Source organism: Copidosoma floridanum, unplaced genomic scaffold (assembly GCF_036245765.1).
Source record: "Copidosoma floridanum isolate Cflo_tuat_1 unplaced genomic scaffold, Cflo_Japanese_pri ptg000029l, whole genome shotgun sequence".
In the NCBI taxonomy this organism is placed as follows: Eukaryota; Metazoa; Arthropoda; class Insecta; order Hymenoptera; family Encyrtidae; genus Copidosoma; species Copidosoma floridanum.
In genome coordinates, this window is record NW_028321906.1 from 9,395,238 (window position 1) to 9,467,326 (window position 72,089).

The 72,089-nt window shown below is 36.3% G+C and overlaps 5 protein-coding genes and 1 non-coding gene across 9 annotated transcripts; 1 reads left to right on the forward strand and 5 right to left on the reverse strand.

Annotated features, from left to right (window-relative positions):
• Positions 1–22,756: 22,756 nt before the first annotated feature.
• On the reverse strand, positions 22,757–26,164 carry LOC106644696 (uncharacterized). 3 transcript variants are annotated; one of them, XM_014360328.2, is made up of 7 exons: positions 25,026–26,164; positions 24,753–24,960; positions 24,310–24,469; positions 23,991–24,232; positions 23,519–23,778; positions 23,157–23,461; positions 22,757–23,092 (listed from the first exon to the last, which is right to left on the reverse strand). In XM_014360328.2, the coding sequence occupies exons 2-7, from the start codon at positions 24,935–24,937 to the stop codon at positions 22,931–22,933; spliced, it is 1,314 nt and encodes a 437-aa protein (XP_014215814.2). In that variant the 5' UTR covers positions 24,938–24,960; positions 25,026–26,164; the 3' UTR covers positions 22,757–22,930. The 3 variants fall into 3 exon arrangements, with proteins under 3 accessions (XP_014215814.2, XP_014215816.2, XP_014215815.2); XM_014360330.2 differs by lacking the exon at positions 25,026–26,164 and having other exon boundaries at positions 24,310–24,432; positions 24,753–24,788; XM_014360329.2 differs by having other exon boundaries at positions 23,017–23,092; positions 23,174–23,461; positions 24,753–26,164.
• A 1,027-nt stretch (positions 26,165–27,191) lies between these two features.
• LOC106644700 (uncharacterized) lies at positions 27,192–34,140 on the reverse strand. The gene is made up of 4 exons (XM_089595977.1): positions 34,078–34,140; positions 32,581–32,802; positions 30,488–30,689; positions 27,192–28,061 (listed from the first exon to the last, which is right to left on the reverse strand). The coding sequence occupies exons 2-4, from the start codon at positions 32,765–32,767 to the stop codon at positions 27,923–27,925; spliced, it is 528 nt and encodes a 175-aa protein (XP_089452103.1). The 5' UTR covers positions 32,768–32,802; positions 34,078–34,140; the 3' UTR covers positions 27,192–27,922.
• Positions 34,141–36,918: 2,778 nt separating this feature from the next.
• geko (olfaction protein geko) lies at positions 36,919–46,817 on the reverse strand. Of its 2 annotated transcripts, none has more exons than XM_089595909.1 (5): positions 46,431–46,817; positions 44,787–45,018; positions 43,712–43,978; positions 42,248–42,377; positions 36,919–37,557 (listed from the first exon to the last, which is right to left on the reverse strand). In XM_089595909.1, the coding sequence occupies exons 3-5, from the start codon at positions 43,932–43,934 to the stop codon at positions 37,386–37,388; spliced, it is 525 nt and encodes a 174-aa protein (XP_089452035.1). In that variant the 5' UTR covers positions 43,935–43,978; positions 44,787–45,018; positions 46,431–46,817; the 3' UTR covers positions 36,919–37,385. The 2 variants fall into 2 exon arrangements, with proteins under 2 accessions (XP_089452035.1, XP_023246691.2); XM_023390923.2 differs by having other exon boundaries at positions 42,248–42,380.
• A 2,065-nt stretch (positions 46,818–48,882) lies between these two features.
• On the reverse strand, positions 48,883–50,015 carry LOC106644681 (uncharacterized). Its single transcript, XM_089596107.1, has 8 exons — positions 49,941–50,015; positions 49,775–49,864; positions 49,641–49,703; positions 49,502–49,567; positions 49,404–49,445; positions 49,264–49,335; positions 49,086–49,196; positions 48,883–48,999 (listed from the first exon to the last, which is right to left on the reverse strand). Exons 1-8 carry the CDS (start codon positions 50,013–50,015, stop codon positions 48,883–48,885), a joined length of 636 nt encoding a protein of 211 aa, XP_089452233.1.
• A 9,370-nt stretch (positions 50,016–59,385) lies between these two features.
• TRNAY-GUA (transfer RNA tyrosine (anticodon GUA)) lies at positions 59,386–59,480 on the reverse strand. The gene is made up of 2 exons: positions 59,444–59,480; positions 59,386–59,421 (listed from the first exon to the last, which is right to left on the reverse strand). It is a non-coding gene; the product is annotated as a tRNA-Tyr (tRNA).
• Positions 59,481–68,367: 8,887 nt separating this feature from the next.
• Positions 68,368–69,981, forward strand: LOC106644682 (cytochrome P450 6g1-like). Its single transcript, XM_014360308.2, has one exon. It carries the CDS (start codon positions 68,408–68,410, stop codon positions 69,905–69,907), a length of 1,500 nt encoding a protein of 499 aa, XP_014215794.2. The 5' UTR covers positions 68,368–68,407; the 3' UTR covers positions 69,908–69,981.
• Positions 69,982–72,089: the final 2,108 nt, after the last annotated feature.

Genomic DNA, 72,089 nt, shown 5'->3' on the forward strand with positions numbered 1-72,089 from the left:
TAAAGAAAGCCTCAATATCTCAATACCTCAACATCTGGCCAGCTCAAACGATTCCCACAAAAATTCCGCACATCTAGAAAAGTCATAGGTGAAATGGAAAATAGGTAAAAATAAATGTGAGGTTAAGATCAACAAACGTAACTCAGAGGTAATAAGGATCAAGTGCTCGTAAAAAAAGATAAATTAACAAATTTCTATACTTAAAGATTATAAAATTGGAAAGCCAATGCCATAAGAATATTTGATTAAAAAACTTTACTTTACATTTGTGAAATTTTTAAGAATGGAAGCTAATATTGATCCATTAAGAGTTTTCAGATTTTGAGGAGAATTCCTAGGTATTGAGATGGAGTAACTACTAATAGTGTAAAGTTATCAAGATACAATAGCTTTCATTATATTACAGTTTTTGGATTCAAAGTACTAGTCATTGGTTTAAAAATATTTAAAACTCATATAGACCAATCGTTGAGTTTTTCGTTTCTACGAACAACCTAGGTAGGTATTAGAAGATTGAAACTTACTCGAATAAGCGTGTATACGTACGTCATGCCTTAGAGGTTGTCGCTATCGTAAATGTTTACTTTTAAATAAAGTTTTTGGCTTTGTTCTTGACAATGAAATATGTTTTTATCAACATGCTGATTCTCTCTATCAGTTTATATGAAGAAAAAATACTTTTTTTTTATTTTAAGTCATCAACGATTAACTGATGCTGATTCTACAATATGGTGATCTTGATCCCAACCTTCTTACAAGTAGTCATGTAATGATGTGATCGATTTCTCTCATGAAATCAAGTAAGCATGCCTGACGTCTTATGATAACTATACCATAATTATCGAGCACAGCTGTACGTCAATCATTACAAGCACTAACAATAAGCTACATTGCTTTTCCCGTTCATCAGAGGACAAACAGTTATGCAACATGAGAGAGCTTATTTCTCGAAATCGGCTCACCGAAATCTAGCGGTGCTTTGTCATTGGCAGACAAATTAATCTTGTGGCCTCACAGATATTTATGTAACGGTGAATTCAATTAAGCAACAATAATTGCGATTTTACATCAAACGGGTTGCACTCCGACACCACTAACAACATGTAAATCCATCCCCAAAGCCTTGCAAGCGCCGGATCGAAGTACATCCGAAAAAAACAGGCCCTCTGTAACCACTGCACATATCCAAACATTCAAAACGACGACACGCATGACGTGCATTACACTCCACGTGTATCCACACACGTATGTACGCCTAGTGATGTATATATGAAGGAACCGGACAAAGGGCTTTTGGCTGCCATACACGTACGCATGAGGCACACATATAGTAGTGCAGAGTGACAGCCCAGACGCTTTATAAATTCGTGCTGCACCTGTGGCTAGTAACTGCATCGAATTTTCAAAGAAGCCCCCGTATCAAGTTCTGCGTGCGTATTTGCATTAAATATCTATACGCACAAAAAAAGGATCTAAAGGAGATTTCGGCTAAAAAAAATGAATTTAGTTTGCACGCAGATGTGGCCTATGTACATAGAAAGTGCAGCAGCCGTCAAAGCTCACCCGTGTGTCGTTGCAGTTGCTGCATATCCATATGTAGATCCTCTGAGCGAAACTGCTGCCACCGATTTGATAACATTTACATATTATACTGCATATTCGCCTGTGGAAAGTAATAGAGGTATGCAAGCCTAAGCAAAAGCTCCGGCCAATTCCCCATTGTTGCTATAGAGCTGCTTTGAGAGGGTCAGAGTGTGTTTGATTGACAATATAGGTGACGCCCAGTGCTGACACCAGATAACATTTCTATTTGCATACACTCGATGCAACAGAGAAATTACATGTACATACACATACACGCATACGTGGATGTTCTAAGCGAAAGCTCTTGTCTCTCTTCGTGACTGCAAGCTCTATTTCTTTTTCGATAGTTAACCAATAGCATAGCCTAAAATTATATGTCGATTTGTCATTTTATTTTATTACAGATCAGCAAGATCGACATCAAAATTCAAAAAAGCCGTAGAGGAGTAAGTGGAATAGAACATTGCTCAAGCTTTGAGAGCTAGCCACAAAATTGAAAAACGTCTCTATCCCCACATTTTTTTATTTCACTTACAAAACTGTGTTAGCTTTTTTTGCTATTTATTTAGTGTGAACGGGATTTTATGTTAGATAAATATTTTTTGTTGCCTTTTTAATAATGTGTACGGTTTTTTCCGTACAATAAACAATATTGACTTATCGAAAACGGATATCGCATTTTATTATCTGAATGTGTACGATACCGCAAGATTATATTTGATCAAAAAGCTTTCGCCCTGACAATCAAATAAATGGGTTGTTAAATAAACGATTTTTATCGTTTAATTACGATCAAACCTAACTAAACAAAAAATACCAAGAAAAAAAGTCTTATTAACCACAGGCATAATCCTGCGCGCAAAAGATAAAAGCTATTCATTAGCTCGACTTATTACCCGAAACGTGGATTATCGAGATAAAAAGGGAGCAGTCTAGGGTGCTTTTTTCTGATTTTTTATTTTCTCTTCATCATCCTGACATGAGCTTTTTTCTCTCTGTTTTCATTTTCGCGGTGCTCAGATTTTCTATCTATGAGAAAAAAAAGACAGCGCGTTTGACGATCAATCATGTGCACACCATATCGTCCCTCGACTCTTCTGCATGCATACACGCACACGCGCACGCATTCACAATATCGCTCGAGCGGGATTGCCTTTGATTACATGTCATTATGCAGGGGAACTTTTAATTTCAATATGCTCGCCTCTCGCAATATATGTACATTCGTATATACACCCTCTCCCTCCCCCACGTTGTAACATACGCTCACGGTGGACGAGGCATCCATAACCGGATTTCTTGCGTATTATGTGCCACTATAGATGTTACAGCGTCCGGATTATGTCTATACATATGTGTGAGTGAACGCAAGTGAACGTATGTGTAAATGTAAAAAATTTTTTCGTTTTGTTTTGCGTGGAAAAAGAGGGAATTACTCACGAGAGCTTTTGCATATACATAGGAAGTATCGGACATTCGAAAGCTAAACGGATTTTCCCGGGGCTAGCGCATTTACATGAAAATGATACGTTACATCACCATACGTGTGGTGCACGTTTAGTTTATCGCCGTAAGCCTTTTAGGCTGGGTACAGAAGTCACGGGAGAAATTGATTGTTTTACGGGACGAGCTTTTCAAGCCTCTGTGCGTAACAAGCTTTTAGTTACGTGCTTTTGTTTTCTTTTTTCTTTCTACTCTTTGATGTGAACCAGTTGTTTCACGCAAATGTTAAATTTGCGCAGAACCACTTTTCCCGGCGAAAGCTCGCGTTTCAAAAGCTTGAAGTAATTATTTTTCGAACGTCGCCGCGTAATTGCATCGGATGTGGACAGCTCGTGTAAACGAGATATACATTTATTCGTGGGAAATACTAAAAAAACACACGAGTAATGTATTAAAAATTTTGTGAGGAAAAACTTTTGATATTATTGTTTGAGCTATTAGCGTTATGAAAAATCAGCTAAATAACCTCATCGATTCTAAATGTATTGAGAAGTATGGAAAAGCTAAACGTAAATGACCTGCGCATGATAGAAATTCATTGTCAAGTGTGAAAGAGCTTAAAACCCGTAGCACAGAGCAAAAAAAAAAAATCCCTACAAGCAACAAACCCGTGATTAAACCCCACCATTGCTCGCTCATAATGTACATAATGACAATGGGAAGCACTTCTTTGTTAAAAAATGGGAAGGCGTGTGCCTACTCGCTATGGTTAGCCCTTTCATCATCAGAAACTCTGCACTATATCTCCTCCCGGACATAAAATGTGAACTCTCATTTCGCAGTATCAATGTACATGAACAGGTATACTAACGGTAGGTAAAAAGCACATTAACAAATCGCACGTGCCTCAAAGTTTCTACGTGACGTACATAAAAGGGCTCGAGATGATCGCCAGCGCCAATTGTCCGTAACCATTGGTATGGCTGAAAAATCGGCTGAGAAAGAAGACGATTGGGCACGCGCGAGCTTGGCTCTTTTGTTTAATAACCGTGGCGCGGCTAATGGAGAAAAAGAAAGAGCATCCAAGCGAAACGATTCCAGGCCGATCTAAATTTGTGCGCAACCAAAGGGACACTGGGGGCAAATTTAGCGGAAGGTCGCGCACGGTGTGTATACTTTTTCACGCGCGCTCGAAGGAGAAGGAGAAGTCCCGGGAGTAAAAGTAAATCAAAATGCGCGTGCGCGCTCATGAAACTATTTTGAAGCGCTGATTTTAAAATGTTGCTCTTTAGGCTCGAGCATTTCTTTGTTTAAAAGAGAGAGAAAGAGAGCGAAGCAGAAAGAGATAAACGGACAGGCACCGAATAGTAGAAGAGAAGGGATAGTGCACATGGGTATTAATAGAAATAGGTTCACGGGGGGGAGGATTTTGGTTATTTTAATTTCTGCCGAGTAAGACCTTTCGCCTCGTTAAATTTGCTTCTAAATGCAGATGGAAGTGGAGACTTTGCAAGAATGTATTGTCTGCTATCTGGGTTTTTGAAAAAAAGTATATTGTGTTTATTAAAATTTCTTTATTAATATTTACGGGTATTACAGCTTGTTTGAAACTAGGTTTGCAACGTCTTTCAAAAACTAATTTAAGGCACAAGTGTGACGTATCCGAAAAAGCTCCACGATACTATGTTATTGACACAACATTTCTTGATTCAATTACAAATTTTCATGAAAAAAAAAAGCACGAAAAGAGAAAGAAGTAAGGTGGTAAGAAATTAGAGTATACATGTTTACTCCACAAATGTATACGTGACTTAAGTTGCCACTGATTACATGCTACTCTAGATATTGTAGTCGAGAGCTTTATCTTTGCAGAATTGTACACCTAAAAATATTAAATGGCATAATGTATCATCATTTTCTTCATATAACGTGACAAGTATATTCTATATATGTTTTGAAGAAAAATGATATTTACATAGTGAAATGGCGTCTGCATTTGTATTACACTTTTTGCTACTTTTTAGCATCGTATTTTTTATTACCGAGTCAAGCATGTTTCATTAACCCATTATTGTGTTACATATAATTATGAAAATATTTCGTTACATTGTGATATTATCTTGAAATAAAACCGTGATTGACTACTTTTTGAAGAATACAAACCTGTGACAAACATTAACTAAAAAATTCACTGGTTATATACGTCTCATTAAATCAGGGGTTATTTTCAGAATTTAGTAAAATTAGTTACATTCCCTCAACTGCAGTAAAGGTAGGATTTATTTATTATAATGTTATATAAATCGTCAACCAAAGGCTAGCCAATGTCCATTCGAACAAATATTTTTTTAACAACATCGCTATCTCTTTCCACCCAGTTTAGCTACGTGCCTCGCAGAGACCACAAATGGCCAAAAAGATAGAAAAGGCGCATTCGCGTGTTAGCTTGCATACACGTGCAGTTTACAGCTCGATTCTTCTTTTTGGGCCACTCGCGAATGCGGCGTCAGAATAATATCAGCTCGTGAGCTGTAAATCCTTCGCTCTCACATAGCTTTCTGACTTTTTGCAGCAGCAGCAGAGACCATGAATCACGTTCTGTATCATGCACGTGCCCCTGTATATGCTTGACGTGCCCTGAACATATACGCGAAGCCGATACATGAATATAAGAGACGGTGAGGAAGAATAAGAGAAGAGAAGTGCAAAAGGGCACGAAAAAAAGGTGGCTGATAAAAGCTCGGCGACAGGCAGTCTGTGGTTAAATGTGCGTCAGCCACTTGCTTGTGCTAGTTGTGTTTGTGTATAGATTTGTATGTGCGGATAGCATTGCTTTTACCTTTGTTTTCCTTTTGGATACATTTTTTTTTTTTGCGTTCAAACGAAGAAGGTAAGTAAGGTAAAGTACCCAATTGTGGTCCCCTAAATGTTGAGGTCAGCAATATAATAAATATTACACACACAAAACACCGATAGTATGCAAAAGTTATTTGTTTAATTCATTTTAAATGCCTTTTTGAATGAAACTTTACAAAATTTACTTAAAATTTTTGCTCATTTATTTAATAATTAGCTTTTAAAAATATGACTTTTAAGACCATATTTTTGAGACTAGACGGCGAAGTACCCCAGTTGTTGGACCATGCATATTCCATGGCAAAGACCTTGCGTACCCCAATTATTGGACCGCTGTGTGTTTTCGCATTATTTACGCAGAGCAAGTATATTATGAGCTTTTTATGAAGATTTAGTAATTTATATTAACTATTATAGCCTTTTATTTTAAATATTCATTAAAGTTATGACATCACAGTAAAATTGTAATGTTACAAAATATACCTAGATTTAATTTAAAAAAATGAACACTTAGGTATACAGTTACAAGAAGTTCTCGTGATACATTTGGAAATTAACTATCAGATTTTATATCGTACTGCAAATCATTAATCTGTTTTTGAATATCTTTAAGTTTCATTTCAAATCTAAATTTATCATCTTCAATATTCTTTTTCTCTTCGATCAAACCTCTTTTAGTTTCAATAATTTCTTCTTTTTTTATTTTTTCTGCAATAACTTTTATTTTTTCTCTAAAGCCTTTGATAACATCTTTTGAATCCATTTCTGTCTGACAATATAAGTACCTCTGTGAAAAACAGTAAGGAAAATTGAAAGTGTGCATGCATGTTTTGAACTTTTATCATCAATAAAGGCTTGAATTTAATGAAAACTTAAAAGCATTAGCAACTTCTTCATAAGTAGGGTTATGTGAATCTGTTTATATTAAGTAATCGTACAACAATCATCACTGAGTCAATTGTGTGATTGAGACGTTAAATTATACTTACAGTAGCACTTTAAAACTGATTTACTGACGATTAAATCATTGTAACCAGCAAACTAAAAAAAAAATACACTCTCACAATTGGGGTATTTCGCTTGAACAGTGGGACTGAGCAAAAGGGCCGGTAATTATGGACCGTTGTAATTGCGGGCCAAAAACTGGGGTACATTCACCATAAGGACACCTTTTGATGGACCATCGAAATTTTTAATGAAATTCTATTTTTTCAATTTTTTATTGGTAATACGTCAAATCCTTAAACTATAAGCTTTTGATTCATATGAAAAACATTGCACAAAACAGAATACAAAATTTTAAACCTGTATTTCAAAGTTGACGAAAAGAGCATTAACACCTGCACAACTTAACCGACTTGCTATACGCACTGCATATGACGATAATAAATACGTTGAAAAACATGCTAATTTTTTGATAATCGGGAGAAAATTTATTTAATTCTTTGCTCAATGCCTTGTGCTTTGATTTACTATTAACTTACAGGCTTTAAACTTGATTAACAATTATTTATTAGTGGTTAATTCAGATATGGACCATTAACTGGGGTAAGGGGACCACAATTGGGTACTTTACCTTATATTATATGATTGAAAATCTTTGGCAAACGTTGGACTTTTTGATGGAGCTTGTGGAGGATTAACAAAGATTATTTTTCTTTTTTTTTAATTAGACCTAAAATTTTTTTTTCATCATAACGACAGAATAAAGGAAGAGATTGCTTTACTATTTCTTTTTGCAGTTTCATCTATAAAACTGACAATGTGCATACTTTACTCTCTTACTCTGCAGTTTCAATGATACTCGTTGGAACTTTTGTTTAGAAGTGAGGATAATTTCAAAATTAGGGATATCAGTGTTTCCTTTCACAGTTCTGTAATTTTTTTTACACCTATTAGCAATTTCATAAGGCCCTTACTTTTTTATTTTGGGGTTTTATTCATAACATAATAGGAATAAAAAATTTTGGTACTGAAAGATATAGAATCTAACTAGGTATTTAAAAACACAACTTAAAAAGAAATTATTAAAAATTTAAAATATAAATTTTTTTATTAATGGCTGCAAGTATAGATTTTATGGACAATCGAACCAAACAATAAAAACTTTTGCACATCCGTAAGCTCAACCTCTCGTTTTTATAATGATTATTATTCTCTCACACCACACAATTACACAAATGATAAAATAATTTATTTAAAAAAAAACCACATAAACACTAATCAAGAGCACCAAACTCAAATACTACATGCTTAATTGAGTTCACATTGTAGCACAGCATTGTTTTTCGCTCTATTTGCGATTCAAACACAACCCTGGCATCGGAATTTGCATTCCAAGGGTCATTATCATAGATTCAAGTATCTCCTCTTCTTTTAGCAAACTAAAGAGACGAGGGTCCACTGATTTTCCCAGCTGTCTTTCGCGCACACTCTGTTATATCAGGATGAATTATTACAGGAAGGGTTGAATTATGTGCGAAATTATTCGAGCGCCAAATTTACATGCATGGAACGAGAGTTTCTTTTGGCTGACTCTGAGTCGAGTGATATTAATTGCAGTCTATTTTCTACTGTCAAGTTCCAGGCTCTTTTTTCTCCCATACAACCTCACGCACGCGCTCCCTCGATTTGTTTCTCTCATTAGACCTAAGAACTGTGCGAGTTCACTATTTATCGTTTGCCACATTACGACGATGATAAAAAATAATCACTGCTTCCTTTCTTATTCGATGGGATTAGAGATTTTCAGGTCAGCTGTTAAAAGTGAAACACTTGTCGTGCAAAGTAAGATGGAACATATAATATGAATGTTACACTTTGCTATTATGAAAAACGAAGCCTCTTCAAGTTTAATACAATTAAAAATTTATTAATGGATGGAGTTTTTAGACGCTCGGTGATGCAGCGTTCATATCACAAAGTTTTTAGTTCTTAGATGATTAACGTACATGAAAAACTACTTTGCTGCATAAAGGGTACTACCGATTGTTCATAAAGGAATAACGTAATAATTTTTGTTTTCACTCCTACAAAAGAAAAAGTTAGATTCCCAAACTTTTCAAGCTGATAATACTAACATATACTTTTAATCAACTGCTACTGTCACACTTCAATTAACAATTAGTTTCCTCGCAAGTTCTATTTTCACGTGTGTCTGATGGATCATTTGGCAATCGATGCGCACAAATAATCAGCGTACCAGCAAATAAAGCACAAAGCTGAGTAAAAAGTGATTAGTCACAGAGATGCAATTAATTTATTAGTGCAATCTATCCTTTTGTGCTGTTTACCTTTCTACGGGTATGTGCACGTGACATTCACTAGAAATTTAAATCAATAGAATAAACGTTCGAGAATGTGGTTTTGAAGATTAGTATGAAATTTGAGACTAAAATAGGGTGTTCTTCTAGTTGTTTGTAGAAAACTATATTCATTTTGACGTACATAAACTAAGAAAACTCGATACAATACTTTCAACGTATTGCATACATACTTAGTAACTAATTTTGCACATTCACAGCATTCAAATTCGTAGTCTATTTTAAAATACTAGGATTTGGTTATAAAAGCCGACTTCTGAATTAGTTAGTAATAGTCAGGATTTATCCATCATTATATTTTTTTGATCCACTGATATTAATATCTTTTTTCGTAAAAGAAATTTAATTAAAAACTCAGTTGTACGGAGCCTCACATTAACTGTTCATTTTACGCGATGACCTGCTGTCCTCGAACGCCCTACAACCCCAGAAAAAAAAAAATAAAAGGGCGAAACTGAAACCCGTGTGAGCGCGAAAAGAAAGCAGGCATTCACAAAAAGCCGCCAACCAAAGAGTGCCATTTTGCCGATCGACCGCTAATAATTACAGTTTGCATGTAGCGTAGCTCAGAGCAGGCGTGTGGACGCGCCCAAGTAACACGCACGTATGTAACAAACACGCGTGTCTCTATCACATAATGTATGGGAGAATTGAATTTCAACCCCATTGAAAGCACATAGAGGCTAGCCACAAGCCCCTTTTCCTCTATTTACTGTCTCTTTCTTTCTTCCTCTCTCATTTCAGGTTATAATTCAAATGTGGTGAGAGAGAGAGAGAGAGAGAGAGAGAGAGAGCGATTGTGGCAGTTCTCTCTCTCTCTCTCTTTCTAGTGTGCGTACTGTGCTGCTGACACTCTGTAATCATTATACCCAACACCACGGCGCATAGAATGTCTCGTTCTGTCAATTGCTTTTTTAAGGGGTGAATGTTTGATATTGTTACCTTTTTTACTCGTTTTTCCCTCCAATTGAGCAATTTGGTTATTTGGACGATGACGGTGTATTGGATGGCGATTTGTTTCGAACGGATGATGAGCCTATCAATTGCATTGAATGAATGCGTGCGAATTGAATAAGTGCGATTTACGATAAATTTTAATGGGACAAGTAAATGCTAGATTAACGAAATGAAATTGAAGGTTCATATTTCTTATAATCACTTATCTTTAGTTTATCGCTTAAATGTATCTTGTTCTAGATGATAACATTAAATTTTTTTATTGTAATAGTTCAAGCTACTGAAATACTCAGATGACAAAATGGAGACAGATTTTGATTAATTCATGGTTTTTTTGAGTTTGAAAATTAAAAATGATATTTTAAGAGCTTAAAAAATGAATGAAATTAAAGCAATGCAAAGCAAAAGTTCAAGAGATCGTTAATAATTCATCTGATAATGTTTTTTTTTTTAATGTACTCAAAAATCATGGCAAATTAATCTTGAAAACATGAAAAAATTCAGTAAGAAACTCCAAAGCCATAACAACCCAGAAAAAAAGCGAAAAAAATTAATCATAATCAACAAGAAAGGTGGAAAAACAATACCACGCGAGGATGCACAACACACCGACACTGCAAATAAAAACAGAAGTTTCATTAGAAAACTTTTGCTCCAAACAATAAAAGCAATAAGCACACCCGGAGCCGAGTCACAGACTGAATTTTCCCGACACCCAAACTGTTATGAAGAGAAATTCAAGAAAGCATCTAGCGCAACCTAGCAAACTAGACTGCAACAGAGAATGAGAGAGAATTTAATCTTGACGAAGACTGCAAAGCGCGCGTGGTTCAATTATTTCAAGAGCTAGACCAGCTGCAGCGGCAGCAGCAGCAGAACAGTACTCGGACACTCGTCCCAGGCGATGCGTACGTCTCGCAATTTCCCGAAGAGAGACAGAGGTATTATCCTCCCAAAACATCGTCCGGAGCCCTGTAGCCGTCGGACCTTTATTATATACATAAGAGTCCAGAGAAGAGAAACTACGACCCCAGGGCAGTTTGAAACCAGGATCATTTTCATCCAAGAGCAGCAGCTTCCTCATTGTGGCGTGCAATTACCAGCGCGCACGCTAGATTAGCCCCGCGGCTCCTGCTCGATTATCGTCCACCAACGCCGCCGTTGCCATAGTCCAGGCTTTTCCCTCTCACAATACAGTATTCTCTTATACGCGAACTGTGACGAAGAGTCTTCTGTATATGTTTCTCTGGACATACGTATTCCCTCCACCTTGTACGCACTGATGATACGCGGAAAGGCCTTAGGGCGCGGGTATTGTTTTCACTTAGCCCTGCTGCGAACAATCGAGACGAATGGAGCGGCTCGAGGGAGAGAATTGGATGGGGAGGAAACGGAGTCCTTGTTGTCATCGTCGAGTCGATTTAGATAATTGAGTTTGGTTAATCAGAGCAGGCGCGGAGCTCTTTCTGCTGTTACTGGTCTTTTTTTGTGAATAGGTGAAGTGGTTGTGAGGAGCTCTTGGGGATAATTTTCTTGGGGAGTTGTGTCGCGCGATTTAACGCGATTATGAAGAATTGTGTCTGATTGGGGGATATTTTCCGATGGACTCCTTCAGGAGCTAGAAGTTGAGTGTGAGTGGGATCCTACACGAGGTGACATGATGGATCGGAGGGTGAGAAATCAGTCATTCTTACAATTTTTATTAGTTCAGTTTTGTTGAAGTTTTGGTAAGCATACAAAATTATGATGAGTTTGGTGATTGCAAGGTAGCAAATACGTTTTGGACATGGATATTAAAATGTAGTCTACCGTGAAATTATTTTGCTTTAGGGTCAAACGAGTAATCCTTTTCTTTTGAAAAGAATGTCTATTGCCAAAATTCGTTTAGTTTGAGATACATTTCACGGCCATCTATGATTATACTTTGACAAGCGAAAAATTTTCACACACTACAAAACTATAATGTAAAGTACCATTGAAAGCAGTGGTAAATTTGAAATCCGAAAAGAAAGCGATGAAACTTATGTTATCGGTTCTATTGATTTCCTGCTCAATTTATTGACGTTTACGAATTCGGATCAATCATTAGCTATTATTTACAAGTTTTAGTGAATCGTTAGGATTACACACAAAACTACGTAGATGAGAAGTTCAAAGTTAACGATAACTATCAGATTATTTAAGTCTTACATTGATAATGATCGCACGAATTTTCACAAGTATAATTTATTATAAATTAATAATGCTGTATACGTGAAACCAACGATTTATTTTGTAAATTCCTGGGGGTCGTTCAAAATAATTTTAAAAAAAGGGACAACGATTAAATTTTCCATTAAAAACATCTCCCATAATCATTATACAATCCAACCGATTAAAACATCCCGCGCTAAGCCCGATTGACACGTGGCCAGTGTAAATTATGCCACGATACATATCCTCTTTCCCACTGTACACTGTTATGCCACGCCAAGCTGTCCATCCGTGTACGCCTCTCTATTCGCATACGCGAAAAAGCCTTTATTTGAATTTTAAACGAGACCAAAGCAGATTAAAATTTCACGCACCCAGCGGCACGTGCCAGTGGACGGGTGTCATCCGATCGCTCTGAAAAACAGAGGACAAAAAAAAAGAGCCGAGTGAAAGAAAAATATAAACGAGATCGCCAAATCCTCCGGCGTTTGACGAGAGCCTTCACGCGACTATGCGAGTGATCCCCTCGCGAAAAAAAGACGATAACACAATAAAGTAACCAGCGAAACAACCAAGAGCTATGAATAGCATATTATTAGGTATAACTAATTTTTTTTTTGTATATATTTGACGTGAAAATCTTTGTAAACTCACAAAAAATTTCATTTTCATAAAACAAGTTTAAAAGGCGTACATGGACAGAAATAGTTTATACCTGCCTTCTTATGTAAATTTAAAAAAAAGCTCTAAAGTTTTGGTACTGTTAGAATTCATTTTTTTTTTGGTAAACCTCCACTTATTGTAAACCGTAACGTTCTAGTATGACAGTAAAGATAATTTCAAAATTTTAGCTCAATAGGTTGAATAAACAGCTTTTCAAGAATATTTGGGCGGATTTTCAGACAGTTGCATACAGTTAAAAATCTACATACTGTAATGAGCTTATCTCATATTCACTTCAGGTTTAAAATTATTATTATGAATTATGTAGTTATTTTATACAGTGTTGTTGTGGTATTTTTTTTTTTTTTTTTTTTGTTAGTTATATCTAAAAAGCGTATAGAGAGTGAGATAGGCATAGAAGGGAAAATCCGTGCCTACGGCGATGATACGAAAATACGGTGGCACGCGCCTATGTAGACATACGAGTCAATTGATCCCGAGAAGCTTCATTGACACGTGCGTCACGTCAATACTGCAATCACTGGCACCCACCACCGTGCGCCTCTAATGCGTTATTTATGGACGATTTAAAGCGGTCAGCTGATCCTACGTTGTTCCTTTGTATGAGCGTCGAAAATTGGCATCGAGATTTTTGCGCACAAAAAGGAGGAGTAGAAAAGAAGGAGAGTAGGCTCTGGTCTTTTGTTGAGGAAGATTGTGGGTTCACATGTACGTGTATACCTGATTTTGACCGAAAGCCGATACCAGCGCGTTCGCGAAATTGAAAACGGGGATTATATGATGGATATATATGTATGATTTTTTTTCTTTAAAAAAATTCTCGCGCTGTTCTCTTCTTTTCTTTCTGATGCAGGGCGCGTGATACTGTCGATCACGGCTGGAAAAAAATGAGGAAGCAGTCTGACCACGTAAATATATACGTGTATACATGTATATGTATAAGGCCTCTGAAGGCAGAAGATCGATCGGGGGAGGTGAAGCAGCTTGGGAATGATGAATTTACAATGGGGGAGAAAAAGAGGAGGAGGAAGAATAGATTATCAGATTCTCTCGCTGCTGTGGCTCTCTCTCTCTCCCTCTCCGGGACTTTTTGAGAGATGAGAAAATTACGAGGCGTGAAGTCGGTTTTCGTGCGGTGAGATGCGACCCTCGCTTTCAAATCATCGAAGCAAGCTGTGGAACTGGGCAAAATTTCGGCATCCTGAATAACTTTATACTTGATGCTTGCTGTGTATCAAAAGCAAAATGAATTTTATCAGATTTTGTGGGAATATTGTACGTGTGTTATCCAGTAACGAATTTTTGTTTCTTGGTTTTAAAAGTCCATTTTTATATTATTAATTTTTTAACAAATTTCACCATGTCATTTCACGAAAATATGGATTTCGTGAATAAAATTACATATTTCTCTAACAAGTCTTTGTTGTATGTTGTATATACTTACGATACCATTATTATTTAGATGTAGTCTCACTAGTGTCCACTAAGCCCAAAATCTGCTTCATTTTATGACTTAAATTTTGTTATTCATCCAAATTTTTATTGAACCAATATAAATTTATTTTGTTACGGATGATAGTTAGCTTTATCTCAAAGCGTCAATACCCTCATACGTTCGCTGTAAGACGCGAACTCAGGAGGTCGTTGGCATCGTTTTATTAAAAATCACTCCTCGATACTCCTAGATGAGTGCCACATTGCTGCATCAGCATTAGTAAACGCGAAAAGCCAAAATGGAATTCCACGGGGTTATTAATACCTACGAACTTCCAATACAAGGGTATTGAAAAGTGATATAAATGAGAGGACAACGCCAAAAAAGGCAATTGACAAAAGATCAACAGTGTAACTAGGGGTAAGACCTTACTAAAGAGAATATACGTTGGGATATTGTCTCCTTACCTCACTTAACTAAACGGTGGAAAAGAACCCTAACAGAGATATGAGGGGTTACAGTCTATCGTACTTATAACACTTTTAATCGCAGACCTTTAGAACTGTCATTGTTAACAGAAGAAGTCTCACATTGACAAATTTATGAAATTTACTTTAATCTTGAATCTACTTTATAACGAATAACAGGTTTGAAGATGATTCTACATAATTAATGTGATACCAATCAGAGAGATCTTTAGAACCAAAATACTATCATATCACTGAAAAAAATACCACACATACATATATTATCATAAAACGTGGACATCCCTAAGTTTCATTAGCCTCATCTATAGCCATTTGATACATGCATTGTGCCCAAAACCATATTAGCCGACAATTAGGTCTAGCTCATCCCAAAGATCTAGACGAACAGCTTGATGAAGAAAAAAAAATTTCACAGATACGGGTACAAATACGCTTCACTGTCCTCTGAAATATAGTACCGGATACAATTTCATTGCAAAATAGCGCCCACAGGATAATGCGTAGGTATATATATGATTCAACACGTGCGTGAACGTGTTACATAACACATATCCCCCTTCCCCTTCTTGCACGGACCAAATCCCAGGTCTTGCATGCGATCAACCCCCTAGGCGCGTAGTTAAGATTACCCCCCTTTAAGCTAACTCCAGTCTATTTGTTATTTTACGCGTGTGCGTGTGTCGTCAAACGTCCCTCTGTGATTCCTAGTGTATAATATGCTCTCTGATTCTATGGCTGCTCACAATAAGATAATCCATATACTATGTGGTGTAGCGTCCATGGTTACACAACCTACCAACGGCTCTTACGGGTAATAAGAGGTGTTGGTGTCGTGAACTTCAAGCTCCACCTGATTTTGTGGGCTTGTCAATTATGAAGGTGAAAACAATGCTTTTGAATGCTATTTATCTCATAACAGTATGATGAGAGTGATTTTAAGCAAAAAAAATTTGTTCTTGTTCTGAAATCTTGAGTCATACATTAATAATTATTAAGTCATAATTGTAAGTATTTTTACACATGATCGGTTTGTTGACTAGAAATATTTTTAGAAAAAATCGGGTTACACGGTAAAAATTTTGAAAAACGTCTTTTAAAATTTAGTTATTTTGGTAGAAATTGTTTTTAAATTACTGTATTCTGAGAAAATTATGCATCCCGGTACTCTTAGTATACCTTACATAAATATACATACGTTTGTGAGTTATTGCGATCTCAAGAGAGTGAAGATGTGTATTGTATTTTATAAATTCATCTACAATCTACGCGATTTATTTGTGTGTACTTTATACTACAGACTTATGTAATTTATACATGCTTTTTAGTTTACCTTTTAAGGTTTTGAATAGGGAGACCTAAATTTTTTTAAATTGATTCAGACGTTGCATAACTAAAGATCTTTTGTACAAAATTGAATTGGTTAAGAGTGATTACACAATATGATAATAGTGCATAATGTAAAGCTATTTACATTTCGATAATTATGACTAACCATCAGCAAGCATTAGTAGATTATTATTATTACATTGCAAACTATTATTGACTATCAAATTCGTAGGTGTCGAGTTACCTCCCGGAAAGAGAAAAATGATTGAGTAAAATTCTTATCAGTCCATTGTATGTTTGAATGATAATTCTCTCATTGAATCTCAAGTGAAGAGTCATTTAAATAAAAAAAAAGAAATCAAATGAAATTCTTCTTTATTCATAATTTTTTACTAATTAGATTCTCATTTATATAGCAGTTTTTTCCGTCACACTTTATCCAGGCTTCGGACTGGCAGTATAGTAATATTTATCACCAGTGTAAATTTTTGTTTTGAGACAAAGAAATATCGTGATTGGATCTCATAGCACGAAAAAAATTTTTAGGCTAAGTTGTATAGTACAATCACCTAGTGATTACGGCTTTAAAATCACACAATTTCTGTATACAATTTTTTTCAATTCAAAGAAATCAAATCAAGATATGTCGCTGTCCCAAAATGTAAATTTACCCTGTAAAAATACTTTATACTGGCGTGTTTAAAAAAGCTGTATTTTTGTTTGATCCTAATATTTGATGATATAAATTGCGAGGCATACTAATACACAAAGATACCATAAGTTTCACTGGTCACTTTAACGAGTTTAACTCGTCTCATGATGATTTTTCTGGACAGGTTAATATGTTACTGCCGGCATTGCGTTTGATTTTGCTACTTAAAACTCTGATATTTTGTGTGGCTCCATCAGCTGTTAGGACTATTATCAAACTTGCTTGTAAAAAAAGTGAATGGTTTTTTATTGTATTGTCTGGATCTGACACCATCTACTACAAATAATGATAATCGTGTTTTTAAATAGCAAATTATCGTAGATATCATTCAAAATTAATTTTAAAAACTGTAGAAAATCTTACTTATTGAAATGATCTCACTACATTAGCTGACTGAAACATATAACAAGCGTTACATCTCGCGATTTATTTATCTTCTCTCTTATTATCCACAACAATGTCTCACTGCATCCAAACCCTCAGGCCGCTACGGATACGCTCACACAGGCACTCTTAACAATCACTTTTCCACCTACCTGAAATTTTTCATAAGCACGAAAAATCAGATTAAGCACAATCGCTGTGGAGGGGCTCTTTTTTCCTTTTTATCACTTTTCATTCTCTTCGTAGCTGGGCACAACTCTATACACGAAAACGCCTCCCTTTGCCGCACAGCACCACCTTCTCAGTGACGAAATGACAACGCGGTAGGCTTCTTTTTTGCATCACTACCAATTCGAGCGGATTTGCGCACGTGAGGGTGCGGTAAACCGACATGAGACCCAAAGCTTTCTCTCTCACTCTCTCATCTAATAACGAGGAATTATCACGACCGATACAATGGCAATCTTCTTTGATGTCGAGCTCAAAAAATAATGCGTTGCCTAGTGCGCGCCTCTTTTCTCCACTCCACCCCCTGCCTCCCTGCAGACGCTTTAATAGAATAAGATTATTTATACCAGCGCTTGGTGCAGCCAACGGCAGCTCAATAACAGCGGCGCGTTGTTGCCGGCTATAAGCCGCATCGTTTGTTCTTATGAGTCTTCATTGTTGTGCTCTTATGGAATTGAGAAAAGTAGTGTTACAACAACGGCAATGATGATCATTGTGGAAAGCTGGAATTTTCAGGTGGAAACACGTGTTAGTGATTTTTTTTGTTGTTACTGAAGGCTTTACTTGTTGGTTGAGAGGGAAGTTCACATTTTACTTAGAGTTTTTTATAATTGTTGAAGGAATGATAGTTTGCAATTTTTTTGGTCCCAGAATTTTGTTCGCATTTTACCATTGTCATCATTTTGAAAGTTAGTTTTTTTGTAACATAAATGATCTACTAACTTGATGCGTCAACAAATTATTTTGGATACATGCAATTTTACTCTCATCATTTTTATAATCCTGTTATTTATGCTTCAGTAACTCAATATATAAATGCACCCTAGGAAAGAGAAAATAATCAAGTTCACGTGTGTGCGTAATGCATTGTAAGCGGGAAAATACGATATCCTTTTTTCACTTTACGGATAAAGACTCTAACAAAAATCCTGCGATTTCACGCTTGTGCTTTGCTATTAAAGATTTTGGGGGAGGGGGGGGTCTTACAATAGCAATATGCTCAGCAATCACGAAGCACGTGAATACTTTCGTACTGAATAGGTATCAAGCTATCGTTCACCTTGAAAAGTAATTAAAAAAAATTGATGTTTCAATATAATTTTTCATGGAACTTGATATACAGTTGACTGAAAATGTTTTAAAATGACAACATGCTTGCATACTTCAATTTTCAGAATCAAATAATTGATACCAATAAATATTACTCATGCAACTTTTTTAGTATGCAAAAATTGTCAAACGAGTTGATTATATTATTTTTGATCTTCAAATATTTACAACGAAAATTTTTTCATTCAAACAATCGTTCCGAACGTTTAACACTACAACTACTTGCATGACTCAAAGGTTTATTTCCAACCCCTATTTTCAAATTACACATTACAAATAATTATTTGTTTTTAGTCTACTGGTAGTTGTTTTTTTATTTTTTTTTTATTTTTGGCAATATCTGAATGTCTTATTTGCATGTACTATTTTTATGACACATCTCAATTTCTTATACAATGTTTTAAAAATGTTTTGATGTAATTAAAGTGTTCATTACAATTATTTTTTAATAAAAAATATCTTGTAAGTACTATTATTCGTTGTTGAAAATCAGTAAACTTGGTACTAATTAATCAAAAAACCATCGGAAACTAAATTCTACAAAAATTCGATAACACAACACTTAAATAATCAATAACTTGACAGTAACTTATTAAAAATGTATAGAAAAGTACAATAACTAATAACTTTCAAAGATATGATGAATAAAAATAGATAAAGATTACAATAAAATAGTGACAAAGAATAAAAAATGGTTGTATTCGCATTAAACAAAGCCAATTGATTGAGTACTACTTATTATAAAACCAATATCTATAAAGACATAATATTAAGTAACTATCAGATTTGAGAGTACACGCTGGACCCTATAATTTTGGAAATTTTTTGATAGTCTCTTTGGTACTGATTTGTACATAATGCTGTGTTGTGACAGATTTATGTTTGGTAAATAAGCTTTAAGTCCGTTTACATTAACGCAAAACAGTACAATCTGAAAATCCTTAGACAAAGAGAGTATCACGTTTATCCAGTCTTTAATTTAAACGATGAATCCATATTAATCCGTTTTATAATAGTTCCTCTTCCTTTCAAATACCCAATGCAACATTGTCCCAGCAATTATCATCCCATCAAGCATAGAATGCACAGCAATAATCATTTTTTCCCGCAAGCATTGCGAAAACCATTCGAATACACGCACAGAGCGTAGAGTCAACGTATTGTGCGTACCGTTTCCGCGAACGACTAATTGCCAGGTGGCGCACCGGCCGCTAACAAATTTAGCACTGGCATTTAAAAATCGCCACACGAACGACCAGCTAGAATTTACGCTCAATTAAAGGATTGCAGATTCGTACGGGCTACACGCTTGGTAATATATTTATCCGCTGTATCGCCGCAGTTAAACTTAATTTCCCTCCCCCTCCTTCTCCCGTTGCTCCTCTACTACTGCATAAGAATTCCCTCTACTGGGGAGTACCACAGAGACAAAGGGCGTTAATTTTCAGTAGGTGCGCCACTGTGTGCCTGAAATGCATGCTGCTGTTGTTGTTATAGCCGACCTTCTTGGAATGTCTCCTTTTCTCTCACGATCTCTCTTTATCTCTGTATAATCACAGATGCGCGTATTATTACTGCAGGCCATCCGTCAGTCGTTGGCACATGGCTATATAATCGCTTTGATATAAAGTTCTTTGTAGTGACGCACGTGTGCTTAGAATAAGTCCGAGAAACTTGTACTTACTCGTACAGGCCGGAGAGCTCTGGAATTTTCACGGTTGATCGTGGATGTATGTCGATTTTTTTCTTTTTGTAATAGGAAGGCTCCGCTTTTTTTTCTCGATAATCAAAGTATATTCCGTAAGGTAGCAAAGGTAGAGACATATGAAGCAAAAACCAGAGTCTATCAGGAAACTGTACTGTTCTAGACTTTATCTATACAGCTGATTGGGGAATAGCACGAAGAAAGTAATATACCCGAAGTAAAACTACAATATTACGATAAAAAGGTATTGCACTGGGATACCATGAACAAGATCCTGAACAGCTGCATTTATAATCACAGCTCATGCAGTATTAATTTTTTACACCAATTCAACGACAAAGCAAGTATCATTTTGCAAATGCAAACATAATTAACGAAAACCAAACAGCACTACGACTCGTCCAATGAACCAGTCCTATACTCAGGTGAAATAGTAGTGTCAGCCTCTTACATCGTTAAAAAACGTGACACCACGCAACATAAAAAAAAAAAAAAAAACAAAGAAAAAAAGTACTGATGTCATCTACATGATCGACAATTACAGCGGCCAATCATCGCGAAAAGAAATGAATAACCCACCAAACGCTCTCATTCAGTAATCGATATGGGTTATACCTACACGCTCGTCGTGCAGTCCAATAAGACAGTATCATCCTCCCGTACGAAAAAACAAATAAGGAACTAGCTGGCGCGTGTCGCAAGTAAAGGTCAGCGTAGTTAATTTGCGGATGACACTGTTCAAACAGATGGAGAGAGAGAGAGAGAGAGAGAAAGAGGAAAAGAAAAAAAACAGGGGAGAATAAGGACCCGCTCGCACTTAATATTTCCCGGTCTCGCTCCGCTGCAGTGCCGAAAAGGTGAAAGGCCTATGGGTTGTAATTATTTCATTCTCTCTGCCGTGTAATTCGTAATGGGATGCGAGTATGGTTCCGTGGGCGAGTATGGATCGAGGGAGCGGGTCAAAGAGGGAGACCGCGCGGAATAAGCCTAGGAGGCTCGCGCCGATGAAGAAGCCCGAGGGGTTGTCCCGGCCGCGTGGAGCGGACAGGGCCAAGTGCGGGGCTTGCGACTGACAGCACGGAAGACAATTAACCTTCCCGCGAGGCTGGCACATATGTGTTGTGTGTGGGGTTGTGGGTGTACTGTGCACTGTATTGGTGTATAGATACTGTGTACACATCAAGCATCGTGCATTATCGGATCACGTGTAGGCTGTGAGCTTGACTGTTCTGGATCGATGTGTGACGTACGAAGCTATCGATACCTACACACTTGGTGTGGGATTATTATGACAATTGTGGTACGACCAGAATGTCCGTATACATGTATTTAACTTGGAAAATGATGTTGGCATTTGCGGTTGTGTAAAGTATACGTTTGCTCGGATATCGAAGTCACCGCTAATCAGCTTATTGGCTGTATTATAGAGCGTTAATTTTTATTGGCTGCAACATAAGCAAATAATTAACTATGAAATTATAAAACTTATAAATCAATAAATTTTTTAGTGGAACTAATTGCTCGTAGGGCGATAATCGACCGCAATTTGCGGTTTTTAATCGGTGGCATCATCGTGCATAATGACGTAAAAACAGAGGGGCTGAAAATTTTTCAATAACCCCATTCTGACAGCTGTTGGCAGCGCTTATCTTAACAGGCGGCTATTTAGATGGGTGGGGAAGTGGGAGTTTTAGCTTTTCAATTTAAAAACGCTGTCATCCGATTAATGATGCACTGCTGTCGGGCCGAGTTGTTAAGTATTCATTTCCGAGTGAAAGTGACTACGAGCCACACTCATTTTCTACGACGAGTATATCATTTAAATGTTTTTATTCACAAAGATTCTTATCAACAACTAGATCGCGCGTAGCTTCACTTAATGCAAAACGAGATCGGTTCAATCGAATTATCGTCCGACGATGTAAGCATATCATTTGCATGAAAAAGACGGCGTATGGTTACTTATTGTTAGTTACTTAAAAGTAGTACGCAGTCCAGTGGATATAATGGGTGAAATTCTCCCAATGCACTCATTATTCCAAGTCTCGGTTTTCTCTTCTATCTAGCTATCGTGTAATAAGCTTTGTTGGGGAAAAATAAAAGAAAATATTCTCCCTTCTTGCGCTTCAAGTGTCGATAATCCTGTCAGTATATGATAAGCTCTTGCGACAAAAGCAGTGTCCTTACATTGATTGAGGTAAAAGTGATTTTGATGGGATTAGGTGGCCCATGTTATCTCGGATCCCCATTCAGAAAATCATATGGATACTCGATAAAGTAAAAATGAACACAATGATAGACAATGGATAATATTTAACACTGAAAAAATTCGTATTATTCGAAGTACAAAAATAGTATTAATTGTATGGCTACTTAAATTACAAATACTGCGATTAATAAATAGAGCATTATTACTGAGTGGTAGAAACTGAATAATAAATGACAATAATATGTATGAAATTATTTCCACACAGTGCCAACAGCTTTCACCACATTATCTCGTCAATAGCTCCGGTGATTATTAGGAATTACGAAGGTAAATGTATCCCTCTGTGCTGAATCTGATGGAAAAAACAAAAGGCCTTTGTTTCCCAATACTACAGTTCGAGGTCTTTGATTGTAATCAGCTCCGTAAGGTTGCTCCAAATTATAATTTTTTTCGTCCTGTAAACCATCAAAATTTTCATGAGCATGTCGAAATCAAAAATCATGTCTCACATTTGCAAACCTGAATAAAAAACTGACGATCTTTTCGCAGCGGATCTCTTTGATTTTCGTTGAATTCATTTATCAATACTTTAGCAGGATTTAGTTGATGGTAACTGTGTTCATTTTCTTTAGGAAAGGTAAAAGTAGTAAAATCATTTTTCTGTGACTTTGTCGGAAAAAAGTTCGCGTTGTTACTGTCTTGCTCTTGAAAATCAGAGTTAGCGAACGATAATTTTCCCGTTCCTGTTCTGTCGGCTTCAGGCCTCAAATACAACGGCGTCGTAGGATCCTCTGCATCTGACCCCACAATCCTGTACTCCAACTCTGCAAAAGACATATCAAAATTAATTTTTTTTTTATTTGACTTACGTGTAGCACTACCATTGCTAGGTTTCCGATAGTATGGTCGATACGCTGGTTGTTGAGGTACATTGTAGCTGTCACGATTAGAACTAAACAACCGGAAGAAGCCTCCCTTGTGGTTATTCAAATATGAAATTAGCTGGTCTTGCCTACGTGGACATCTTGGATACTCATGGTAGCACATACTCGAGTGGCCCATGTTAGTGTATCCTAGTAGCGCTGCTCTGCCAAATGATAGAATCGGAGAGGATCCACCCACGTCAAAAGCGCTCAGCAGACTGGAATATAGAAATTATTCAAATTTTCTTTGAGAATAGATGAATGCTAATGAGCTTGTTCTTTAGGCATGTTTTTTTGAAGCCACGAGATATTTCTCGGGTAATTCTTTTGTAGAGGCTAAAAAGTGGATCGAAATTTATCGTACGGAAAAAAATAGAAAAAATTTTTAAACAGAAAGAACCTCAAGTGGCAAACTTTTGCCACGGATTACCTCAGAATGGGGCTCTTCTGAAAATCTTGATAGCCAGAATTCTGCCTGTAGCCCGCACTTCCAGGCATCGAACCACTTGCAATCTCGCAAAGTATGCGCGGGACGCACTTCAAATCGTCGTACTGAGCAATTGAGGACAAAGCGCCGAACAAATTAAAGCCTGGCCTGGTGAGAGTGGTGAAACTGCCAAGGAAGTCTGCCAGGCTTGTCAATGGTAGAGTGCCAGGGAGCAGTGAAGTAAGCTAAAAAGAAATCAGCAAGAATTTTTTTGTGAAATCTTTGCTCAAATCGTAATTTACAAACAGGAAGAGAATTTCACCATGTTTCCGTTGAAGTGATTCGATGTAGCCCCGCTGAGCGATGAGTAATCCAGGTACGTGGGGTACGACTGTCCCGAATCTTGATATACCCGATCTGTCATTCTATTTGAGTTGAAATTTCGCTGCAGCAGTATCATTGAGGCTAGTGAATTCATGCACCTATACGTACAATGAGTATCATGTATTACTGTTTGCTTAAGTGACAATGTCTGATGTAATATTAGCTATATGACGACAATTTCATCATTGGATATGCATAAATGGCGTTGCTTAAGATGATACGTAAGAAACATACGATCATCAAAACTCTTTGTATGAATTTTTAAATGATCCTCAAGCTGTCATTTGAGCTTGGAAAGTTATTTCAACAAAATATAATAAAAACAGCACCAATCCGGTTAAAATTTAAGTAGAATAATACCAGAGCTCCCAGGTTACTCACAAAATGAGATCCGTAGCGTTGTATGTTCCCTTTGGCTCATTAAAATTGCACAGATATTTTTCAGCTGTATCACTACTGGAATCATCGAACTGCCAACGTTGTTGGTCGATCGCAAAAACCCTGCTCCCCCGCAACAGCAGATCAGCCAACAAAATCAGCGCAAATAGGCTGGTCCTGTATGCCATCTCGCCCCAACGCAGCCAAAATCCTGTCCACCAAACTATATTATTCGCGTCTCTTTACTACTACACGTACGGACCCTCGCAGATTTACATAGTTTTCGCTGTGGGCTGTGCGCCGATTTTCAATGCCTCGGTTTTCCCGTGTACATACACGTAGTATAAAGTACGAGCCAGTGGATTCGTTAAATTGGCCGCTAATAAGCCCGCGTTTCACGCACAGAGCTAGATGTTAATGCTATGTCGGACGTGTACAACGTGGTTCACTGAATAGTTTAGCTAATTACGTGTTTACGATCCTTTCTGTTGCTGCAGATGCGACTTAGAGAGATGTATTAGAGGCGTTTTGTTTATAGGGTAATTTAACGTGCTCCTTGTTTTCGTATGGTTTTCTCTGCTTTTTTGCTTGCATGGAAAATTCGACACTACATATATATTCTATTGATTTAAAATAAAAATGAAGAAAACCAATTGTTGCTGCAGTTGTATCACTTAACTCTATTTTTAAATCCGTGAGAGTCGTAATTTTGTCGATTAAATTCCACAATTCAAAAATTTATAAATCACGCGACATCTCCTGCAGCCGCAAATCGCGTTAATATTTCAAGCTCAATTTTATTTCGCGCCACACTACCTGTCGACTATTATTTTTTCCTTTTTTTCTATAACACATTTATGGAATCGCTCGTCATGAATATGCAACAAGCACGTGACTGATTGTTGAAAGCGTGACAGTCCGCTCGGTGCTGTGTGCGGAAGCTATTATTTAAATAAAAATTATCTCTTTGAAATAAGAGACCGTAGAACGCAATTCAGCATCGATCGAAAGCTATTAAACTGATGACTCGTGATTAAGAGTTATTTTAGAAGTGGAAAAAAAGACCTAAGAAGGTGGATTATCATTCCAAACACAGACAAATAAATTATTCAAAGTGATTAGGCAAAGCGCGTCACGACAACGGATCGTAAACAAACGTACAGCACAACAGTCATGTAATCAATCACCGGATTTTACATATGCGACACGTAGTCGGGTCAACAAGCCCAACAACAATCAAAACCGAAATTCAGTTACGAGCCCTGGAACGAAAACTGTACCAGCGTTTGGTCACGAAAACAGGCGCCACCAGCGTAAGCAAACCTCTAGCTCGACGAACCGACCATTCGATTCGCACACACGACACTTGGGTAACGGTTCACGTACGCGCGTATATAAAATACAAAGCAAACTGTCCAAGAGATTCTTGGTAACTGGTCTCGGACCCAGCGCGCCGAAGAAAGCTGAATGAGGCGTGTAGGGGGCCCCGGCGAAACGTCATGGTACGACCTACATAAGCGGCCGCTTCTAGCTCGTCTGGATATGGAATATGGGTTATTCCGCACTAAATTGATAGGATGATGGACGCTGTTGGATTAGTTCTTTTGCTGTTATGGAGGGAAATGGTAGTATAGAAAGTTATGGCAAGAAAAACACGTATCATGTTGTGGTGAGATTTTATGCTCTAATGAAAGTTGGGTAAGTGGATCTAACGAATGGAGTTTTCCTCTTTTTCAAGGAAACACGGGTGAGTCTTTGTGGTGATTTTAAATTCTAAATTTTCTCTGATTACTTTTTATTTTGGTGATCTTTAAGTTATTAACATTTGCTTGCCTTAAACCACGCCTACGGACAAGTAATAACGTGTAGTTTTGCAAAAACTTTCTACTATAAGCCAACGCAAAAATTTCTCCGGTACTTACATTGTTCTAATACATCTTAGACTTTTTTTTTTTTTTTAATTTAGATACCTTATACTTTTGAAGTGGCCGTTTACTTGTAAAAACAGACAAACTTGTAATCTTCTTAAAAGCTTACATTTTTACTTAATATATTAGTAATCGAAAAACGTAAAATGTTACTATTGAATTGACGATTTCTAAATCGTTCTTTTTATTACGTTAAACGTATACTCACACTATAGCATGGGAAGATCCAATGATGCGTAGGTTCAATTTGTAACTTTACATGTTTCAGAGAACTTCTCAAAGTACGTTTCGACACGCTTTTATGATAGTTAGCTCAGGAAAATGAACTATAACACCATCCATCGTTTTTAACCCAAAAAACTTTATTAAAAACCATTTCTGCATACGTAAAAAATGTTGAAATTCAAGTTAATCCACCCAATCTCTATTAATAAATACAACTAAGTAACAAACAGTTCGAAAAAAATAAAACATAACTTATGCGTATGACTGTATGGTGTGCAGTTGATAACAATTGTTTGACCATGGCATTTGTCGAAAGAAGAAACCAAATATCCATTAATCATCATACCAGCGACTTATGAAAATACCCCCAAGTATATCTTCAACATCCCCTCTCCCCACTATGAACGCTTAAATTCTTGATCAATCATTTGGTTTTATAGAAAAACAGGAAGTCAAGAGGTCTTAAAAAATGGACGGACTTGCGAACCATAATAATTACTATAATAACAGTGTATCTCATCGCCATGTTGTTTGAAATTAATAATTGGCAATCGACGTTTGTCGCATTTACTCGATAAAAAAAAGCATAAACGAGAGTATGATGCACTGTAGAAGTAGTAAAAAAAAAAATTAAAAAAAAAGAAGCGTAATTACTTCACTTGAGAAGAAAAACCCCAAGTGGTAATCTCTCACGTATGCTAATACGCTACTCCAAAAAGTGGTTTGGTTTTTGTGGTGTATCAAAAAATATAACTTACTTATTCCTGTAGAAAGGTACTCTATATATACATTTATACTGTTGGATTCGTGTTCGTTTCCGAAGGATCCAAAACATTATGTCATGAGACACAAAAATTTTTGTTTTAAGTAACACAAAGATCAAAATTTATAAGTAAATATTAACCACGTATCGTCAATGAATTCCTTTGAAAAAAAGCACAATAAAGCCCTAAATTGACAAACACGAAGTTTAGCGAAGGTACGGTAGCCGCAGAATTTATCATTGTTCGTGTGACGCCATCAATCTGACAGTGGGATCTTGCATTCTCTTCCTCGTTTCGCCAGCTGGTGACAGAGCCGTGGACTACCGATGATGTTGCCCATGAATACGCTCAACAAGTAGCTCTCCTTCACTGGATCCGGTGAAGATTTATACTGACTGAAACAGAATAAGTTATCAATTGATACATTGGCCGGATCATGACATAGAATAAAATGATAAAAACAGAAAAATGAGAATTGAAACTGAGAATTGAGAAAAAAAAAAAAAAAAAAAAAAAACTAAAACAGGAAATTAAGTATAACAACATTGTTCCTTCAACATTAGAAGAAATAATTAAAAATATAATAAAATGACATAAATCTAGCATTGTTTCTATATACTCAAAGTTCATCGAACAAAATTACTCTTAAAAACATTTCCCTTATGTATACAAAAATGTTATTTCTAAAGATACCTAGAAAAGCACACCCAATGAACGTTAAAATCAAATATGTACTACATTGAGGTTTTCCATCGCATTACTCCGATAATGCAATAGCCGATACATAAACCAGATGAGCAAGGCATAATAACCATTTGTAAATAATAAACGAAACCACGCAATCCAAGGCTAACGCGAGAATCGGCTCTGAAAGATTCATCAAGTGCTTCGTAAGCAGCTCCAGGAAAATTCATTAAAACCGTCCACTTTTCTGCTACATGGGTACACGAAAACTCGAAGAATAATAGGAAAAGAAGAAAGAAGTACCAACGTCGAGAAAGCACATTAACGGTACGGTATATCGTAGTCGCAACGTAGCGCGGACACGTGCAGTACAGTAAATCTCGGGGAACAAAGTGTCCGAATCCTTGGAAAGCGATTTCAGGATTCAGCGTAATAGGGTGACCCCCTCCTTGGCTATTCGTATACTGTGCATGGATTCTTTTATTCCGTTCTCCCTCGTGGTCCAGTCTATGGCCACTGCATTAAATTCAGTTGTAACTGACGCCGGGAACAGATAACCTTAATGGTGTGCCCCTCCACTGACTAGATTCCGCCTCCACCCTAATGCATCCCGATAACTTCGCCTGGATGCAACGGTTTCTCTCTTTTTTTCTTTTCTTCCTATACTTCTATCCTATGCATTTCTACGTTGTATCTTTTATTTTCCCGTTTCTCAGTTACTTGTCACCGGTATTCGTATTGAAACCAAGTTAAATCTATTGACCTAGGGAGAATCGTCTCATAAATAACATAAGTTAAGAATATTTTCAAGGCTTAGTACGTTTAATAAGTTATTAATGACGGAAAAACTTGGAGCAGTGTTTCAAGTCAGCGGAGGAATTTCCAAAAGCTTTCAATGATAGTAAAAAATAGGATTTGCTCTCAAGTACTGTGAAAGCGCGGTGTGATTATAAAATCGTAGCAAAAGCCATTTACATTCCTTCGAATGGGTTAGATGATTACACGGACACTCATTCTGTCGTCATAAATTTTCGAAGGGCGAGTTAAAGACGTGCTCATCTTTATTAACAGATTCCTCAGAACACTCAATTTAAAAGGCAGATGCGCTAAAAAAGAATACTTCGACTGGAAGTAAGGAAATGACACCCAAGGATATTAGTTTGCAGTTTCTATCGTAACTGTTGGAAGTACTATTAAAACGTTATATGTGGATAAAGTATTTAAAAGCTTCTCTAAAGCCGCTTCAAACTCGTAAAATTAGTTTATGCATGTTTTCCGATGTTACTTTAATGGCGGTACATAAAAGCATTCTCGTATATAAAAACTAACACGACAAATTTGTTTGAAGATTTTTGTGTGATAAGATTGTTCTATAGTTCTGTTAAATAAAATTTGATTGCAGAATTAAAGCAACAAGCATCATTACTATACATAAATTTGAAATATACTTTATATGGATTATGTTATCTGTCGACTATTGATCAAGGCTCATACAATCTTTTTTCTTACTGTACTATATGTTAAACTGTCAAAAATCATGGTATTATTATGTTTACAATTACAGTTATAGTAACAGCTTTGAGACAAGCTTTCTATTACACAATTGAATCCAAACAGCTCTTATTTTACAACCATTTAAGTTATACGTAACACTTTTCAAACTTAATTAATAAAGTCTTGGAATAACTTTTATTGCAAAGACTCAATGATCGGGTAAAAACAATATGATCTTGCAAAGTTAGCTTTTAATGAGTGACTTCCATCGTGCACAAGTGGTTGCGTGTAACTCGACGCAGTTACTGCTGTACTGCCGTTAAGATAGAAGAAACATTGACCTTTATCGTGTTTAGTTATTTTGAGACTGAACAAATATGTACATTAGTGTTGGAATCGTCAACAATTTGATGTCATAGATCAAGAAGTTGTTTTCATTCACTTTGACGCGAATCTTAATAAGTCTACTTACTTGTAAAATTTAGTTTAAAAAAGTATTTGTCAATCCATTTATTTTAAAACTGTACGTAGATTATTTTGTATAAATGTTTTTTTCATTCATTACACATTAAATGCATAGTCCAATTAATATACATCTCAAAATACCAAAAAAAAGTAAATTGTAAATAAAAATTGTGTTTACCTAAATACGTCATCCCAGTTGAGTATATGTTCTCTGCCCCTCTTCTGAAGAGACTCACCAGCATACTTCGCACATATCCTCTCGTAAATGCAGACATTTACTCCCAGTTTTTCTATAATCTTCTTTTCAACTTGTGCAACATCCAAAATTTCCTCGTCGTGTATTTTGGGGCTGTATCTTTTGGTTCTGCTTGCATAAGTTTCTGAAATAATATATTGAGATAATTCATGAATAATAATTTCATCGTTTCTTACAGATTTTCATGGTACATTTTTTTACAATGTTGATCAACCACCTTAGCTGGTGGCATGCAGTCATAAAAGTTTGTACCTTTAAGATAAAATTTTGGAAGCTTTTGCTTCAGTTGATTTGAACAAATGATGTATTTCATTATATGATATATTTAAAGATTTGTGGATTATAAAAATCATTAAAGTACTTAAATACATTTTTAAACTACTTTTTAATTAAATAGAAAACTATAAGATTTTTATTTTGGATGAAAATTAAATATAGTTTTGCGTATATGAAGATAAAAAAAATTTTGAATTGCACAATTTAATGTGTCTTAGATGTTTTGAAACTCGAAAATAATAATTTTCATTTAATTTATACTTATTTTTTTAATTATCAAGAGAATTTCCTATTCTTTTGTGTGATGGAAATATTCTCCATCAAATGCCTATATTTTGCCATACAAATATTCTGATTTATCTCGGATTAATTGTTAAAAGTCATATAAATAGTTCTTAATCAAGTAAAATGTTTGATGGATAACAATAAAAAAAAATAGTGTTGGTCTTTTATCGAAGAAGTAACGTGAGGAAAGGTCAGCTTAGATACAAGTAACGTGTTACGATGGCATTACACGTATCTAGTCGTTTGACGAGAGAGAAAGAGGTATGTCGCGAGCAAGTGGAACACTTTCGCTTTCGCCACTCCACAGTTTGCACATGTCGGCATTATACCGTCGTATATACAGGTAAACCCTCACTTATAGATGTGCATGAGTGCACGCGAACTAACGGAACTGACTACTTCCTTAAAGTTAAACAGACGAGGAAGATGTTTTAATTGTTTTTTTTTATGATATAATGACGAAGAATTTTATTTTTTAACTTGTTGCTTGTTAGAAAACATTGTTAATTGATAAAAAAACATAGTGTTTTTGTTACAAAAAAATGGAAAGTAAGAATCATTTTTTAAGATTACTATTTTTTTTTTTTTTTTTTTTTTTTTAATGACTCGTAAACTTTTCGTGTATACCAATTATGATTATTAAATAATATCAATACTTTAAACAATAATATAAGGAATAAAAAATGACATGTATAATAATAATAATAATAATAATAATAATAATAATAATAATATTAATAATAATAATGATAATTTTAAAAATATCTGTGTATACCAGTTTTCTTAAAATTTAGACGCTGAATTTTTTAACCCCGTCAGATAAATCGGTAATAAAATGTGTGAAATATTCATAGAAGGGTAAAAAAATTTCGAGAAAAAGTCTTTCAAATTAAAATTTTAATATATTCAAAAACATGTTATAAATTGGTGTTTTTATTAAGAAGATTCCTATGAATTGACCAGAAAAAGATGCATAATTATCATAAAAACTTATTCTCAGTCACTTGTCAAATGTTCGATTTATGATTTAAAAGTTATTTTAAATACTTATCTATTTGTCCATTTACTTGAAAAACTTTTGCATTATTTGAATCATTGTTATCTACTTTAAGAACTAATTATAACTTTGGTAGAGCTGATTATTTGTCATTCTACTACAATTTATGTACTCTAAAAATCTTTGAATCTATCTGAACACAACAAGATACTGTTAAAACAATATTAAAAACAAACTGTTTTTAGGATTAAATCATTTTTTAGAACTGTTTTGTCACGAAATACAAAGAAGAGATGCCACCATACCTATAATTCAAATACAACAGAGGTCTATTAGAAATTTGTTAACTCTAGTCGATTTCTCTATTTCGAAACAGTATGCACACACACATGTACGCACAGACTTACGTCTATTCGATAAAACCTTATGATAATACTGCGTAGCACAGATTACTTACGTGGATTTAGTGAATAAGCTAATTTTTTCACGAAATTTGAAATTCTAACGGCGGCAATTATGACAGGAAAGCCCACCAACTGTACTGGGAGTTCGAAAAATGGTTCTTGGGGTGCTGGCACAGATGAGACGCAAGTCAAAAATAAAAAGCAGCAGACGATGATGGTTGATATCTTTGATAGCTTCATTTTTTATGGATTCTGAAAAAATATTAAACACTCCTCTAATTTTGTTACAAAAATATAATATTATGTGAGAATTATATTATCCGGTTCTTTAAAAAACTGTTGAATATTGATGGAACAATACAATATTTTTCGTACGTTTATTTATTTTTTTTTTTATGACTACTGTTCTTCTTTTTAAAAAAGATTCTAAAATGTATGCACATGAAATTTTTTTTGCTTCCACATTAATATTTGTATCTAGAAACTTGATTTTTTATAAACATCTTTGTAATTTTTACCTCAATTTCAATCCATTCTATTGATAATTAATCTAAGAATAATAATTTTAATAGTAGTATTAATTGTATTATTTTCAACGCAGAAATGTAAAAATCCATAAAAAGTTATAAATGAAACACAATCATAATATTTTTTTAAGTCTCACTTTATCTACTACGACATAATAATAAGCTTGATTAATGATAGCGCTTATCATGTAAAAGACTTGGGCCAGCAATATCGAATGAGAGGACCTTTTGAAACGATACAGATAAGGATTCTTCCTGTAGGTGAAAGTGTCACTTATAACAATAAATTGTGAAGCTTTTCATCATTTGAAAACTAGGTAGCTTCTCATTCATACTAATTAAATCACTTTAATGTAGTTCAAGGGACATACATTTGTCTTTGTCATTTTAATAGATTAAATAAGTGTGCCTGATGACAGGGGGTAAAAATAGATGAAGTTCTCTGTTATATCAGTAAATGAACTTAAAATTATTTCAGTTTCATATTTCTCTACTAACTCAATGCTTAATACGAAGCCAAAATTTCATGAGCTACAAGCATCGTCCCAATCACTTTATTTTCAAGTATTTATAAAAATAAACTATAATGAATGCAAAGATGAAAAATCATTTATTGAATACATTTATAAAGTATTATGTTGTTGTTTAATCGTGGAAAAGCAATGAAAAATAAAAGTTTAATTAAAAAAAATCAAAGGTATTTAAAAAAAAAATTAAACAAAACATTACCTTGCAAAAAGACAGTAAATCATAAAACAATAATGAAAGTTCTCGAGGAAATGCCTCACGGTACACTTAAAACACGCTTGGCATCAGCAACTTTCGACTTCCCGCACGCCGATCACTACACGCTTATATAACCGCAGAAAGTGAACTTGGCTCTTGGCAGTTCCAAAGGCGCCGGAACCTTGTCGATCTCTCACATAAACGTAACACATATGCTCGTGGTGCCATGCACAATAATCCACATAGCGTCTGTATCTCAAAACATAGCTATCGAACGACCAAAATGCCAATACCTACCACTAGTGTCCTCTCGCACCTGTGCTAATGGCCAAGTCGCGCTCCAGCCGGTGCTGCTGCTCCTGCTACTTTGATAAAAACTCGAGGCTGAATGTTGGCACGCTGCAAGAGCCTAGGTCTACTGGGGGGGCCCCTTTGGGAGAAAGTCTCGTTTGCCCCTCCAAAAGCGCAGGTTGCTGTTCGTACGTATAATGTAACAGGTGTGTTGCGATCGCTCCCGCAGTTTTCGGCTTGCGAAACGTTGAACGGCGATCGTTGCTAGTTACAATGGTAGCCATTCGTGCTGAAACTGTGTTTTCATCATATGCAGAATAGATGGACTGCTGATAGTAATAATAATAATAATAATAATAATAATAATAATAATAATAATAATAATAATAATAATATCCATTTGGATTTCGTTAAATGGTTTGGAGTGGAATACTCCACAGTATGGAGTAAGGCTGGTGGTTTTTTCTTGAAGAAGACGTGCTATGCAACTGGGAATTTGTGATTTCGAATTTTCACGTACAAGAGTTTACGGGTGTGTTTGTGCATTTCATTTAGAAATAATAAAAAACTTAAAGTAGAGATTCTTGAATTTTTTAATATTAAAGCTGTTATATTTATTAAATAAAAATAGAAAAATTATTTACGTATATGACTGTAACAGATTTCATTATTTTCTGTAAAAAAAAATTTTATATTTTGTATTCCGATCATAAAGTTTGATTTCACTTACTGATCAAGGTGTAAATTCATCGAAAGTATTACCACGTACGGATACCTTATTCTGAATACTAAATACCCTTACGTCAAAACATTGGCTACATAAGAAGCTCAGAGTACTGTGTAGTAATGCATCCTTTTGAATTAAACATGCTCTATGTATACATGTTAAAATATATCCTAGTAAAACATTTTAACCAACTGAAAATTGATTACCAATAAAGAAGAATTTAGAAGTATGATTAGTTGAACTGTCATAAATCAGCATTTGTTTTTTTAACCATTTAGTATCAAATGATTTTTCGACCTTTTGCAGTCTTTTGCAGCCCCTCGTCCTAAGTTTCTAAGTTAAAAGTAAATTTCTTTTGAATAATCAAAAAAACTAAAGGCTTTTGTTGCAAAAGATAAAAACGGAGACTTTCTGAGGGAGTCCTTGAAATTTTTAAAGTTTTCTACCAATTAATTTAAGAACCTATGGTTAAACACGATGGAGAAATATTAGAATTCCTTAGTTAACTTTATTAAAGCTTAGTAAATAATTTTTCTTAATAGTCTAAAGTACATTTAAGTCGATGGCACAAAAAAGGAATTAAAAAAAACCAGTTTTTAAGAGCAAAATAGCTCACTGCTGCACATACCTAGATTCGGGCTATTTATAGTGTTAAGATTATTTAGAAACTCGCTGACGTTATCATGAAACTTAGAATTACAAATAAAACATTGCTGTTATCGTAACAACTAACAGAGTATAAGTCTATGATACAGAAATTAAAAACAAAAATGACAATGTGTCTGTATGAAATGTTTTCGAGGAGAAAGTATAGGCTATCAAAAGTGTTCATGTAAATTTGAATAAATTCTCAAAGACTTTTATAGTACATTACTTATCTAGGCTTTGTCTCGGAGGTCAAAAATTTTAATTTTTCAGGCAGATGGCATGAAATTTACTTTTTATCTCTCAAAATAAGAGTTCTAATTTATTCACTGTAGTTTTATAGCTTTATATAAGAGATCTATGACAAGTCTTTTTACAAAGTTGACCTAGACACTATAAGTACGAATCCAAATAATATGCTATCAAAGTCGATGCTCCAATCGAGCAGGTCAACGTTTAAAAATTAATCCTGACGAAAACAGCCGTTGTGCCTCTAACTACTGTCGTCGGATTGGTCACAGTTTATATTGTAAGCCTCATGTCATTGTTTTTTAATACCAGCTAATTCTTTCTTTCATAAATCTGTTTCTTAATTTGTTGCTAGATTGTTATTGTTATTACTGTTTTGTGCAATAAGCCTGTGTGCTTGCTTATAAATAATATTTACTTAACCCTCACCACTGTCCTTGACATAATTTAATATAATATTTAACTAGTAGTCCTTTCCAAAATAGTTGCATGAATTTCAGTCAAAATTTCAGAATAATCTTTAAGTTCTTGTTGCTGCTAGTGCCTTTACGATTGCTTGAAAACGTTGCAGGCAGACCCCTGCGTTTATGCAACCATATTTTTATCATTCGTATCGTATGCATTATGTATTAAACGTTGAAGTGAATCTTGGTAGTTGCTAAACATTTTTACAAAGGCAAAGAAAATTTGTTTGTAAAAATAATTATAATTTATTAAAAAGTATAACTATTAACACATTGAAGATATTATTACAGCAGTTAGCACATACAAATTTTTGTTTTATGAATAAGTATAAAAATTGTATTTGAATGAAATCTCAACTTTTTATGAATGTAGAGGCTTAATATTAATTTAACTGTTGGAAGTAGAGGGCGAAGGTTATATTTAAAACTTACCTTATTAGTCCAATTGTGGAAAAACAAAGTAAAAAATGCTTTTTCGGACGTCATTGGCTTATTTTTGATTACAAATCTGACATTTTTTAAGCCTAATTAAATTGTAGTTTATTGTTCAGTTCAAAATACTTTCAAAAAGGTAATCTTTTATCTATACACTTAAACATTGATTCAAAAAGCAAGTATTCTCAATGTACACAGAAAATAAAAAATAATTGCTACATAAAATTTGAGAATGACTTTCTGAACTTAAAATTGTTTTCAAAAAATTGTACATAGGTTCAACTAATGATGTTTTACGTAAAAACACAATAGTTATCGTTTTTTGCAACAATTTATTGTACTGAATGAATTTTCGTATTTACATGTGTAAAAATACTAATATATTTTTAATTTTTGTTATAAGAAATTCTTATTCGTAATTACTTCCATGTAGTTGGCAAGTAATAACCATAAAATGTAAGTTCACAGAGAATTTCGACTAGTATCGAAATGACAATATGAACGGAATTACATTATCTCGAAACTAAATCTAAAATTTTTATTTACAGTTTAAAAATATATTTACAATGATCAAGCATAAAAAAATTTGCTCCAAAACAGGCACAATGTAATCAAATGTTCTTTAACAATTGAAAAAATATATCACAGAGGCATGTACAACACACAAAATTATTTGTGTGGTTATAAAATTTCAAAAAATAACTTTTTCAGGATTCATCATAAAAACACTAATTCTCAGCATCTTGACGAAATCAATGTGTAGAAAAATCTCAATTTTTTTCTGAGCCATCAAACTAACGCAATCTCAGCTTCTTCATTAGGTTAAGAACGCTGGCACCAGGAAGTGGACATGATGGATAGAAGTTGTGGCAACCCTGGCCCTCGATACCAGCTATCAGTTGTCCCATGTGAGCCGCAAAGTGGAATTTCGACGTCACCTCTGCCATCGTGCTCAGACTCGTATCTCTGCGAAGTACATTGTGAATATAATATATTAATAAACACATATACATGAAAAAAGAATCGTTGAACCTCCGTGAAATTACAATTACATATATTAGACGACAACAGACTATCAATAAAAAAAAAACAAACAAACGTTAATGAGCTGTTGCGGCAAGCGATCTCAAGGTCTCTTCTACTCTCCTTTTACTTTTATATGTGTGTATAGCCACGTATGTTCGAATAAGTGTATATGCATTTGTAAATGAGTTTCACCGGTAAAAAACCATCGGTTATTACAGTCTCGAGACGGCAATTTCTTTTGATGAATAAAATTGTCATTAATAAGTGCGAGCCTTGAGTATACGATATCGTGTCCTTACACGCTTACCTAGGGTTCCGTTACTATGTGGTTGAGTGTGATGTAGAATAATTTTTTTAGATTCATTTGTAAATATACAGTTCTAGTAGAATCATACCATGGGACATTGACCCTCAGAAAATAACTTTATATGACAAAATTTCGTGAAAATTCACAAATAACTATTTTTGAAATCTCGGTGAGATCAATTTCGTCATGAATATACATTTTATTGTCCAAAGAGTTAGTTGAGTGATTCTTATAAACTATAGGGGCTCCTACAAATTATTCATGTTATTTAAATGAATTAATTAAATAGTAAATAAATTACGTATCAGCATCAAATAGTGGAAAAATCTAATATAAAAAATACAAACTCTAAACCTCTTACTCTAAATAATTTAATAAATTCCAAACTGAATATTTGAAATTTTACAAGTGAAGGATTTGTTGTATAAATAACTTGTAAAATTTTTTTCCTTTGATTTTTTTCTTGAAAAATCTTTTTTTATCTCAAAAAATATGTTTCCTTTACGATTGTCAATTATTTACTGTTAGAGATGGATACTTTCAAGATTTGTAAATAAAACCAAGATTTCACGACAAGACGTTGATTTAAAGACAATATTGAGAATGTGTGTACAAGAGTATCCCAAGAACAAGACAAGAATAAAATTTTCATTATATTTTAAGAACAAGATCAAGATCTTTAAGATCTTGTACAGTCACATTTAGAACTAGTTGTCATACGAGAGTGAGAGGGTCCAGCGGTATACCAAACGCTCCATAACCTTACTACAGCGAGGAATGTAGAACCTCCTTAAAAAAAAGCGAGTCCGTCTAGTGTATACATGTACACTTTCTAGTTAGTACACTTAAATATAACAAAAAGCTAGTTCACCTGATGTAAGGGAACGTACTTTAAGGCAAGGCCGTGTGTGTGTGCGTGTTAGAAACAGCGTTCTATTTTCGCAACAATGTGAGGCTTGACGTTAGCATTGACACGCGCGTAAAATGCAAATATAAAACTTGCTTGATATTTTTTTCAGGGTATTAATTCCACAAGAGCGCAAACACTCAATGGTCTCAAATAACCTTGCCTCATCTCTCGCTACGAATGAAGTAAGCCATCCGTTTCGATTTGACTTTCGCTATACCTCTTGTCTTGTGTGATGAATCTGTTATGAGAAAAAATATGCGAAAAATATAAGCGTTTTTTTATTTGTACACAAGGTAAAAACAATTTTATAAAACTTTATTGTTTTTGCTATAACAGAGGGATGTCTGGTGAGTTATTTCGTGATAAAAATAGCTTCAATTATTTTAATCGAATCTGAGTTTATTCATTTGTTGGAAAAATCAAGTTGCCAGACATTATATAGCTAATTTTCAATTTGAAATAGTAATTTTATATTGCAAATTATTATGTAAACTATTTCGTAAAAAAATCCATTGTGTGCCAAACTTGTGCTATTGACGATAAAAAAAACCGTTACTCAATACTGCCTCAAATAACCTTACCGGTTACGGCACATCTCGATAAAAATTACGGACTTAAGTAATGCGATCCCGAAATAATAATGAAGAGACAATCTGGTCGAGAAAACGAAGGGGGGAACAGCTCCGGCTATTACGTTACGGAACATGAGTGGCTTCGATAATCGTGTGCTCGCGTAACCATCGATTTTGGGACTTTCTCTTAACCGGTTTTCAGCGCCCGATTCTGATGTCAGTATGCTTTTAATAGGCTGTCTTGTCTTCCTTCCCTTAATAATTTTTTGCTCGCAGAATATTAATCAGTCGCAAAAGCGAATTTCGTCGAATGAGTAAAAAAATAGTGCACTCGAAATAGCTTGCACAGGCTTAAATATTTAAAAAAATGAAGTCAGATTTGGGTTGAATAAACAACTAACTTGGATAACAGATTATTTCCTAAATTTTGTAATAGCAATACGGATATCTTACTCCCAGTATAAGAAAATTCATAGTTTGGTAACTAATAAATATTGAATTATATCTGCAACAATACTGCAACAAAATACAATGCACATTGTAATACGTAATGTTCTACAAGTATATCAAGTTGAGTTAAACAAAGGGAGTCCAAATTACTCCAGATAGTGTTTAACACACAATAAAGTTCTTCATTATTTTAAGTAGATCGTGTGATTAAGGATCAATTGATAAAAGTAAGTAGAAAAATCCGTGTATAGAAAAGTTTTAATCACCACACAGGTACGAAATGGAAATTTTAGGTAACTCCATCCATCCTGCTTCAAATAAATCACAGTGCTATCGTCGTTTGCGCTTATTAGGTGAAAGTATCGCATTACCATACGACGCGTGTGTACGCGATACAATAGAGTCGATTGACGGTCAAACATGTATGCACACGCTAGCCCATACACGGCACATTAGACTATTTTTCAAGTGATTCCATGGGCAACGTGCATGTGTACATGAAATAATCGTGATCATTATTTAGCATTGCCTGATGATAAATGAAAATGGCCAAGCGTATCCACAACCCCTGCCTTTCTCTCACGTATTGTTTCTGTGGTCAGGACACACATAGTGCGTGCCTTGATTTCGATTATCGGCTATACGAACGTTCGTTTCCACAGCTAAATCCAAACTTTGCTCTGCTAATAATAGTACAGGCGAAAACTGCATCCCCTTTCCCATGGCTGTGGCATGGCCAAGTAGTATAGTGTTGTTTGTAGTGGCAGCAACTGAGTGTTATCCAATAGGCGAATTGGCTCGTGCGGTCGCACCGACTAGAGTTTTACCGTATGTTGAGAGTGCGATCGGAAACCGAAACTCGTAAAGCTTTGGCATAATGTCGGCTAATACTGAGTGTTTCATGTTGCTTCGGCACCTAGGATTTCTAGTAAGAGGGTTTAACAAGTGTAACTCACATTGATTGAAAAAATAAACGAACGTTGTGATGGTGTGAGGAATCAGAAAGATGTTTGAAGATAGTAAAGAGTCAATGTAGATGAATTTTTTTACAGAATTATGATTTTACAAAGGTTTCAAGTCGTTTAATATTTTTTTTGTTTATTACTTATTAAGTTTTAGAATTTAAAATTTATGTACACCACAGAGAGCAATGAGGTCGTATAGAGGTATCTAGAATGAGATCTAATATAAATTTTAAAGGAATTTTGAAAAAATATAATTGACGTTGGAATAAGAAAGAAATGAGTATACATATAAATAATTAAATAAATAATCTTATTGAAATTTTAAGTACATTATAAAAAAAGTGAATACATAAAAAGTACAAAAACTGTTATTCAATGACCTAGTACAAAGTCACGTATGAGTTAAACAGAGCGAAAGTTGTGAAAGTATAATAAGGCATGATAAGTAAAACTACAAATTTGAGTTTGCGGTTAAGTCGAAAGCGTACGTTTGTGCATCGAGTTTCAAAGGTTATTCGCTCGTGGAAAGCAGAATAAAAGAACTACTTTGGCTAGTACATCTATATATGTATTAAGAAACGAAGTAGTTCTACAACGGCTAATGATATTTCACAGTGTCCTGGATATTCTAACAGATTTGTTTCAATTAACACAGTAATTTTGGACTTCATTTGGAAAACGTGAAAAGTTTTTCCTTCACGATTTTTTTTTTTAATAAATGTTTTATAAAACCCTGGGTAGACACGTACTCACTTGAAAAACAGTAACCCAGCGTTCTTGGCTGTTTTTTATGTCAATTGCGGCCCATGATTTTAACAAAAGAATAATGTAAAGTATTAATCACAAGCACATCCAATATGTGCATAGCTAACGAGTCGGGAAAGAATATGGCATATTAGTAATAAACTCAATCCCTCCCTGTGCTAGTAATTCATCGAGTATCACCAATTGAGTTTAATAATAAAGTTCTCAATTATTTTCTATCGATTGCTGTAGCAAGTAAATCTACTGAGACGTTGCACACCTCGCGTTTATTAGGGTCTGCATAAAACATCGCCATCAATATTCCGATTAGTTGCAAAAAGTACCATCGACATTTACAAACGAAGGGAAAAAGAAAAAAAAATTGTCACTGTCTCGAATAATGAACCCAACGAGTCCGAGTGGTCATTAATATTTCACCTGAGCCTGCATTTCGAAGTCTTAAGTGTAAAAGGCGCTCTTATTTCTCCGGATAAGTAATGTCAATATCATAGAGCGGAACAATAGCATTTCCTCGAAAACTCGAGGTAGCTATTAACCTCAATGTGAAGGAAAAAAAAAAAAAATAGGAGCTGACAGCTTCGAATGAGCTGAAATGAAAGCGAGGAGAGCCAGCGAAAGTTAATTCGGCAGAGCGCGAGTTTGGATAAAAATTCAAGCCCACCTGATTAGGTTGAGAAGTGCACGCTCCATTTCGCTGAGCTGGTCCTGCTGGCTGCTCGACGTCAGCTCGCAGATGAGCTTCGGCAGGCAGGACTGCTTGATCGTCGTCACCATCTTGGCTCGCCGAGCCGCTGCTGTGCGCGGCATACGCGTACACATGCGCAAAAATTACACGTGCAATATTAAAAGTTCAATTAACGAGGAGATTGGGGTGGATGCGAAGGGAAGCTAGGGAAGATTTTCAGCTCAGCCTGTGATGTTGGGGCTGTAACAGTAGTAGCGCAGGTAGCGTACTTATATTGTAGGAGCTGAGTTTGATGGGGGAAGTGACTTGTGTGCGTGTGTATGTCGGCTTCGTGCGGTCGTGTCTCGGGTGAGGTACGCTAATAAGGGGGTAAATTGCGGTCTGTAAACTAAAGCTCTGATTGTTTAATCCAACGATGTAGAGTTGCGTTGTACGTATAATACGGGCGTACTTGACTAACTTGATTTTGATCAATTGGCTGATTGAAAATGATTAATATTGCTAGAGTGTCAAGAGATAAACATTTATAAAAGAAATAAGCATACTCAGCCTTTTTTTTGTTTAATTTTTCCACAGTTATAACACAATTTTGAGATAGAACTGTTGCTTAACTATATTAGCAAAAATCGTGTGTAAAAAATTCTGCTGCAACTTTTGTTGTTTATTTTCATGAAAAATAAAAAAAATGAAAACCTTAGTAACTTGATAAATTTATGTTATTTTAGTAATTTTTACAAGTAATTTTTTTAATATTTTATATGTACTTTACAACTCGTCACTTGAATACCTACGCTATGTCACATGGCACAAAATCCATACTGTCGATCTTGTTACGTCAGCAAATTTTTTGACATTTTAATCATCTTTATGTTCGAATAATACGTTACCGCATTCTTCTCCCTGAAATGCACTTGTTATTCAAGTCGATTGTTATTAGTTTAAAAAGTTATGTCATACTTTAGTGATCAACGTCAATTAATTGTTTTGAAATTCGTTATAATGTTTTGTTTGTATCATCATCAAAAATATTGAAAATATATACATCGGTGTACTAAAATTTTTAATACATCACTAGTAATTTTGATAGCAAATGAATCACAATATTTACTGAATATATATTTTTACCTACGCATTCAGTAAAATATACTTACAATAACACAAAACAAACGTAAATTTCTGACTGATGATGAAAATTTTCTTTGTTCTTGCGTGATACTGTTTTGTAACCTAAACGATTAAATACGCAATCATTCAAAACATACACATACAATTCGTCAAACGTTCTCTTACGCAGCCACTTTTACCTTGAAAGTTTTTTGTGAATAAATCACAATCAGATAAACAGTTTTTTGTGCTAAGTATACTTTTATAAATTAATCAAATCTTAAACATAAATTATCATTGTAGTAAGGAAATTCAAAAATCAAAGAAAGGCCTTACCATCACCATCCTCGTAATCTTTCCTCGGGCCACCAAAGAAATTCCGATCGAAGTTGATTCCATCCTTGGAGACTCCCTTGGCCAATCCCTTTACTCCCGAGTCCTTGTGATTCACCTCGCCTCCTGTACCCCAGACTATACCCATCAGCATGTTGTAGTCGCCGGCAAAGTACAGGAACATGCCAAGAAGTATCACCAGCCGCACAGTACCGGTGTCCAACATTTTTGCCTCTGGCAGTTCTCTGCGTTCTCGATATCTATGTATATCTGCCGGTTACATCGTCCAAATTAATTCATGAGCTCGTTCGACATCGCTCTGACCTCATTCCGGGCAGCACAAGGCTTTATTTTTTACTCACGCATTTAAGTGCCAGTATGCATTTGCATTCGCGACAGGTATGGCTGCAATCGTATTTTTGTTTACGTGTTTTTAATTGCCAGTATAAAAATAATTAAGATATTTTGTTTCGGCAACGTAAGGCTGCAATCTTATTTTTGTTTACGTATTTTTTTATTTGCCCAGTATAATAAAAATTCAGGTATTTTGATTCAGAGGATGATTTTTTGTGAAATGTACGGTTCTATTTTACAAAAGTTTTTTTTAGTAAGCTATTTCAAGATATTAGGCGTTGTTCTTTGAAATGTTGCTGTTATAAAAATTAAACTTGATAATATTGATGCTACAAGGAACTGGAATGAGGCAATAATGTATTAATAACCATCAATGACGTCAATACGTAAGTTCAAGATTGATTCGAATCCGTCATTAACACGGACATTAACTTCATTGTAAAAAGTTATAGTGACACATAAAATTGAAAAAAAAAATTGTTTCGAAAATTTAATTTAAAAAATTCCCAAACATTGATAAAAAAAAGATTTTTTGTATTTTAGAAAATCTGACGCCGCTACCTTAATAGAATCAAACAATCTCTCACACTTTGCACATCGCGTACTCGCACGTGCGAAGAAAACAAATCTCTTACTTATAACCCTCCAAAACCTAGTAGATGCACAATTGAAAGGAGAGAGAATGAAGAGAAAAATAAAAAAAAAGTATAACGCAGCTCGTTACCTCGTCGAATGAGCTCGGCGCGCCGCACGCAGCAGGGCCCAGCCGTTGCACCCAGCACTCAAGCGAGCGCGAGCCTCGTTGTCGTCACGCCACTCGCGATTCCGGATCTGCGACGTTGGCTGGAGCAGCAGAAAAGCCCAGTCTGGCTCCCGCCACACTTCCACTTTCCACTCCCTCCGGGCGACGACGCGAGCCGACACTTTAGGACGCTCTGGAGACTTCCAGAAGTGGCCTGTCAGACACACATGAATACCTACTTGACTCTCTCTGTGCACACGTCAGTGTTTGGATCACGCGCGTATTTATAAGCCTCAAGCGTTTTTGAGGATCGGAAAAGGAGACGCCGATTGCGCAATCGAGTGATTTTCAGGTTTTGTACTCCCTTTTCCCTTCCTATCGGATTTTTCACGCCTTTTTTAAATTTGCGGCTACTGAGCATTCAAACGTCATGTACCAACAGTATACGTATACATATGTACCAATTGCGTTGTCTGGTCTGATCGTAGACGGCCCTCAGGAAAGTCGGAATGGTAGGTGAGTCAATTGGATAGGGGCCCGGATAGCGTCAGAAAACAGGGTATCTCGGTTATTGATCAAGCTACAGTTTGCCGATAAGTATGCCCTACCCTAACGAATTTTTGCAACTGTAGTTCACTATCACGTCGTATAGTTATAGAGGTTATAGAGTAAAAATTTCCCAGCCTGCTAGAAAACGCTCTGTTGGTCTTGTTTTTACGCTACGTCGGAAAAATTGCCGATCGCTCCCAACGATATTTCTCGGTATTTTTTAATGTGATGAAACTTTTATATCTTTGATGTGAACAAATACATAATTTTGATGAGTTGTTTGAAATTGTTTATTAAATTTCGAGATAAAAATATAAACGATAAGGTCGTAGTTTCAAAAGTTTCAAGAAAAAACTTTAAAATACACCTCACTCTTAATTGCGTTGAAGTAACCCAGATCAAGGCCCCAAATGAAATCGAAATCTATATGAGAACACCACACATGAGTCAACGAAGGATGTTTCTATATTCCTTACTATGTCCACATCGTAAATCACAGGCCGTTACGCAACGTAATACACATTTTTTTTATCCCGACTTCGATATATAATTTCAATTCCGAGAAACTCGTACGTAAACCTGATTGTGAAAACTATGAAGTACAAGTACTTTTAATTAATCATCTCAACTTGCTCCTGCGTGTGCTCTACTCTACAGCGTAAGTGAAAACTCGCGTGTCACTACAAATTCTGTTTACAAGTATAAAATACAAAAAAATAATTATTTCCCATATTTGTCAAGTCTTTTTGGTTCAAAAATCACTTGCGTCATACCGAGAGCACTTACTTACATCACTCGAAACAACGCGTCAAGTTATTTTTCCATCGTATAAGCCAAGCACTTTGTATTTAAATAACAAAAAAGCCGTTCTCACGCAAGAACGCCAAGGCTAGAGCACTGCGCTGCACTGCCAAGGAATATTGTCACCTCTACGGGTCGACCATTGTTAACAGAACACACATATTATACTCGTACATACTTAGCATCGAATCAACGTAACCGAATGAGCAGTATGACACGTAACACTCGATAATCATTGAAATTATACTCACTTGAAATAAAATGAAACAAAATTACCTTCCCAAGTAACAGATCAAGAACATAAACTCGCAAAAGACCAAATCGTACTGGTTAGAGATCTCGAGGCAGCACCGCGAAAAATTTCCGATTCATCTAAGGAGTTATTATCTCATCCCCGGCGCATTTCACTTTCCTCCACCGTAGGTATATATAATCTTTGCTGCACCACGAGCGCGCAGAGCAACAACTTTTACTTTCACGCTCGCGCAACTCGAAAAATTCTAGATGCCTATACGCTAGCAGATCTGCTGCGCAACAGCTCGGCTTTAACTCGGCACTCGCATTCGCGCGCGGAAATTCACCGGGAAGGTACACGCGAGTTTTTCAACTTCTTCGTTGCTTGTCCGTGGTGCGAATGCTAGAAGTGTCTACCTCTTGTGTACCTCTTGTATCAGCAGCACCCTGACGTTGAATGACTGTGGATCGCCAGCGAGTGCAGCTCAGGAGCCTTCGACCTGCTCACTCGCTTGCTCGCTTACGTACAGTGAAAGTTGTGCTCGCTCGCTCGCGGAACCCAAACCGAGCACGTATAGTATTATGAGCCTCCTGTGTTTACTAACTTTGCCGAGTTGCTTGCATGTTTTTAGCTCGATGCGGTTTGGGTTCGGGGCGTGGTTGGATGAGTTATTGTCACCGATCGCGTTTTACGATTTTTTTTTGCAAACGGGAATGGAGAAATCTTATTCATTGCAAACAAATAGATAGCAATTTTAATCAGTGACATTGAAAAGTTGTTTTTTGAAAAAAGGCGTCCAATCGTGGAACCGAAAGTACTCGCGAAAATAAGGCACTGATTTTTCAATCGGACAAAACTCCATCCGCTTCTCTCGCGCTTGGCTCGCTTACCTTGGGTCGCGGGAAAAAAGAGAGAAGTGCTGCATGCAGTCGAGGTCAGCCGCATGCGTCTGCGGTACTTAAAAGTATCTCGATACGATAGGAACTGCACTTCAGACGCAGTGTAGTTGATGTCTTTTTTTTCTCAATCAACGAGTGGCAGGCACTACTTACTTTTTGTTTTCTCCTACAGCTCCGATTGACGATCTCTTTGTTCAACTTTACAAGGCTGATCGGACGGGAGCTCGAGCGTAACGCCATGCCGAGTGAAAGTACCATAAAAGGTTCGTGCTGGTTCGCGAGGCGTCCGACGTGCGATTGAAATTTCGATAGACTATGGACACATATATGTATACATACATACATGGTCGAAGGATCGTTGAATTTAGCTTTAAATATACTTGGTTTGTGGACTGGCGTTATGATTACTGTTCACCCGCTTTTCGTTTTATGGTTGGTCTATTAGGAAAATCAATGATCGATCGATGGTGTGTGCGTAACTAACCTGGCTTTTAGCTCTCATTTCCTTTTTTGTTTTGAGACTGGCGTGTTAGCGGTACAAAGTTCTTGAGATAAAAATTTCAGCCGACAAAGCAAAAAAGTATGATGTTCGAGTCATTTGCGCTGTTGTAACTCTGTACTTTTTTTTCTTGACCAGCAAAAAATTCATAAACAAAATCAATGGTCCGATTCTGGTTCATTTTCAAGCTGTTGTTGTTGGTTGATTCTTCAAGCTGTTGTTCATTTTTTTTTAGTTGAATTATTTTGTTGGACGTTTTTGAAACTGATGAATAATAATTATTTTATTCAATGAAATTTTTTTTCAGACAGAAAAGGAAAGAAATTTCAAGAATATTTAGACATCAGTAAGAACCTAACTTAGTCCGATGATTTTACACATCAACGAAATATTAATACATGGCGTATTTTATGAAGGAATTATTATCATCAATTTGAGATTTCTTACGAAAGGTGATTGAAACTATCAGAATTCAAAGATGGAGAGAAAAAATGAAGCTTGAGGTAGGATATAAACTTCAAGGCTAGTGTAAAAAAAATTTATCTTTTACAATGTACAGTAAATTTTTTACAAATGTATCGTCATGCTGTTTCATTTCGAGATTTTATTGACGTCAAAAAACTTGACGGATGCAAGATAAATCTTGTAAGAAAATCGAGCTAACATACTGTAGGGATACTTTTTTTTATGAACTTGAACCTTGTACTTTTTTGATGACCGTGAATTGATCCATGGATCCCCTCGGCCCATATGGAACTTCAGTGGTGGCTTTGACACTACGGTGGATAGTACAAAATATCAATTTTTTTAGGAACTATAAATGATAGTTAACTAATGACAATATTATGTCCCACATCCACTCCCCCTTCCAAAACGTTTCACAATAATTTTATCGCTGTCTAGTTGGATATAACTTGACTATACCCTCCTATCTTGCACGTTAAATCGGTCGAACGAACAAGTAGCCCGACTACTGCTAGACAAGACCTGTGCACTTCCGGACACAGCCAAACTAACAAACGGAAGGTGAGATAGATACACTCTCACACACCTCGATGGGATAACTCGATCGACGAACTTTTGGCCGAAGTTCTGCTACTTGAATCCAATTTTTGAGATCGTCGATACACCTCCAGGAGGCCGTGCAAAGACACCGAATTTCCGCGGAGCCGGTTCGAAAGGTTGCGACGGCGGGAACGACGGATCGAGCACCTAAAATGACAGTTTTTAACAGTAAGTATTCGCTGCGATTGCGTTTGCTAGTGCTGTACCCGTGAGCATAGAAAAGCATAGCGTACTTTAATGTTTTCGAGCGAGTCCTGTGCAACATCAGCTTCATCGGGTAGCTCGCCCTCGATGACCGCGATTCTCTTTGGCGATCCTTCGGGACAGTTTTTCCAAAACTTCCACTGAAAAAAATTAAAATTTACTAAAAAATTATCGGGGTGGCTGGTATCATGTCCCTCTACCGATTACCTTGGCCAGGAACCTTTCCAGGTCGTTGAGCTTGTCCATCGTGGTAAGTAGATCCGAGTTGAGCTTTTTGATCTAAAGAAAATTTCCACGGTTATTTCGATCGAGTGGTTATGGTGTACAGGCTCTTATGGTGTACTTACCTCGTGGTCCAGCTGCGAGGTCGTCAATTTGTGGGCTATTTTCTGAAAACCGAATAGTATGTTACGAATTAAATATGTTTTGGTTTCTGTAAGCTTACCGCTTTTCCGACGACTTCGTCGTACTCGTTTCGCTTGTTCTTTAGCTTGATGATGTCATGTAGCCTCTAGACGCCAAAAGAGAAACATTTTCCTGCTTTGAAAAAGAACCACTGACTAGTGCATAATCGTAAAACTCACCGATTTGTTCTTCTCGACAGTCGCTAGCATCTCCTGGTTCTTTCTCTCTATTTGCTTGATAACCTAAAAGCACGCGACGAGCAAATCAGTAAGTGGTTAAGAGGATGGTAGGGGGTGGAAAGACTGTTGCTTACCTTGTGCGCGTACCAGACAGCAAAGTAAAAAAGTATGTACATAAAGATGCACACGAAAACATTGTCCAAGACGTACTCGCGAATAAACGACTACAAGGTAAGGGAAAATTTTTTTTAGAGACACCAAAACTTGGAGTATAATATAAGCTATGCCGCGTAAAATAACCTCGTGGTCGAAGATGTCAATGAACTTGAGCAGTGGAAAGGACTGGCCGAAGGAGTTTTGCCGGTTACTGTACATAGTTTTCACCGATGTGATAATCCATGGAAGAAGTTACCTTAAAAGTATACGTGTCTACGAGGTATCTATGCGTTATGAAAAAAAAAAAAAATGTATATATATTTATAGAAAGCACGCCAGTTTTGCGCGTGTGTGTATATTATTGATTTGCGAACGCACGGAAGGTTGTCGGGAAAACAATTGAAAGAGCAAGTAAATGCGCATTGTAATATTTACCAGTAAGTGTGGGTTATGTCATAGGTTTGCAATTGGTCGGTTGTTTATAAAAAGTCCTACAGTGACAAACATTTGCGATGCCCGTGCATGGATGTATTCCAAATAAGTGAGTGATGGATTTTTCAATGACAAAGTTGAATTGACGAAATATTAAACAGGCGTTCGCTAAAGTGTAAATGGTAGCATGCAATGTGTACTCGAAAGCGCGACTGTCAAGAAAGGCGGCTATTGGACGGTTTTGGAGTTTGAGCGTTCGTGACGTGAGCCAGCGACGGACTCTTTAATGCGCCCTTTTCGTGATCCTTGACTTTTGGCGCTTACAACGATGGTGCGATTGCGTGGTCATAATATTTTTGTTGTCAAGAGTATTTCGACAGGCTGATAAAGTGCTCTTATTTTTTGGCTGATGAATCGTATATTTTGCCGTAAGTGAAATTTTTTACCTCAAATGATCAAAGTACGATAAATTTCCAATTTTTTCTTTTTTTTTTTTGAACTCTTGCATTGAAAAAACAAAACCACATCATTACTTTCCATTGTAAAGCCATTGAGATTGAAACCAAAAACTCAGCCTGCGCATGCGTTTATAACCCACTGGCGAGCGATTAATCAACTATATATATACACAAAAAATCTCATAAACAAAAAAAAAAAAAAAACAAGTCTCCCGTGCATTATCACGTTCGAGAATACGCGAGTCTTGCACCGCAGCTCTTACTCCCGAATTATGGCACCCAAGTAAAACGGGAGAGAGTGTCCAGACGACGTCGCTGTGCTCGTAAAGCAATTTCGGCAGCCTTGCGCTGTTACTTATATATTACACAGAGAACGTGCGAAAGGCTGCGTGACAGCTTCAAGCTCTGTATCAGTTTACGAGACTCTCGCTCGCACGCGATGCGCGCATAACACGATAAGTAGTAGGATCCTTTTCGTCTCCTTGTGTTTTCTTAGCGCGGGAATCGCGTATTGTACCGTAGAATGTGTCGTGTGTTGTATATGAATTAAAGCCAGTATAAATACGTGTGTGTATTAGGGTAATCCGAGACAAGACGGAAGCACTGGAGGCTGTGACGCTTTGAGTTATAATACATATAAGAAACCTGTGTCATGTGCTTGTACAAGCGTCGTAAAGCGCGTATTTACTGTGTACTTGATTATACATGCGCATGGACCGAGAGAATGAAAGAGAATGGCCTTGAGCGCGTTAAACAGGAAAGTGCTTTAGATGGACGCTCGAGGAAGATGAGACGCTATCAAGTTTACTTCACGGCCATGGATAATTATTTTTTCAATGTCAGAGTAATGGCATGAAATTTCAGTTTAAATGAGGCCTGCGTTTCACGCTGAGTTTACGGAAGCAGCGAAGTTCCGTATATGGTATAGAATTTCGTCTGAAAAAGAAAATGCATTCGCGAGTCAGTAACTGGAAAACGTAGCATTTCGATTGCAATTTCATACGTTTATTTCGTGTAAGTATGACTTTATACGTCATTCATGGGGGGAAAAGCACAAGGTAAATTAATTACCATTCCCCCAGTGCGGAAAAATCTACAAAATATATTATCCGTGCAACATAATACGTATACAAGCAACGCATGAACACGTTTGTTTTATTAATAAAAGTGAAAATACGGTTACGAGAGCTCCGACGCAAACTGCGAAACATAAACATCATTTCAGGTATAAGTAATTATCGTGCTCATTGTTAATTCAGAGTAATTGGCTGTCTAATGGCCAGCCGGACCACGAGTCAGGGGGAGGGGTGTATATACAGTTTCTACTTCGGGTCATAGAGAGACACAAAGAGTATATATATGCACCATCAATTGGATTCGTCCCTTTCATGTGCTAATCTCTGTTTATTTAATCAAATACTAATACGCCAAGTGGATGCGCATAATGGCACGGAGCGACGACACGCACGAAAAGGTCTGCTCCCTCCTCGTCGACGCATGTGACAATATTGCGTTATGATGAGATTAGTCTTTTGAGATCTGACGCTCGGCTTGTCTATTTTATCAAAACACTTGTCAGGCATCGGCCATTTTTTTCCCCTTCCAACGGATACTCAAATGTTATTGAATTTGATTTATTTGTATGTTATGCTTGAATCCAGTGCGCTTCAGGCAACATGAAATTTTAAAATCATCAAACACAAGGAAAAAACTCACTACGCTCAGAGTAAATTCAAAAAAAGGCAAACACATATTGTATGCTGCTCGATCAGTTAATTAGCCAGAGCAAACGGAGGTTGATATGCGAGCAGTGAGAAAGAGGAGAGTGTATCTCTTGCACCCTTCAACTGTGCCCCTCGACGCAAAAAGAAGCCTGCCTGGCTGCGTGTTTATTCTGGCAAATCGGCCGGGAGTCACGTTTCTCTCTTTGAACGAAAGGCAGCGCAGTGGCAAAGACAAATTTGATAATGACGGGATTTGCACGTTCGGCACACTCGAGCGCCCTTCGTGCGCGCAAAAGTGAGAGTATACAGATTATGGAAAAGAGAGAGAGGACAGGTGCACGGGCACTTGTCGCTGGCTAACTAAATACGGGATGAGAGCTTAAGCTAAAGCGGCCACTGACTGTTGGCTGCTCTAGAGGAACAAGGGCGGGGGGTAGAGTGCGGCATGCATTTGCACTGCAAAGCAAACAACGGCGAATCAACTGTCAAAACACGGTGTCGATCCGTATATTACCGATTAGTCTGCGTTGTGGTCTCTGTTTTTTGGTGTATTGGTTACTAGGGCTCTCTTAAAATTATGCTTAACTGCCCTCTTCAATGATTGATTTTTCAATATAAATGTTATAATTATTGCATTCATAAATTTAAAAATAATGTAAGGAATACAAATTGATTGCCATTGAACCAATGGCTGTAGGTTTTCTTGTTTTTGATACTTTATTTATAAAAGAAGAATACTATCTATAGTCTAGTTTAATCGGAAGACATAGAAAATTTAGCTTGATTAATGATACAAATAATTACAAAAATGATGTGTATGAAAAGACAGTAGTGCTCTTTAAAATGACTTGTAAGACACTGAACAAGAAGTTATGATTTTTCTCCAATGTCACCCAAAAAGGTACATCCAAAAACCTTTGTCCAACTGAACCTCACAGGTTATAGGAACTTGGACGAATGTGGTAGATTCTGCAATTGTCCAAGTCAATTGATCGCTAATGCAATAAATCTTCTATCATTGATCATTGCACATATATAGTTTACACATCTACATCACAGATAGAAACAGAGCCCTCGAAGCAAATAAATAAGTGTTTTTTCGTCGCCCTCCACCCCTTTTTTCATCTCGACGTACGAGTACATAAGCAGAGGGAGGAGGCGCCTAGAGACGCGTCGTCGTCGAAGCTTGTGTTTATGTAAAACAACACGAGAGTAGGTATATCCCCTAGTGTCGTTGTAATATGTTATGCATACAAGCAAGCATACGCACAGAAACGAGCAGCTTCAAGAAGCTCAAAGAACCCACTTGACGCTTCAAAAGTGCCAGACGCACGTCGGCTGATTCATACATATACACGAGGCTGTTTTACATATGCGAAAAAGTGGCGCGTCTTGTGTTTTTGCTAGATTAGAAAAACAAGTGCTTATTGTAATGTTAAGAGATCGAAGGAGGAGACGAGCGTTTAGGGAGCAGGGATGGTGTGTTAGACGTACGGAAGTGATTTGTAGCGTAATGTAAATGAGGATGTCCCTTTAATGCTGTTTACTTGAAAACTTGTATTGAGAAATTAGATTTCGATTAACGAATTTTTTGATCCCATTTTTTTGCGAAATCAGATTAATTTTATGCCTATTTTTTATTATATTATGTCACGTTGATGTGCATCGTTGACTTTACATAGTTTTGCACGAAACAGTAGTTACTTGACTAAATATATAGTGCATCTGTCAGTAGTAGTTATTTGAGACATGATAATGTCTCATAATCGAGGGTCCTATAATATTACTCGCAAACACACTAGTAGTAAGTATTAGACGGTTTTAATTGGAGAAAAGCGATATTTAATTTCAGGGTTTGAGGAGCATTAAAATAGTTTGCTGTTTACTACTGGTAGATTAGCAATAATTGGTGGTGATTTTAAAGAGATTATCATTCAATTCACACTCATCATTAAGCTCAATAGTTTAAGAAAGTTGGATTCAATATGAAAACTAATTTTTCAAAAATCTTTTAATTCGTATGAGAAAAATTATATACTAGTTTTATAGATGCACATCTCTGTCAATAAGTAGTGACGTTAGCGCCCTTGATCATGTTACGTTGTCATGTCGCATTATAACTTACAGCTGATAGAGATTATGTAACAACCCGAGATTTATTTATCAGAGTAGAATTGACGTTTAAACTAAGTAGAACTAATATCGTTAAGCCATAGTTGTACTGACTGATCTACCAGTTTAGCAGTGACTTGAGATACAAAATTGATACAATTTAAACAGTTGACCGCGCAAAAATTAATAAGGAAATTAATCACTTTATCTTCACAAAAAATTTAAAAAGTTCAAATAATCCACGCAAATATCATCGACTCAACCGCAAATATATTTATCAACAAATACCCACGCGCGAGTGCCTCAGCACAAGGGATAATCACGATATTCACATGAATGTATACCCGGCAACAAAAGTGAGGGGTTGGTAGATAACTTTCTGCGCTTAAGATAGGCGTATATAAAATGAGCAGACTGCCGATCGCCCACCGTCAAATTTCCGCGAGAGAGAGCACTGTGTGAAGATAATGAGATCCCTGGCCTAAAACCCAGTCTAGTGCGATGTCAGTGCACCTTTCATAAGTTTCCTAGATGTGTACATGCGGTAGCGAAGGAGCAAATTAATGAGGGGGAGCCCAACTGATGTTTCGGTAACGAGGCGCCTTTTTATATAACGAACTCACGAAAACTGTGCACGCGTAAAATGCCGTGGTTAAGAAATTACAGTAGAGGGGACGAAAAAAAACAGAAAGCTCTCGTTGGAGGGAAAAAAAACTTTCGACGGAAAATGATGTGGTAATGGACAAAAAGAAGCAGAGGTGCAATGCTAGCTGCGGTGTTTCGTATAGAGCCAAGAGACCTGAAAGAGATCGTTAGGTGGGGGACTGGAAAAAAGGCTGTTTGCTGGGTGAGATAGAACGTCGAGTTAGAGGTCGGGACGAAAGTGAGCAATTTCAGCTTTAATCCGGATAATTGGACCGGTCCTTTTGGATAAATATTTTTTGGAGTTAAGAATATTCTATTTTGAGTTCGTATTGTAATGATTGTAGATAGGAGTGTCTGGGGTACCCTAGATCCGGTTGTCAACTTACCGCTTTAGACGAAATGAATACAAGTGATAAACCAACGGAATGCAGATCATGTATGATTTTGTATACATAAAAATATATATTCACGTGACCTATCAATACACTCTGCTGAACTAAATGCAAATGACAGAGGCACGTGTAGTAAGAAAAAAAAATCAGCAAAGAAGAAAAGCACCATGGCGGATAAAAAACCATGAATGATGAAGACTCAGCACGCACGGCAAAAAAGAGTGAAAGGTGCATGGGAAGGGTAAGAGGAGCGAAAAAGAATAAAAGGCTAGAAAATAATCCGCTCGTTTTACTGGGGCGAAGAGTATAAAGTGAGAAAGCAGATGAGCAGGAGGAAACGTAAGAATAGAGCAAGAGGGAGGGAAAGACAGAGAAAGAGGAGTTGAACTTGCTGCTGCGCCCGCAAAGACTTAATTATCTAATTAATTAACCTCAATCAGAATGATGAGTAATTTCTCGCTCCGCTGGCGCCTTTGGGGCCTCTGCTCTTGCGAGGCTGGCGAGAGATGCGGAGAGAGAACGAATTTCTTGTCACATTTGCAGCACTGTGTATATGTATATATAAAATCAGCAAAGGTACGCAGGCGGGCAACCGACTTACGGCTCAGTTCACGGCAAATCGATTAGTTTGCCGATGCCAGAGTGGGGGATGTGTGAGTAATGTACGCGTTCAATACGATGTACGTGCGCCTGTGTGTATAACAGGGTTAAATGCACACCCTTGTATTTTCTCCCTGCTGCTGTAAATGCTGTGGAATCTTAAATCAATTGTCATCTGTATCGTGTAGTTATGCGTCTTTTTAACTATGGCTTCTCTCTAGATGTAATTTTATCAACGTTGGGACCTCGAAGACAGCAATACTGATTCGGGCTGGTATGTGGTAAAAACTTACAGATCAAGACAATAAAACAATTTTTTTCATGGGATTATTTTTATTCGATATAAATTCTTTAACAAGTCGTAGATCAGACGATTTTTTTTAACCGTGATAAGTATTACGATTAGTACCTACACGGGAATTTTATTCGAAGTTTTCGATTAAAATTTTCACTTGACTTATACAAATAATATAAAAAAATTGTAGTACTCTAAACGTAACTCAGTATTTTAACGTACATATTCTATCAATATCACGAAGATCCAATGTAGATATTTTTGCATTATTCGTGGTAAAACAGTATATCTGAAATTCAAAGAGACTATTGAGGCGTGAAATAAGCTACGTCTAAGAGAGAATTTTTTTCCACGCAAGCAGGAACAAAAAAAACGGTGCGCTGGTAAAGAGATCTTGTAACTAAATTTCCTGCCAAAATGAGAAAAAAAAATACGTAGAATTGGGAGGACAATAAAAATGGAGATGTAAACACATATTTAATGAAATCTTCATCCCCTAGGCTGTTATAAAACGATGAAAATGTAATCGCAAAAAGGAAAACACGAGTACAATTTATATACTCGCACAGTAGCATCACCAAAACTGTTTCCACCTTTACTTCGGCTTTGAGTCAGGTATTTTTTTTATGGTTCCAAGCAATCATTTTGAGATGTTTACCTTATGGAAAAACGTACCCATACATCGTCCAGTAATAATGGGAAGATCTGGGTGGATAAATATTTCTACTTATACGATTTGTATACAATAAAAGTTACAATGACCCATTTGCTGTATTTTATGTATATGATAAAGTTGCTCTTGCCATTTTCTTCCAGGGACTGATACGAAACGTGATCAGTAGCCAAGATGATGTTGATAATGGTAAAATTTTCAAAAAGTAAAGCTACTCTGAGACGCAAACTCCAAAACTTGATTCAACTAAAAAAATGTTTTCTTTCTTTAATTACTCTATCTTTTGTAAGATTAGTAATGAGCTGTCCTAGCAAAATAATAAGGTCAGTTATAATATGGTCGTAAAGTGGCACCCAAGTAGAGGCACTCGTTGAAAGTAATAAGGCCCTTTTGATATATACTTTTCAAGCTTATTTTCTATACTGAAAAGTAAATGCAGAGCTCTTAAAAACAGATACATTTCAGAAGATATAAATTTTTCATGATCATTGATTTAGTTGTATTAATTATAGCTGCGTTAATGATAAAATTATGTAATCAATTATATTTTATCCAATATTTGATCAAAATAGAAGCTAAAGTATTAAATGTCTAATTACAGAAGTTAGAAGGATCTTGCAATCTAATTATTAGTCTGTAATATTGTATACATAATAATATTTTACAATCTGACGTCAGTAAAAACTTGTCATGAGTTGAAACACTGTACAAAAGATTTAAAACTAACAAATTTTTTCATCTCGAATTTATTATTACACCAAATATTTCAAGAAATGTCATCTTACGGTCAACAAATAGTCGTCCACAGTCATATGAAAATAAAGATTACGAAATCATTTTGGGATTACACATGGTTGAGTCTTTAATGCGAGAAAGATCAGAAACATGAAAAAACGTACCCTTGCAGAAACAAGAGCAGTTCAGCATCAGATCAACGCGGCATTATTTCACGCTTCAGCGCGGTATCCTAACAGCAACAGTGGAGATTCCTTCTATTGTCGATCGTTAGGGGAAAAAATTCCAGATGTCTTCATGAGCTCGAGCACACTTGTATCAGACTGAACGACACCGACGGAAAAAGATCTGGTGACGAGGCGGCAATTAATCAGAGGAGTACCGACCTAACGCTACCCTACCCCAGCAGAGACCACTCAAATTAATTTCGAGTTTCTGTCCCCTTCTCTTACTCCCTATCTGTCATGGCTATATTTCGCACGGACGACTGTCGAAAGAGAAAAGAGACATTGGGACTGACCCCCCGTCTTCCCCTGAACTCTACTCTTTCGCATTTCTCTACTTAAATTATAATAATAAATATTATTGTTACTGTACTCACGCAACAGTAACACAATAGCTTTCTGATTCTTACGCGCTTAGCTGATTCTTGATTGACACGACCCTTGTGAAACTTAAAGCTACTTGATAAACATCTGCACAAAGATGTACGTATGTGCATGTACGAGTGTGTGTGCATATGTGTGTATGTTAAAAGGATGACAATCTCTGCTGGGTTCTGGCAATTGACATACAAGTAGCATGGTTCAATGGCTTTTCGGTTCAATATTTTTTTTTACTAAGTACGCAGTTGTCATTAGATTTTAGGCATTTACTCTGCGGAAATACAGGAATTTCAGCCGGTTTTTGGTTGAAATTATATCTAACCATCGTCCAGAATGCCATAAAAATGAGCCGTCAAGGTAAGATTAATAGTCATACTGTAAAGGTTAAACAAGTTTCTAGGTAATTTAATCTTTAGTCACTCAGTCCTACAGGATTTATCAACGTTGATCGGTTTTCAGATCTGTTTGTAAACACGAGTATTTAGTGTTCAGTTAAAGATAATCTGCGCTGGAAGAACATTTTTATTTATATTTTTTTTTTTTTTGATGCAAAAAAAATTTTTTTTATTGCATTTATTCCGAGATACTGGCCAACACATTATTGATAAGAAACATACATATGCATTTATAGCTTCAAAAATTTTTGTTTGTCCATAGTTTTTAAATACATTTTATACTGAATAAAACAAAGGAGTGTAATATAAAAGCATTCTTACCGAGTGGAATTCAATAAATTGAAAATTAAAATCATAACGTATATTTTTTAGTTCTCCAAAAGATTTTTTAATAGTTTATAGGAAATACTGTGACATTCAAACTCATAAAAATTCTAAAAATTTGAAAGCAGAAAAAAATTTTTAACCGTTTAAAAACGTAGAAATGTAAAAATTAATAATCAAAACAAAAAAAATTATTAATTCCTTCGAGCCGGATTTGAACCAGCGACCTATGGATATCTGATTGTATAATTTTCCCACTACAGTCCACCGCTCTACCAACTGAGCTATCGAAGGCTTGTGCTCGCTGGCCACTTATGAATGTAGTTTTGCCGAGAGTATCCCCTCCTTCAACTTACTTTTGCTTTGTAGCGTGTGTAAGCATCTTACAGGGGCAATATGTTATTGTGTTGTATCTTGCTCACATTTCTATTATACCTGACAATAGATTATTTTAAATCCATACTTGGAATTAAGTATCAAGAACAAGGTTCTACGTTTATAAAGTGCTTTTTGTTACAATTTCTTTCTATTTAGCTGAAGGATGTTCATTTACAAACAATAAATTCAACTTGCAATAAATCATTAATATCTAATTGAACAAAAGAATAGTTTACCGTTTCAGGTTTATTTGTTTACTTTCACAGTACGTGAACTCGTTTGGTATAAAAGATAAATGTCTATAAAAATAATACGACAGTCGGTGATAAAAATGACATAAAGGCATCAAACCTATTGCTGCGCGCTCTAATGCACACACGTGCATCAGCCAAACCAGCTACTCTTTTTTTATACATACCATATATTATAAACGATGGCTCGTAAAAATCTGAATTCTCGAATTTTCAAGCGCCACATAATAATTCTAATGCGATAAAAAGACGCGCACTTGCTCGGGGCCGACATAATAATATCGCGGCTCTCGATTTCCATACGCCGCTTAACGAAACAGTGCGTGCGTTCGCTTGCCTTTACGACAGCTCGTATGGGCGAATCCGAGCAAAGAATTGCCGTGTGTCAAGGCGCATGAAACTTTATGTACCTTAGGAATCCCATGCGCTTGTATATGTGAGCGTGTACAAGGATGCGCTCTCGCCAATCACCATTAAAAGACAGTAGGAGTGTCCCTCTTTTCATGACCCGATACCGTTTACATAAAACAATGAAGTTATAGGGCACTGCCGAGGGATCTATAGTTCACTGTTAGGGGTTGACTCTACTACACTCGGAAGCTAAATAGATGCACAGTCGACTGAGGCTTAAAATTTGAGGTATTTTTACACGGAGTCGTTAAAAGACGGGATTCGTGGTGTGATCCTTCCCACCCTTTGTTTTTGGCTTAATTACATCCGATCGGCGAATTACCACTGCCGAGCTAGCGATTACAGAAGCGTGCGACGAGCTTAATGAGAAATTACTCGACATTGTAGTCGAGCAACTTGAAATTTGGTTTACGATTACGCTCCCATTAGATTTGGTATTTTGGTTCCGTGTCAATTGTAAACTGTAAGACTACAGCGTTTATTATGGTTTGGAGTTAATTAAAAAAGCGTGCGTGAACCGTTAGGATTCCCAGAGTTCATTTTATTTCGTAACTGTGAGTCTCATTAAATTCACTTCGAAGGGTTTGATGTCAAGGTTGATACTACTTTGCTTTTCGGTGCGTGGCATCATTCATGAGACGCGTTGTTCTTGTATAGGTCAGTGAAATGTATATTTAATTCATCGTAACGCTGTACTCACATCATGTATACGTGTCATACATTTTTAAAAATTTGATAAGAGTACACTCTAGAGAAATAGAGAATCATTCTATTCACCTTAAATGAGCAGCGACAACAATACCAAAAAAGTCAAAGCCTTGCTGCGGTAGTTAACATCAGCACGCTCGGAAATCTCATCTTGAACCTCACCAAGAGTTAACTCCACCATAGATTTAGAAGGCCTTGTGGTGTAATTAAACGTGATGACTTGAGTCGCTTCACACACTGCTAAATGCCAGTACTACGTAAGGGATGGAAAAGAGCGAGCCAATCTCGAAAGAGCGAGATCCCCCCTTAAATCCGTATTAGCCGATCAAACCCGTATTCTAATCAGCGTGAATCGAAATTTGGTATTCAAATTTTATTTTATTGGTGCGTCTTCATAATTTTACTGCGCGTATGCCGTAAAATGCGAGGCTGTTTATGTTTTATTTTGTTCGCGATGTGATTGCTCTATGCATCCCTTTTTTAATGACTGTTTTACGAGCTGATGATACTTTGTGTCTGTCCATAGCGGCTGATGCATCTGTAAATTTGTATGAAGATGCTTTGCATCAGATATGGACTAGAGACTTATCGTTATGCTAAATCTTTGTTAGCTGATAAATATCCATTCAAGATTAAAAAAAAAATCACAGTAGCTAAACTACCTCGAGACTATATATATACTTGAAGAAATTATAATAATTGCAAACGCACAGCTGGAGAAGAAAAAAATTTACCAAATCCGCACCAACTGCATGGGGCATTCTCAAGCATCCAGGGCACGAAAAGTCATAACTCCACGGAGCTTTCCATTAGCAAAAAAATTGTTCCTATTGTCGCAATAACGCACCGAGTCGCTTTCCCTAATTTATGCATAGCCCAGGCAAGCAGCTGAGGAACGACGTCATCCCCGAAATTAGCAATAAACTCACCTTCTCTATCCACCCTTCATCTTCTCGTGCTTTATGTTAGTGTGTATTTACGTGTGCGTGCAGTGTATAAGAACAGGAGAGTTCTAAGGAAGCGCCGAGACGTCGTACGTCTCTTGGCGCTGTACGGCTGATAGCGCGTTCACGACGATTAAAACTTTGGCCGCGTCGACGTCGACGCTTGTTTAAGGATCCACGTATATATGTATAATAAGCGTAGCACCCGTAATCGGATCGTCTTGTGTATATATACATGTATATTTACCCGCGGTATAAGACGGACTTATGACTTTGCGCGTGGCTCTCGTGCCAAGTGCAGAGGCTGCGAGTCGGAAGAAAACTTTTCGAGAGTTGTGCGGCATGTACAAGGTGCTGGTAGTAAAATCTGGCTCGTGCAACGAAGCTGAGCCTGCACAAACAATTTTTCCTTTAAAGAATGCCACATTTTCGAATCGAGTCTGTAAATTGTATTAAGAAATATTGATGATCACATGCGATGAGTTTGATCTGCACTTGATATCAGGACTGTTACTTAATTTATACTTTTTCTGATTATTGTAAGTGACTTAAATTCTTTAGAAATAAAATGATTAATAGTAAAAAATGACAAGCGATAAGACGAAATAATTTAGTACGATAAAAAAAAAAATTTCTACTTAAACAGTAGACAGTCACATTAATAATAATAGTTTTCTAATTTGAATTGATTGTAATAACATTCAAAGGAATGAATATTTTATATTTAAAAAGTGCATGATTTAATAAAATTGAAATGACCTATGCATACCAAAGGTACCAAAGGTAGATTTTTAAATTTATTCGAATGCTTCCATAAACGATTCGGTGTAGTTGGGCTCGTAAAAAAGTTCATGCACGATTTAAATGTCTTAGCTGTTAAAGAGAAGATGAAAAAAGACCCCCCTCCCAAAGTATAGTTTACCTATGCAGATTCTGAAATAAAGACGCGCGCGAGACAACGAGCCAAAAAACAACCAGCAGCTCAAGAACTGAGGGGAAACGGAGAAGTCGCGATGGAGACGCAGTAGGAAAAGAAAAAAAAAAAAAAAAAAAAAAAAAAAAAAGACGACCCGAAGTGGCCCTAATAACATTTTTACGATGTAAAGTTCAAGTATATGGGGTGGCTTTGCTACCACCTTTGTGCTGTTCGAGTTAGCGCGGGCGCAAGATCGACGTTAAAAAGTGCACATCAGTAGAAGAGAGAAAGAGAGCGCGTAGGTAAGAGTGGTGGAGTATAATAAAAGACATTATAATTGCCAGCTGGAGCGTAAATCTTAAATATCAGACTTTTACGACAGAACGGAAATTGGCCCAAGACGTTCGTCTGCCACTGTTGCTGCTTCTGGTATCGAAAAATATGGAGATTTCACGGGGCTTTTCGTTTATTTTAGCGCTCAATTATTTTCGGCTTTACGATAAGCCTGCACTGGGTTTTACGATCGTGCGCGCCTGCTTTATTTGTATTTTTCAACAAAACCTGCACACACACACACCGATCGCTTCTTCGTTTGTTTTGTCACTCAAGCTCTGTTATTATCGCTGCAGTCCGTTTCAGTCATGCTCGTGAAATTTTTATTCGCAAATTTAAGAGGGTGCAACAGCCGATTGGTAAAATAGAAATCCATCTGATCAATCCAACTTTCATTATTAGTTATATAAGTATTATTTGAGTGAATCTCTCAAAACGTAAATACAAAGGTACTTGTTAAGACTCAATGTATCATCTTAAAAAGTATTAAACAAATGTTCTTATGACAGTTTGATGTTTTTACAATCCAAAGATAATCATTATTTATTTGTCACTCGTGGCCGAATAGTATTGCGATTTCTAAGACAGTATTTATTTGAAATTACATCCGATGATAGCTCAACTCATTATGTGATTGTGTTTTGTAGCATTTAGTTGAATAAGAATGATATTTATTTGATAAGGTTTGTATCTGTATATGTAAAATGAACACGGAAATATAATAATTCAAAAGATACATTTTTTTAAAACAAAATACAAAAAGTTTGTATCAGCGCTGAAAAATGTTCAGTAAACGAAAAATATACAGCTGCTAGCCCTTCCACACATATAAATTATACCTATACACGAAACGAGTGTTTCAGTGCACAATACACATACTTGTATCCATCGACATGAAAAAATTCTATTAAAACATCCAAACTCTAGCTCGAAACTGTGCAATAAAAAAGCTGTGAAACTTAAACCGCCTACAATTAAAGAGGCACATCATTGCCCCACGCCAACACTCGTCCCCCAGCAACTTCCCTACATAAAAGCTTCTTTTACTTACCCTTAAAGGAATTATGAAAATCTATCTAGTTTCAAGACACTCTCACAGTAAAAGAGAAAGAAAAAAAACAACAACAAAATAAATAAAGGCACACACGACAAGCCAGCGAGATTTTATTTTCATTGTCACGAGCAGTAGCGCCACTAAGAGTTTGGCAGGCTCTTTTGCGACAGTACACGCATATATACTTACACATAAAGCAAACGCAGCGCAGTAAGAGATGAGGCGAAATGCTTTATGCCCCGGGATTTAAGGAATAAGCTCGCGCGCACCCGTAAACTATAAAGATTCGGGCCATAACTCGGGCTGGTATCGCATTTTATTTAATTGCCTCGTCTCTCTTTCTTCGCGTGACGTGTATAGGCACCTACATAACATGACTCTCCGCATTATTATACGCCGAGTAAAGAAATAGTATGCATAACGTTATTTATCGTCGAAGACGGCTCGGATGGAGGAATGAAGCCGAGTTGTTGAGGTTTAATGCCAAGGGTGGGTATACGTATCCATCCGTGCACATCCACGAAATAGAACTCGATAAAATGTTTGTTATCCAATCGAGAGATTCACCCGATACCACTAAATTTGTAGATCTTAAAAGGAGACGAAGTTTAGTGTATTGTTTTTCCGGGTTCTGTAGTTAAAGTACACACATCAGCTTTACGGTGCACTCAACGTTAGTTGTGTACATGCCGTGTACGACGAAATATATATGTTAGAGGATCCATGGATGAGAATGCAATGAAGTTGGGGCAAACTTTAAAGATGTGTGCTTAAGTCAAGTTCTTGATCGAACGTTGTTTACTTTACTGGAAAAGGATAAGACAACGCGAGAGAGAGAGCTACCTAAGCTTGTTAGCTGCTCACGGAGAAACATTTGTGCTGGTCCGTTGTTAATTGTTGGCTACTAAGAATTTAGTTTGGGATCAATTTATTTTTTTCTTTAATTTATAACTAATTAGGAATTTATGAGGTCATTTTTTTATGTGGCTAGAAATTGGTATTAATGTGATACAGTGATAGGAAAACATATTTTTAGAAAATTTTTAATTTTGGATTCTGTTGAAAAGCAACACGCTATTAATGTAACAATAACACAAACGAGGTAAAAATTTTAAAGCAGATTAAATATGCGTAAGAACGCAGATTAATGAGTGCTTCAAAACTGGATACATCGTTCATTTCAATACAGACAAGGTATAAGTCAATGGAGCTATTGTAATTAAATAACCCTAGATTTCATAGTGTGAAAAAAATAGGTTGGCCCATTTATGTAACTTGATAAACAAAAGGATTAATACTAAAAAACAGAGTGCTAAGTTTTCGTGAATTAATATGACTATTGAGGACTTAAATTTTAAGAAAATTAAGAGGATAGTGATGTCGTTACCTGCGCAAGCATAATATACAAAAAATCAATCGTTATCATATAATATATGATAACGATTGATATTTTTTTTTTTTTTTTTTTTTTTTCATTACTGTATGTAGTTTTTCAAAGCCATTTTAACCCTTACAATTTATTATGTGCATTATTTTAGTGAATAGCAACTTGTTTTCATTGTACAAATGCTCTTCGAGTACATTTCACTCATTACCCTACTAAACAACGAAGTAAATGTATCATATAGTAATTCGATAAGCTTTAATTTTAAAATGAATTTAGAAAGTGTTATTATTTCAATGCAATTTTTTTTATTTGAGATGTAAAATTGCAAAAGACGTTTGAGTACGGAAAAAGAGGATGTACCAACGAAACCATATCTGCGTGCTTGACTTCCCCATATGGATGTCAAACAGATACATATATATATATATATGCACCTAGTTTATCGTCTCGAGTTACCGACAGCGTCAGACGCTCGTTACGCGCCGCTAAAACTTGGATCCTTGCACGTATACTACAACGCATACATACACAAATATAAACACGCATACATGCACACAACGTCCGTCGCTCTCAAATTTAAATTGGGAAAGTATTTTACGAGCCCAAGAGTTTCGCGCTGGCGTTGTCACATCTTGATGAAGTTCCGGTAACGATCGAAGGAGCCGCGCGGGCCCCTCGTTATGCCCCTGTCGCCTTCGGAGTTGAGAGTTTATAGTTAAAGAGATAGGAGGAGGTAGCGGCTGATGCGGATGATTTTCTCGATATCTTAATTGACTGTCGGTTGTTAAGTTGCCCGCACAAACGATGATAACTATGATAATAAAACAGGCGGATGAAGAGAGACTTAGGGAAAGATAAAGATTTGACGCTGCAAGTTCTTAAGTTTACGTATGTAACGTGGGTATCGTATAGAGCGTTCTTTATTCGGAATTTTTGGATAGCCTTGGGATTTTTCGTCTGACAAATTTAATACTTTATCGAGATAATCTATCAAGCTAATAAGATTTGAAGCAAATGCTACTTGGTGTTTCATACAAAAGTAAGAAAATGTAAATTTAATATTTTTTGATAATATTGAATATACAAACAACAATACAGCTTTTTGTAAGCAAGAAACATATCTTCCCTACGTAACAGTATATGGATAAAAGATTCACAGTCAAAAAAAAGGAAAAATACAGCACGCAGTTGGTAAGCATAAAAAATGTGAACGATTCACTCTGTCCATACCAATTTACTCGCTGATAGCTGTGCGAGCATTTATCTTTACTATATGTACACTAGCAAGCACGTCATTTACAGTTATGTTATACAGATACACAGGTACTATCTTAATGTGTCCTCTATCACCTTCCCATCTCTGCAACATTTTTTCCGTACGAAAAGAGTACAATATAGGTGAGCTCAAACATGTTGTATAGGATTCGGAGTAAATAACTGCAAAGGCATAATGGTCGTCTACTGTTTCCGTAAATGTATATATCTACTTGCCAATGATTATATTTTACGAAGTGCTCGTAAAAAATTGACGCCCTCGTATGCCCTTTTCGGTCTGAAGGCAGGAAACCAAAGAAAAAGTAAATAGGTTTGGGAGAAAACGGCGTATGCGCTTATGTGCATTGATTGCATGCTCGTTTTTTGTTCTTTCATCAACAGCGACAGTCGTAAAAAAAAAGTTTGACGAAGGAAAAAGATAATTAAAAAGTTTACGATGTATTAGTGAGTGGAAATTACACATTTTTTCCAAGTACTGAATAATATTTTACCGTCAAGTGTCATGTGTGGATAATATTCTATTTTTATTCAGTTGTAACTGCGAAGAGGCATACTTTTTAAAATATTTTTTTAATAAGAAAATTTGAAAAAATAAAATAAAGAATCAAAGAAGCTTAATATCAGTTACAGCCCGGTAATACCTATTTTATACCTTGGAAAGCAGCGTATCTCTCGGTGATATTTTATAATCCATTTTGATTGTTAGGCCATTATGTTTTAGGCTCTGATGTCAAAAAGGCTCTTAGCTTACTTTACAAGACAAATTTTTGTGTTTCATACTTTTTATTTGTCTCGTCGGACTAAATGACGGTCTAAATGATTTTTACCAACTAAGATGAATCTTTTGTATCAGCTATAATTAATATTATTACTTCGATGCTAGCTTAAGAGAGTTGCTTTGTAAAAATTTCAAAGTGTATCGCATCAATGGATTGAGTGCAGGTAAAAATCATTGACGTCTAGAATTTTCAACTTTTTATTTTATAAGCTGGTTATATTTCTACAGGCGATAGAAGTGTAACTTCTAAACTTAACTTGCAGTATCTTTACTTTACGAAAAATGCACAAAGTAATTTAGTTATAACCTGCAGGTTTTAACATTTTGTAAAGACACATCCACATACATGAGCTATTATTGTGCGACAATAAGCTTGAAAGATACTCTTTGAAATAAAGTGAAAAGTACGATTAATGATAAAAGCAAATGTAGCTAGAGTGCTACATAATCATGAACTTTCCTGTTCTTATCTTAGTAATTTTTCACGAATAATAAGAGAGAGAGAGAGAGGGAGAGAGACAGATAGAGGGAGAACGAACGAGAAAGAGAGTGTGACTTGTGAAAGCAAAGACAGTTTTAAATTTACATAACTCCAAGGCGCATCTTTAGTTGTTTACAATAATCTTTTGTGTGGTGTCTAGTATTATTCTACATTATTCTAAAAATATTCCTCAACTAAATATTTTGTAACAATAAATGCAAAAACTTGCAAAATAAATAGCCTCCACACATTACGAAAAATCTAATCGTGGCATTTAAAGTACATAAAAATCTGTCACGAAGATTATGTACCTCGTAGCGCTTTTCTTCGTCGTCACTGTGTTACTCAGTGTCTACTTGTACTTGATCAGAAACTATAACTATTGGAAGAAGCAGAGCATCCCATGTGCACCAAAACCAATACCAGGAGTCGGACACGCCCTAACTGTTCTGATGGCTCGCGAGAACATGGCTATGTGGGCAGAAAGAATGTATAAACTCATGGGAAAGCATAGCATGTTCGGCTGCTACTTCGTTCAAAAGCCCGCTTTGTTGATCCGTGATCCAGAACTGATCAAGACCATACTGCAAACCAACTTCTCAAGCTTTCGTAACAACCTGTCAACCCTCCACAAAGATCTGGATCCCATCCTGTACAAGAATTCATTTTTTGCCAAGGACGAGTTGTGGAAGGAGTCGAGAACTATCCTAGGAAATAACTTCTCTGGCAAGACCCTGCGCTCCGTGTTCGCCATTCTCTGCAGAGTGTGCGACGAGTTCACCGTCTACGTGAACGAAAAAATTAAGTCTGGCACCGTGGACTTCGAACTGAAGGACCTATCTGTCAGAATCTCTGGAGAGCTGGTGGCAAATGCTGCGTTTGGTATCGAAGGCCAGAGTTTTAAGGATAATCCAGATCGTGACGCTTTCACAGAAGTAGCAAAACGAGCCTTTGGCATGGGAACGAGCAATGGCTTGGAGAACGCCTTGCGATTCTGCTTTCCAAGTTTGGCTACGAAGATCGGTGTAAGGCTGTTGCCCAAAGAGACCGATTTATATTTCAGACAAATCATTAGAACAATCATCAAGACGCGCGTGAAAAAGAACGAAAGTAACAGCGATTTCCTGCAGTTCATTTTGGACAGGATGCACGAGATAGACGAGGATATGGCACTGGCCCAGGCTACAAGTATATTTTTCGACGGCTACGAAACGTCCAGCTCGGTGTTAAGTTTCGTAGTCTATCGGCTTGCCGAGCATCCAAGCGTTCAAGAGATGGCACGCGAAGAGATTTATTCTGTATTGAAAAAGTGGAACAACAAACTGACGTACGAGTCCGTGAAAGAGATGAGATATTTGGAGCAAGTGGTGTACGAGGTGATGCGTCTAAACCCGGGGCTCGGTGAGTTGATTAAAATATGCAATGAGGAGGTCACTATGCAGGGCAAGGATGGGTTGAAATGTACCCTCAAGCCAGGGAGTTTGGTGGTCCTCTCAGCAATGGGTATTCACATGGATGATGAGTTTTGGCATGACCCACAAGTTTTTGATCCAGAACGCTTTAGTCCAGCTAGAAGAAGTAAAGTGAATAAGTACTCGTATTTGGCATTTGGAGAGGGTCCAAGGGTTTGTATAGGAAAGAGAATGGCGATGATGACAGTAAAGATGGCCGCTGCAGTGATACTGAAGAACTATTTGCTGGAAGTGGCACTTACGATGACTTTGCCTATAAAGATGAATCCAAACACTTTTGCGTGGGTTGCCAAGGATGGTCTGTGGGTTCGGTTCAAGCGTTTAAGGCTTTGAATATTCTGAATTAAGGTGTGATTGTGTAAACAAGAAAATGTTGTATTGGTGAAATAAAAAATATTAAATGTTAATGGACCGGATGATGATCATATACTCAGCTTGTATAGAGAATTATAACTCAGATTTGTAATTCGTTTCTTTGCCTATTCAGAAATCACATGATTTTTAGTACGTACAGTGTATATAATTATTTGAAACTGTATTTTATTTTTACTAAAAGTAAAAAAGAAAACTAAAAATCATATTTAACTGAACAATATATTTTTATATAAAAATCACATGATGCATAAAATTTTATTAAAAAATTTTTATTTGTACATTTGTGTGATCAGTCTGTAAAAATAATAAATGAAATTAATATCTGACGCTTTTTCGGTCATTGTTTACATCATCTCTACGTATATTTCTTTCCTGCCGTAAAGTCTCCAAATAAATTCGAGGTTAATACAAATATTCCTGCCAACAAAGCACTTTAAATTGTTCTTTTACCTATTATTCTTACGATAATATCCTGTGAAAAACTTTAAAAATCCAGAAAGAGAAGGGGCGAATTAAATATCGAAGCCCAGTTATCAACACTATAAGTTCATCGAACTCCGCCTTTTCGTGTGAAACGACACATTCACGATAGCAAATATAATTGAAAGGTAGTCCTCTTAGACAATAGCTCGACAGAGTATAGTTCTTTTAGTTACTCTTTGAAGTTGTATAAGCTTTGTTATTGGTGAAGAGCTAAAGGATGATTTTCGAACGCATGCTCGAGCACTTAATTTGCGCGGCGAGAAAAAAGCAAGGGCCAACTTCCGGTTTACATGCTGATGATTAAAAAAAAATATCTCACTTGCATTATTAATAACGAATCAGTTAGTGTTCTTTGTCTCGTTCATCACTCGCTCTGTAAATATGTCGTACGGAAGCGAAGCCGCAGGGTACGTCGTTTGACATCAAAGTAACGCCCCGTAGTTGTAGTATATATTGGTGAATAGCGTGGCGCCACGCTGATATGTATGACTAATGAGATTCACTTTACAGTATACTTCTCCCACCCTTATTTTTCACTTATGTGCGTATGTTGGCATACACTGGAAATATGCAAGTTACGTTGGAGAAAAGCCTCTCGGCGTTTCCGGTCTTATCGGTCTTTTGGTTGTGGAGGGTTTCTCTCGTCGTTGCCAACGACCATCGTTTTGATCATTTCAGCAACGAGTGCACGGTTGCGTGCGCGCGTCTTCTGTACCTATATGCGATGAATATTTATGATCAGTAAATAGTGTCGGAAACGAGTACCGTTTGTACATATTTATGTAGATATGATATAGATATCGCTTGATGGAATAAAGCTCAAAGGTTATTGGGAGGAAATGTTTTTGTCAACGTTGATATTTAAGTACGATGTCTCAGGCCGGTGGATAAAATCCAGCTACGTGTGAGTATTTTCACATAATAGGTATAATGTAGTACTAAAAATGCTATTTTAGGAACTGTCACCGGTTTAGGAGCTGCATTTCCTCTTTAAGATGGTAAAGGTTTATGAAATGTAACTTTTGTTTGTTTTTTGTTTTCTTAGCTTTGTAAGCTTTAATCATGCATATATAAATGAGAGTAAGATATCTCATCTTTTTCTATAAAAAGGATGCCAACATTAATTTGACGAAAATATTAGTTAAAAAATATAACTTAGGAATTTAATTTTTTTGCTGATGAAAAGAATTTGAAAAACACCTACATCAGTAGATTAATAAAAATGGTATTACTTTTTATATATCGAACTCACACAAGAAGAGTCAGTGACCTCACTCATGCCCAACAAAAGATTAACTCGCACAGCGCACTGCAAAAGTCGAGAAAAGTAGTCTCGTACTCCCTTCAGCCAAGGGATGCTCGTATGATAATCACGCTCACACGGAAGGCGAATAATTAACGTATGCCTCGCTGTCTTTGATGCTAAACGAGGCGCAACGCACATTGCACAGCGTGAAAAGGAGACTCCCTTCCTCCTCTGTATCTTTGAAGACACGCAGCACAGTCTCTCTCTGAGTTTACCGTTTGATTCTTGAAACTTCTTTCTCCCTCTTTTTAGACTATGCATTTTATGCACTTACGTCGTACGTGCAGGAGTTTCATCATCACTGTGAACTTTTATGTGTGTACGTTTGATATTTTATATATTAAAATATGA

Coding starts and splice junctions, on each gene's coding strand:
- LOC106644700 (XM_089595977.1), bottom strand. CDS start 32,767: ATGAAGCTATCAAAGATATCAACCATCATCGTCTGCTGCTTTTTATTT. Junction 30,690..32,580: donor AGCTTATTCACTAAATCCAC/GTAAGTAATCTG, acceptor ATATTATTTCAG/AAACTTATGCAAGCAGAACC. Junction 28,062..30,487: donor AACTGGGATGACGTATTTAG/GTAAACACAATT, acceptor ATTCTGTTTCAG/TCAGTATAAATCTTCACCGG.
- LOC106644681 (XM_089596107.1), bottom strand. CDS start 50,015: ATGTACAGTAACCGGCAAAACTCCTTCGGCCAGTCCTTTCCACTGCTC. Junction 49,568..49,640: donor CTGTCGAGAAGAACAAATCG/GTGAGTTTTACG, acceptor TTTGGCGTCTAG/AGGCTACATGACATCATCAA. Junction 49,446..49,501: donor ACGAAGTCGTCGGAAAAGCG/GTAAGCTTACAG, acceptor TTCGGTTTTCAG/AAAATAGCCCACAAATTGAC.
- LOC106644682 (XM_014360308.2), top strand. CDS start 68,408: ATGTACCTCGTAGCGCTTTTCTTCGTCGTCACTGTGTTACTCAGTGTC.
- geko (XM_023390923.2), bottom strand. CDS start 43,934: ATGTTGGACACCGGTACTGTGCGGCTGGTGATACTTCTTGGCATGTTC. Junction 42,381..43,711: donor AGATTACGAGGATGGTGATG/GTAAGGCCTTTC, acceptor TGCCGCGCACAG/CAGCGGCTCGGCGAGCCAAG. Junction 37,558..42,247: donor GCACTTCTCAACCTAATCAG/GTGGGCTTGAAT, acceptor TGTACTTCGCAG/AGATACGAGTCTGAGCACGA.
- LOC106644696 (XM_014360328.2), bottom strand. CDS start 24,937: ATGGCATACAGGACCAGCCTATTTGCGCTGATTTTGTTGGCTGATCTG. Junction 24,470..24,752: donor AACGCTACGGATCTCATTTT/GTGAGTAACCTG, acceptor TTGTACGTATAG/GTGCATGAATTCACTAGCCT. Junction 23,462..23,518: donor CTATCGGAAACCTAGCAATG/GTAGTGCTACAC, acceptor TGTCTTTTGCAG/AGTTGGAGTACAGGATTGTG.